At 41.0% G+C, this 60948-nt stretch overlaps 2 long non-coding RNA genes across 3 annotated transcripts; both read left to right on the forward strand.

The window, feature by feature from the left end:
- The first annotated feature begins 4207 nt into the window (after window positions 1-4207).
- LOC146767075 (uncharacterized) lies at window positions 4208-29489 on the forward strand. 2 transcript variants are annotated; one of them, XR_014956176.1, is made up of 3 exons: window positions 4208-12980; window positions 13221-18214; window positions 19146-29489. It is a non-coding gene; the product is annotated as an uncharacterized LOC146767075 (long non-coding RNA). The 2 variants fall into 2 exon arrangements; XR_014956175.1 differs by having other exon boundaries at window positions 13221-13522; window positions 16140-29489.
- A 7931-nt stretch (window positions 29490-37420) lies between these two features.
- Window positions 37421-60661, forward strand: LOC146767076 (uncharacterized). Its single transcript, XR_014956178.1, has 3 exons — window positions 37421-54660; window positions 56616-56682; window positions 58880-60661. It is a non-coding gene; the product is annotated as an uncharacterized LOC146767076 (long non-coding RNA).
- Window positions 60662-60948: the final 287 nt, after the last annotated feature.

Raw genomic sequence — 60948 nt, forward strand, 5'->3', positions numbered from 1 at the left:
TGTATCTACAGCCTTAGCCTAACATGAATTCAGTGAGCCTGTGTATGAGAGGGCCCGAATATCATAAACCAAACCATGGTAAAATCAGTTCAGGGGTGAACTATGTTACTGGGTTAACTGTGGATATTGTCTATTGTGTAAAGAGACAAAGAGAAATTAATCCATCCATAAACTGCTGCATTCCAAATGCCAGCAGAAGCTGCTGTTTGAGTGTTTTATTGAGATTAAATGTTAAGAATAAATTAAAGATTGTTTCACTTTAAATCTACAGCAGGAACTTGGCAGGTTGAAAAAAATCAATTTGTCACTGGAGATTTTCGTTAAGTCAGTTATGATGAGAAGAAGAGGACTTCTTCATCTTTAGATCAGCAAAAGGAATAAATTATTGCAATAGCAGGAGCTTGGAGTGCTTAGCCCTTGCGATGCTTTTTAGTGGGACAATAATATGTAGCCATCAGCTGACTTGAAAGTACCTTTTCACAAAGAAACCCCAAAAGCAGTTGAAGCTAATCTTGGCAATAAGGATTTAGTCTGTTTTATTGTACATTGGTGCTTGGCTTGCATGCCATATCACTCGATCGGGAAAGCCTGGATGAGTTATGTAATTACATGCAAATGTTCCTCAGTATTGATGTTTCAGTCTGTCAGGCTGAAAAAAAAAAGATGTCTTGTTCTTCAGATACTTTCACTAGAGAAATAGCAACTTCGTATTTTTTTAGGATTTGTTTTAGGGGACTCCATTCTCTGAAAGCCAAAATTAGCCCTGGAGATTTGCGCATTCTCCTTGAACGAGTGCCTCCTCCAAAGAGCGCCTATGTGCCAGCATTTGAAAGCAATTAGCAGAGACATTTTAAGAGGAAATCAGGGACATGTTGTGGAAATGGAGGGAGATATTTCTCATTCCTCTTTACATCTTGGGTTGTATTGCATGGACAGATCTCACAGCGAATGAAATTCACCCCTGTGCAGAAAGACAGCACAAGGCAGACAGGTGTCACCTTAGCCTGGGGGCTTAGTTGAGAATTAAGTGGTGAGCAGATCCAATATCAGCCCTCAGCACCAGTGTGAATTCATTAATCAAAGAGGTTTCATTGCTCTGAACTAGCACTATCCCACTAACACATCCAACTAAACACCCAGACCTGTTGATTTGGTACCAGCTCTGAAAGCCAGGAGGCTTAGATGGGAGCATCATATCCTTTGTTGTATGGTTCAGTTTCAGAGAAGATTCAAGTTTGGGATTTTCTTAAGTTGGGGTTAGGCAAGTTGAAGTTCTGATCTGAGACTCTGGTCACATGGTCATATTATTAGAAGCTACTTCAGTTCCTACTTCTTACAGGAAGTGTTCCTGTTCTTGGCCATGTTTTTGTCTTTCATTCAAAACGGACTCTTCGCAGTCAAGATATATTCTTGAGAAATATAAGAGGAAGAAAATGAAGTTTTGCTCTTTTTATTAAAGAACTATTTATAGAGGTCCATACCCTTTTCACTGCCTTAAAAGGAAAAATATAGGGTTTCACTTTTCTTTATTTCTTTCTCTTATTTATTTTTTCTTTTATGTCTTATTTTATTTCTTATTATTTGTTATAAACACAAAATCATGGAGCTACAGGTACCTGAATGCAGTTAAATATAATAATTGCACTTGTGACTAATACCTGTTGCCTTGAAGGTTGTTAGTTGAAACTAACTGGTAAGACTTCTTCAAGTTCGTTTTCTTTAATGAGCAATATTCAACTGTGGTAGGCTCTGCTGTAAAGACTTACTTGGTCTTTAGATTTACAAAGAAACTCTGTAAGGCAGAAGGATGAACATCAGCTCTTCTCTGGGAGAAGATAGAGTGAATTAGGGCAGCTACAGAAGATGAAGCTCCAAGACCTTTTAACACATCAGGATTCAGCCTTTGAGCTTGCAGGTGGCTTGGTCAGATGCTTTCCACCAGCCATCTGGAGACAGCTGATGCTGCAACCCTTGTCATTAAAGTGCTCCTGACCAGCTCCTCTGGGATCTAGGTGTGGCAGGGGAGAAAGTCACAGCAGCAGTCAAATCTCCCATGTGGGACAGAAACCTTCCAGACCTGACAGGCAGCCCTGTCCTTGCTGGCTCTTCAATCTCAGGATGCAGAAGCCCCAGCCCAGCAAGTGAAAACCTTGGCTTGCACAGGGAACCTGAGCTGGCTCCTGTGAAAATGTCACACCACCATGTCCCTGCCTGAATGACCTGGTCACCAGTGCCACCAGCATCACAGAGCAGCTGGCTTCCCAGACACCAGGGCTGGGAGGAGACACAGGTGACCCAGAGGGACAAAAGGGGTATTGCAGACCAAATAACATCATGCTCAGCATACAAAGTAGGAGGAAGAAGGACGAAGGGGGGATTTTTGGAGTGATGGCATTTCTCTTCCCAGGTCCCTGTCACATGAGATGGGGCCTGCTCTCCTGGGGATGGCCAAACGTCTGCCAGCCCGTGGGGAGCAGTGAATTCATTCCTTGTTTTGCTTTGCTTGTGTGCACTGCTTTTGCTTTCCCTAACAAACTGTCTTTATCTCAACCCACAAATTTTCCAGATTTTACTTTTCCAGTTCTCTCCCCGATCCTGCTGGTGGGGGCGGTGAGCAGAAGGCTGCTGGCTGGGGTTAAAACCTGACACCATGTAGTAGCAAATAGTTTTTCTGGGAAATCAGGGTGAGGGGGAAATAACCTCAATGAACCTAAGATAACAGGCATTTCAGTCTAGAGCACTTCCACTTGCTTTGTTAATTTGTCTTCATATCCAATAAAGAAATGGATGATTCAGTAATGAATCATTATTAGGCATAAGAAAGCCAAAATGTATTTACAGGCAATATTTAGGCAGTTAACAGTCATTTGGAATACTGTTCTCCCAGCAGATATTATATTTGTATAATTTGTGGAAATCCCAGTAGAAAAAGATATTGAAAAAATAAAAGTATTTGTGGGGCAAAATCCTCTGCAGGAAGACTGGACATCTTCATTGTATTAGTATTGTTACTTTTTTCTATTGGCTTGTCCAGGTTTATGTGCTGCTTTTAAGGCTGAACTTGCTAAAAGGCTGAACTGTGTACCTTTAAGATAAACCACAGGGAATTAGTATCTAATCAAGCAATTGATTGTCCGAGCACTGTTTGTCTATGCATTACACATACAACATGTAACCTCTCAAGACATTTGGGTGTTTTTTTTTACCCTTTAAAAGATCGGAATTTCTTTCAGTAGTCAAGCCCAAACATTTCATGTGATCAAATTAAGAAAATGTGAGATTTTGTGCAACGGGGAGGAATAAAGAAGAATTGCTACACAGACAAATTGTTTTAAAGCATTCTAGGGACTACACAATAGCTCTGGGATCCCTTGGGTAAAAATGAAATAGCTACACCTTAGGAATATAATGGAAAGATATTATCAACCGTGGTTTACAGGGGATAGAAAGAGGATCCAGCCTGACTTCCCACAGAATATGTGAATAATCTATGAGAAAGACTGAGCCCATTAAGGGTAACTACACAGTGTATGCTAAACCTTGATAGATGTTATACCCTATTGGAAGTCATGTACTTTTCTTTCTGGATAGCCTTTTAATTTATGCTTTAATATAATCTTTTAAAAATAATTCTGACTGTACTAGCACTTCTGACACACAGACCATCATTTCAAATCCTTTTATCAGCACATGTATCATTTTGTCTCATACTAGTAATAGGATGGGAGTCAAGGAATATCTATAGTTTCACCTCATGCCTCTTAGCAATAATGGAGTTATGTGTTGCAATGAAATACTGTATAACTTGTTATTCATCAAATGAGGCTGGGGTACTAAAGAAATTTGCTCGATGACTGTTTCATGCAAAGAACATCAACAGATTTGGGGTCAAGCCAAGGGCTCCCATAGCTCGCTGAGATCCCAAATCCGTTGGTTGCAGTTTTGTCCCCTCTGGTGTTTTCTACCAGCCCCCATGCTCAGAGAACCTCTGCTCTGTGGCTGGAGCTGAGCAGTGTCTTCGTGGGGAGCGTGTATGCCCTGTGCTGCAGAGTGCAGAGGGAACCCAGCTGGGGTGTGCCAGCTCTTGTCCGAGCTCCTCCACTGCCGACTGCGGCTGCAGGTTTTGTGGGAGGTGGCACTGCAGCCATCACTGCTGCAATGAGCTGTGCTCGGTCCTCTGAGCGCCTCCAGGGAAGGAGTCTGCAGTGGTGGGTGACGGGCATGTAGGGTGGGAATGTTCCCCTGCTCCCCTTGCTTTCCCTGTTAAATCACACTGGGAATACCTTAGGCACTTCTTGGCTCAACGTGCTGGCAGTGCTGTCACACGTTCCCACAGTCCCAGGTCTCTTCAGGCACTTGACAGGGCTTGAAGAGCACAAGAGAGGATTTGACTCAAGAATCTCTCCTGGATTTAGTAACAATTTAACCAAGCTGTTTTGTCTGTGTTTTCATTGCTGCTTTCTGGCAGACTACAGAAGCTAAGAACTCCTGTTGGCTACGATGTCCTCCCAAATACCCAGCCATCCACCTTTACTCATTTTTAAATTTGTACCTACTTTTCTAAACCTGATCTCCATCCAATGTCCCAGGACCCTCTACCAGCATTTCTACTGCTTCAGCCCAAATCAGCACAAATCTCCTCCTGCTCTCTGATTTTGTAGTACTCCACATTAATTCCAATGCTAAATATTTCTTTTAGGGCAAGGGGAAAGGTGGCCACAGAGTCCAGATGGAAAACCACTTCATTATTCTTCAGCATCTGTATAACCTGGTCAGCATGGGAAGACTGAGGTGAGAAGGAAACCAAGTGGTGCAGTGGAATTGTTGAGAATCAAACTCCACTGTCTAATGAGTCTCCATGCAAAATTCTGGAGGTTGTAACATTTCAAAGATCCTCAACACAGTCATGTTTGGGTGTGTTTCCATCTGCAATGAAAAAAGTAATCTTACCCAGTTTTCACCAGTAAGAAAAGAACAGGGCTATGAGTTCATAACCCCACCTGGGCACATATTTTCCCAGGGAGCATCCTAGCACTCAGTAGAGCATACTGGAGGAGAAGTATACAGAAAGACACTTACTACAACAGAAAAAGAAATGCAAACCCTCCTAAGCTCATTCAGGTTATTGGTTAGGTCGTTTTGGTTGAACCTTTGCACAAGAAAAATCAGCATGAGAGGACACTTGGTAAACACAATCTATCCCAAACAGTTACATTTAGGAGAATCTAAACCCTAGAAAAATCAAGACTTTACATTGAAAAGATCAGCAAAGTTTATTTATTTTACCAGCAGCACAGTATCTCAGTTTTCACAGATTTTATTAAAAGTCTTTGCTCTAGAAAGTCTTAAATTTGGATTATTAATCTTATTACCCCCACCCCCACCCCCCCCACCCCAAACCCTCATATCTGTGCAAGTGTATTCTCAGTAGGAAACAAAAGCCAAGAGTTTGCGTCCAGCTCTAGGATTTGGTCTCTTTTCATAGTCAGAATTTGATCAAAGCTGATTTTCTAATCTGGTGCTTGAAGGAGCCTTTGCCCCAAAGTAATGCTGAAATACCTGCAAGGAAATATTGGTCATGTAATCTTAGTTTGTCCTCATTTCCAAATGACAAAATGTATTGAAAGTCACTAAAAATATGTGGCACAGTTTCTTAAGACCTTGTTTCTTGGAGCTGATTGCTGTGATTTCTACAGGTCTGTTATATGGCTGTGAATGAAACCTAAGGACTTCTTATTTAAAGAAATGTGGGCCAAGGAATGGTTTGCAGAAATAAGCTAAAGGTGGTTAGGTGGGGTACACAATGATTTATTCTTTCAAAACTGATGCATGAAACCCTCCCGTTGTGAACACTGGGGCAGAAACTTGCACCAGGGGATGCAACAGCCCTGCAGACAGGAGTCTCTAATGCAGCCAGATGATGGACAGTGTTTTCTGGAGCTACATGTGACCTTTAAAACAGGTGCCAGCAAAAAGAAAGGAATAGCCAGAATCCAGCTGACAAAGGCAATAGCACTGGGCAAAGAGACTACTGGTAACCTGCAGGAAGAAAGGCAAAGAACAGTAGGAAAATATTGATTTATTAGTGTGAAGGGAAAAGTACATGGGCCAGGTCAGAACCACTTGCTTTCCTGAGGAAGTTTTAATTTGATTAGTCTATTATTTCCAGTGGAAGTAAGTGTTTCAATGCAGTGAATAAAAATACATAGCCACAAGTTCCTATTTTTAACAGTGCTTGCAAGGCACTCATTTTCTTTACTTTAATTTCATGTCACCTGGAAAGAGAGTGTAGTGGCCTTTCAGATTTTGAGGGAAAACAAATAAATTGTGCTTCTACCTGTTAGGACAAAATTTGTTGAAGCCATGTGTAATACATACCCCTTTGGAGAAGGGAGATGCTTGGCAGAAAGAAGGCAGCACCAAGGAATAGCTCCTTGAGACAGAAAGTGGTATCTCCCAGCCAGGTAAGGACTAAACCAATCAAAAAAGTGTGAACCACAGATACCAGTGTATAATTCCAATCTTTGTACAGTAATAAGATTTCATGATTACTGCTTTGAAGGCTGCACTCTGGTCAAGCAAGATAAGTACTGGCAATTTCCCTGAGCCTGAATTCAGTAAGGTATCACATGTCACTTTCAACCATGTTCTCTGTGTGCTATGTTGAGATCAAATCCTGGACTAGAGTGTATCACACAGATCACATCTCTTCTTAGGTGATAGTGTAGCTAGGAGGGCACAGCCTATTTGAATATCAGGAATATTCGGGATTTGGACTTTTGTGGGTCTGCAGCTATAATTGCAGTGAGGTTTTGAAGAAGTTGCAAAGCCCAGATTTTTGCTTGGTGTAAATTTTCACAGGTTGGTGAGCATTTATTTTGCTTATATAAGTCAGAAAGGTTTAAGGTGAAGCAGGAAACTGCCTTTGCAATATCAGTAAATAAAAAGGTCAAACCTATGTGGGTGCTGCTCTCTGCTCATCTTCTTGAATGGTGCTTTACTGCCAGTGAGGTTGAGGGCTGTCTTCTTGTCATATTTTCCATGGGAACAAGATGCATCGCTGGATTTGGGATCAGATATGCTCAGATATGGGGTCCTAATGCTCAAAGTTGTGTTTGAACAGCAACATGGGAGTAGGCATTTCAAAAATAATCTGTTTACTCAATTCTGTGTTAAATCTCTGGGCCATGGCAGACATCAGCCTGCACTGCATACTTGTGATCCAAGCCTATTATCAGCAAAAAGTTTAAAAGCATCCTACTGTTAAAGGGGAGTCTCCTATAGTTAAAATGCTCTAAAAGTATGCTCAGTTCCAGGTTTTGCCACAACCTTCCAATCAAAATGGGAAAAGTTGTTTCAGCTGTTTGTGTTGTGTAGGTGAAATTGGGGTCTTACATCTTCCATTGTTTCTTGCTTTGGAGGATGGAAGAAGCAGCTTGTCTTATAACTCTGGGAAAAAGGGAATTATCTGGATTGAGACTGCTACTTGGCACCAGGATACAAATAATAAGTACTTATGCCTTATGAAAATGCTGCTGACTTCAGTTGCAATAAATTAGCACTAGTTATTGAAATATTAGGAAGGCTTTTCTTTGCACTACAGTGATTAAAGCAGATAAATAAGAATCTGGACAATTCTGTGTGTGTGGTTACTCTGTCTTAGGGCTGCCTCTAATAGCCCCAGTGATCTTTCCATCGTTGTTAATGGGTATTTAATTGGGATTTATTTCCATGGAATTTTTGTACCTTCAGATCATTACAGCACTGAGGGAATTTTATAGCCATGGGGATCAACATGGTCTCTCTAGAGGTTCTGTTTGATGAATGAAGTTGGAAAGAGTTGACATATAGTTAGAGACCATTACCATTTAGAAACACAGGACTGAGAGGAATCTCTTTCAAAAGGATCCTCTTTGTCCTATGCTGTCTGCCAGTCATCTCTTAAAAAACAGTATGATTAATGCATCCAATCTTTTCTTCTGTTTTTAATTGATCTTTCCTCAAAATACTGTACACCCTTTTTTTTTTTTTTTTTCCTCTCATTTTAGAGCAGTGGAACTGAATAGAACCACCATCTATGGAGGAGATAACTGTTGCATTTTATCCCTATCTTTCCACAGCTTATAAGAGAAAACACTGATCACAGATAGAGAGAAAGAATAGCTGAGAAATGGCAGCACAGGCTAGTGACTCAGGAAGGGTGAAAGCAATTCCTCTCCCTGCCACATACATCTTGTGTGACTCTAGAAAGTTACATGGTTTTTAGTGGAGAAGAGAAAAACTGGTGTTTTTCCATTTTGCTAGGGAACTAGAGATGTGTGCCATAAAATGACTAAAGTACAATAAATAGTTTTTCTTCTGTGGCTTCTGCAACAGGATTACCCCAAATAATCAGTGTATTTCACTCAAATTCATATGTGTGAATGGAGTATAGCCGCATACATACATGTGTGTCTTAAATGTTTTCAAAACAATGAAATTAATAATTCAGCCTTTATGATAAATCTATATATTGATAATCCCCTGCTTTCTCCCTTGTTTAGCCTTAGCTATCTCTTGTTAATAGAGCTGAGCTCAGCTGGGTCAACTTATTTTCTCTTGAATCCTTTCCATCTTCAGAGGGCTTTCTGTCTGTCTGTCTCCTCTAGTGCCTTCTGTCTTGTTCCGTCTGCATGCTTGGGCACGTGTGAAGCCTGCAGGAAGGACCTTGTCATGAGCAGCCACTTTGAAGCACTCCTTGCTCCTCAGCACAACTCTGCTTGACATGTGCTTAAGCACCAGCTTGCTGTTGGCTGCAGTTCTCTTCTTTTTGTTGGCCCTGGGAATGAGCACTCCAAGCAGATTTCCTTTCTCTTAATTGCTTCCAATTTCCAATATTCCCTGCATTTGGGCCTGAGGAAAGGTATTCAATGTGGCAATCTTCAGGCCTGTAAAATTACCAATTCTTGAAATTTTTGTTATGTTATTATTTATATTGTTATTTTTTATATCAGTCTTGGGTTCTTTGCACTGGAACTGTTGCCTAGACCATTTTCCCTCTTGTTTCCTTAGATTAGGGCTTTTGGGAGACTTTGCTGGGCTCCTTTTCAACAGCATGATCCTACTCAGCCTGAGATGCAGCTGTGCAGAGGATGCTGTTTCTCAGATGCTCCAGTCTCTGATCTGGGAGGATTCTGGTGCTGGTCAGAAAGGATGCAGAAAACCCTGTAGTCAGGTGAATGAAAAACATAAGCTGTACAGGCAGGGAAGAAGTAAGAAAGATTTAAGTGGTTCTTTCCTAAAAATTATGTTCTTGTGGGTGGGATAAAATTGATTTTTGAAGTATCTGTTTACAATTGAATGAATTACATAAGCATCCATTATGTAATTGAATAGTAGCATAATCTTCCATAATGACAGGCAGAAGCCTTCTAATGTTTGGGACAGGACTTATTTCCTTCTTACTTGGATATCTTTCAGATCCATTGTTATGCAGTTCTTTACATGATGTTCCCTTTCTTCCCTCTTTGAAATTCATCCATGTTAACTGGCTGTATTTATTATTATGCTTCCTTGAACATGTCTTTTCTTTATTACTTATGTCTTGATAGCATTCCAAGCATACCGAGCTGTGATGCTCTTTTATCTTGCTGTTATTGCAAGTTTGAGCCTCCTCATCCAGATCTTGTAACTCTTCACCTGTTGGAGCTCACTCCAGCTGCAGGATGAAACTCCATGCAAGGTAAAACAAAGGTCTCTGAAGGACAAAGAGCTTTACTGAGGCTGGCTACAGGCTGACCAGGGATTCTTCCCATCAGTGAAAAGGATGAGAAAGACAACTCACATAAGTAAGGCACTTGTGAGTTCAATTCCTGAATCAAGTATCCACTGGCTGTAGAGTACACTTTGTTGTAAAGCTGGTCATATTTGTCTTTTAAGCAAGATATTAATAGAATTTTTTCTAATATACTGTGTTTTTCCTTTTCTATTTTTTCTCCTTGTCATTGTAGCATAATGTCCAGATTAAAAAAAAAAAAATAATAAAAAATACCCCAACAAACTATCTTTCACTGAACTAGTAATGTGTTTAACACTGCTGGCTTCCTTTCAAACACTGGCATACTGAGTTCATCTGTAGAAGGGCACTCTTGCGGGTGGATTTATGGGGGGGATGAATCTCTTTTCAAAATTATGAAAAACGTCTCATTTCATGAAAAACCCACAAATCCCTTAGGATGCACAGAGGCTTGCATTTCAAAACTGAACTGCTTCTGTCCACTTTTCTTGGAAAATCTTCAAGGAGCCTACAGATTTTTAGTGCTGATATTTGCAATCTCCAGTAAAAGAAAATGCTCCTCCTCTTATTTTTCTTTAACAGTGAATTATATACATATTTGAATATTCACATTTTGGTGAATTGCTGACCACAATGACTTTTCTGTGCCCTGAAAGAAATGATGAGCCTTTTTTTCCCCTCAGCTTCTGGTTCACAGAGCTGAGTTAAACATTTTCTCACAGCATTTGTTAATAACATAAGCAGGTTTATTCCACGTTTGGGGATTTGTTTAGCCATGGGCTAAATTAGATTGGCCACATGTGGTGTTCAGAGTGCCACAGTGGGGTCCCTGTAACACCCTCCACAAGCAGTAGTGTTGCACTGCTGAAAAACTGTGGAGAGGGATGAGGGATGGTTTAGAAGAGCCAATAATTTCCCAGTTTATCTGGGTTTCTGGTGGCTGTGGTGGTTGTTGTTGTTGTTGTTTTGAGTTGCATGTACTACGTTTGAAGAGAAAGCCAGGACTGGTTGGAGCCTTAATAAGAAATAAAAAAATTGGAGGTGAAAGGGCTCACTGATAAAAGAGCTGCTTTCATTTACTGCTCCAGGCATCTGCTGTAAAGGAGCCAAAGCGAATGTGCAAGCATCAGAGACAGTCGCAGGAGGGAGGAGGCAACAGTCAGAGCTGTGAGTAACTGTACATAAACATAATTTAAATCAAAACAGCTGAATAACAATTTAGGACATAAAAGGAAAGAGAAAAGGTGGAATGAAGTAAAGAAAAACAAACCCCACAAATCGACCACAGTCAAACGAGAGAGAAACACAGAGGAGCAGCAATTGGGAGACAAAAAATCAAGCAAAGCCATCAGGGTCGGGTGGTTCATTCCTGTGGTACCCTGCGGTTCCCAGCTCAATTACTCAATAAGGTCTTGTGCTTTCCAGGCCAAGAGGAGCCCTGAAGTACCAAATCTCTCCTTCAGGCTTCTTCTCTTCAAACACAAGTCTCTTCTCAGCTCAGCTTCCCTGTACTCGCCTCTTTATGCTGCTTTCTGTGCCAGCTCCCAGGCCCTCTGCTCCGTCAGTGATGGACTCTGCTCACTCCTACTGCTGCCATCATTCCCTCTTGCCTGGAGTCAGTTACACCCTTTCCAGACAAGTTTTCCTTCCCCCCAGAACAGATCCCTTCAATATTGCTTGCTGCTGCTCAGCCCCTGCTGGTATCACCAGCTGGAGAAGCCCAGACTCAGTGCATCATCCCTGACATCCACCATCTCAGGTCACTCCTGCTGCTCTTTCCATGTTCACACAGCTCCTTTTATAAATGGGTTTACATCCACAATTAGGGTTCCTAAGTCTTAGCACAACATTGCTGTTGCTGCTTTACAGCCACCAAAGCCTTTGTGCCTTCTGTCTTTTCTCAGTCCTATCCAGTGTCACTGCCTGGTGCCCAAACAAATAAATAGAAATTTAGATTTTTTAATCCTATTAAATAATTTGCCTTGATGGTACCATGTGGCAATGAGTGTCACTGGTGACTCAGTTTGAAATGTGTTTTTCTGACATTCTTATTAAGTGGGGAGAGCAAGCAGGACATTGCCACGTTGATGTGGTTGATGAAGAATGCTGTTGATGGGCTCACAAAGACTAATTGCCCACTCCTTCAAATCCAAGAGACATAGTTGTGATGGGACAAAGACCCATCTTTGTTCAGGGGCTGGAGAAGAATGGCGAGAGCAGAAGAAAACAGCAGGATAAGAGTGTCTCAAGCAGAGGCTGTTACCCCATACTTCTGAGGATGTTATTCAAGGCTTTGCAGTAGACCTTTAGTGAAATATCTCCCTGACCCCAGTGCTGAAGCCTCCTTTGTGCCTGAAAGAATGAGGGCTTAAACCCTTTCCAAAATACTTGGGGTTTTGCTTTCTCATTAGTGCAAGCTTAGTTTTGCTTGCATCTTGGGAATATTAAATTTCTCAGGTTTGTGATATGAAGGAAAGCAAAGAAACAAACAAACAAAAAAATCCTCTCTCCTTCATGAGACACAGTACTAGATCCCTCCCTGATCTATATGTCCAATTAGTCCACAAAAGTTACTCTCTGCTAATTTGATATCCCATTTTACAGCTTTACCAACATCTGAGCCATCTGATGTGTTTGTGAATGTATAGTGGGATGAGGATGTGTGACAATATTTTTTCCACAGCAGAAATGTGTATATTTTTTCATGCATACATAATTAAAAATGGTTGAAAGCGACTTTGATTAAGCTTTGTCAAAAATTCAAACTAATGTTAATCATATTTCAGGAGACATCATGCAGTAGTATTTTCAGCCACAAAAAAAAAAAAAAAAAAAAAAAAAAAAAAAAAGACTGCCTAGGGAAAACCACCACATTAGGAAAAAAAACCCCAAAAATAAATACCAGCTTGTGACTGGAAATACTTTGCTTTCTTTTCTTTAGCCTATAGTAACAAGTGACCACTGTCAAGCAGTTACTAGGATAAATAATACATACATAATACTAGCAAGATTAGGGAGAAATGAGGAGTCATAGACAAGGGAGATGAATATTGTTTCATCTCAGAACTGAAATGAGTGGAGGCCAAAACCAGCAGGGTGGGAAGCGTGTTCCAGATGGCAGGAGCTGCAGAAGCTATCCCACCAACAGTAGCCAGCTTGTCGGAAGAGGCAGAGAGAAATTACTGGGTTGCCAACAAAACACCAGGTAATGTAAGAGGGGGATTAAGCAGTGCCAAAGCTCTGATGGATGTTTCCTTAAGGGGGTGCTCCTGCAGGAACTGGGAGGGTCACTGTGACTCAGAACCATGCAAGGTGGGGGAGGCAAGTAGATTTTTTTCCTCAGAGGCAGCACTGAGTCATATAGGCTTTTCTTCTTCTTCTTTTTTTTTTTTTTTTTTTCTTTTTCCCTGTTAAGTAAAAATGTTCTCGCACGTTCTCTTTCCAGAAGATTTTGAAGAGGACATTTTGGAGACACATTTCACAGAGCCAGGCAGAAGACAGCCCCAGGCCAGCTGGGATCTGCATCCTCAGGCAGCTCCCCCTGGACAAGCTCCCAGCAGCCTCCCAGTCTTGCTGGCAGCTGTAGGACACCATGGTCCTGCCTGCAGACCCACAGGACTGAAGGAAAACCATTTGCTCCAGCAGCCCCCTGAGCAGGAGTCACTCTCAGGACCCATGAGTAAAAGGATAAAAGCTGTAAATTAAATTAGAAACAATTTTTTGCGAACTATGAAGAAATTACTTTGGGTGAGTATATGCTTCTTGTATCCTCTGTTCTTTCACAGAAGATACCAAATGAAATGAGGAAACTCCCACACACCACACTGGCTTCAACCACATGGAGAACAGCTTTTCATGGCCTGTGATGCAGGGGTTAAGAAATGTATAAAAAAAAAAGGTTTTGCAATGGGAAAAATGGGTCCACACTCCCCAGCAGGGTCCTGCAGGCACTCTTGACTGCTCAGACCCCAAAGCCAGCCTGACTTTTATTGAGAGGGTCACCAACCACAGTGTGAGAGAAAGACTGATGCAGTGAGACCTTTCTCAAAATTTGCCTCAACTGAGGAACCCAGTTGGTCTTAATATTCTTTTCTGAGATTGAATTAGGATAAAATTTGTGCTCAGAGTTGGTAATCTAAGTCACAGTTTGGGGATTTCAACTGCAAGATGTCAAAAACTCTTGTGTTCAGAAAACCCCTTGCGAGTACTTTGCCATGTTTCTGTCTCAGAAACCAGTTTGAACTTTGGAACCATCCAGTTAAGTCATTTGGGATCTGGTGATTTGACTTTGACTGTAAACACTAGTTTTTAAAGATGCCAGACCTAACAGTTGGTTTAAAAACTGAACAATAAACATGCTTATTAACTTGCCACACAAGATACACACATTGAATCTGAATTGGTTATTTGGCAGCATCATGAATACTCCCCTCAAACTGATTTGATGACTAAACACTGTTTAGAATAGTAACCGATCCTGCTGAGAAAAATATAACTTTTAGGGCTAACAGTTTCTTGCTGTTCATATTCCTTCTTGAAATTCTGTTCAGCTTTTGGTCTAAATCCTTCATGACGAAAACCACTAAATTAAAAATGCATTTTGGAGTGATGCCAACATCTTACAAAGTTATGCTCAGGGGTTTTTTCCCTGTTGCATTTTTCTTTTTAAATCTAAAAATTTTTCTTGTTTTTAATTACATTCTCAAATCACCTAATCAAAAATAAAGGTTTTCTCCTCAAACAGCAATAAACCATTCAAGATTAATATATTCAACTAATTGGTCAACTGAAAGTATAAATTGACTTGATGGTCAACAGGAAGAACTAGAACAAAAGTTCAAAATGTTCAATGAGCTGAAAAATCTGTTTTGTACCCGTTCTGTTGATCAACCTTTAAAACCAGTCTCACCCCATTGAACAGAATAATACACTGTCTCCTTTAAAGGCCAGCAGTTTTCCAAGCAGATTTTTTGCATGTCACCCCCAATTTAGAAAGAAAGCTGACATGGAGCTGACACCAATTTTTGACCAAGGCATCTACAAGGAAGGAGCAGAAACCTTGCTCCCCTTGATCACACACATTTTCAAGGCCATAGTGTGTTTTTCAATAGCACTGTTGAGTTTAGTGCTGCCATCTCGGGGAAATCTGAGATGAACGATGTTATTTAAAAAAATATTAGAAACAGCAAACACTATTTTTTTGGCAAAATGTGATGATAAACAGAAAAAGTCAAAAGATAAATCAGAGTTGCTGAAGGGACCTCCAAGATTTTACAAGATTTTGTATTTGCCATTAACCTCCTTAGCTCTAACTTCTTTTGCCAAAAATTATACTTTGCTGATTTATTTTTTTACTGTTGTGGGCAGGAGGTCTATAAATCGAGGCTTACACATCCTGGTAGAAAATCTGTATTATATTCTCTAGGTATTTCTAGGTTTCTGTATCAAATCTGTGGGGTCCACCCTGGAAAACACACACCCCTGAAACCCACAGGTGATGCCACTGGACTTCTAAGCGCTGAATGAGGGACAAATATTTGAAGAGAAATAGGACTGATGACACCAGGTGATGTGTTGAAAAGGGCTTCTAAGCAGAGCCCTGCACACAGGTGCTGGGTGCATTTGCTCCTCTTTTTTTAGTCACCGTCTGATTTGTACAGCAGTGTTTCAGGCTAACTGAAAGAATCATTTATTTTTCCTGTAGTCCCAAAATGAGCAAGAAAAATATCAAATCATATGAGGAAGTAATTTCAGGTGGGGGAAAAATAATTAATTCTTTTTTGTCTGTTATTATTATTTTTAATTCCCTTGTACAGGAAATTTAATCTGAAATGTCAAAGGGAAATGCATTAAAACTTCATCTATAAGTTGGTTTAGGACAATGTGTTGAACTTAGACTTGATCCACAAGTACCTTTGCTTGACTTGGAAAGGAGTTATTTTCATCCTGTTACACAGGGCTCTCCTCCTGGAGCTGTTACAGTGTGGGGAGAGGTGGTGGGGATGCTGAGATGTCAGGTTGTCTCAGCTGACACTCGGTGCCATCTCCCACAGGTGGTGACTGATGGCACTTGCCAGCTGTCAGGGGGCAAAACCATCCAGTGGCAAGTGGGTGGCCGGGCAGTTTTGGGGTTGTGGCAGCCCCAGAGCATTCCTCTGCAGTCAGAAACTGCAGCACCTGTTGTGATGTTCCTCTCTTGGCCCCTGGTGTCCCTCCTATGCCCACAGTGTCCCTCCTTGGCTCTCCTGATGTTTTTGTCAGCATCCTCATGGCCACCAGGAGCGCCAGTTTTGTAGGACAGTGATGATGCCAGGGCAGCACAAGATCCCTCCATTGGCTGAATTATCCCTTCCTCCTCCTGCAGGACAGCTCTCCTCACCTGCCCGTGGGTCACTTTTGCGAGTGGGCTTCTGATATTTGTCCCATGCAAAACATGAGAAGGACTGCTCAAGAAGAACAGATTTTGCCCTGGCCAACCCTTCCAGGATGAAACTCGAGGCAAAGAGGTGCCTCTCTCTACCTGTCAGCCCACACCCCTGCCACACACTTTTTACTGTTGACTCTTCTATTTTTTGTCATGCTCTCTGCTTGTTGTCTGAGATGAGATGAAAGATTTTTAATAGTGATGGCATACAGCTCTAGAGACAAAAGGGTCTATTTCTTTCTTATCTTGGATGTGTTAAAAACACTCTACCTTCATCCCGCTACGTTCAAAAGGAGACAAAAGTGAAACGAAGCGAACAATTTTTCAGCACCATTAATAAAACAACCCCAAATGATATAAAATAGCCTTGTTTCACATGACAAACACTGTACCCACGAGCTTTGGCTTCTCTCATGAAGAGAGAGAGAGAAAACCTTCAGAACTTTTTCTGGGCTCTCAAACTTCCAGCGTGGTTCGTAGGGGCTGTAATTTAGCCCCAGGCATTTGAGAATCTACTTTGTGTGTTTTGGCAATGACATGAAAATGCAGAGAGAACTGTACATCTTGCAGTTGTACGCTGAGCTAGGCGATCTGAGGGGCCTGTCTATAATAGAGGAATCATCTTTTCTTCAATGAAGTGCTACTATTGTTGTGATCTTCAATAAAGGATATAATGGATGCATTCATGTGGTGGCTGTTGTTTGTGTGTGATTCTTTCAGCGCACGGCTAAGCGCACAAGAGTCCTTTAAACTCTTCTCTACTCACATCCAGTAGTGCTAGCATTTTGTGCCAAACTAGGTTGGTTTTCCCCCTGCAAGCTTCCTTTCCTATTATTTTTGGATAAAGCCAATTGACCATGAAATACCTCTTTATTGCAAAATGATATCTCCAAGCCCTCACTGTGGGATCATGGGTTAAAATGCCGCTGGAATGAACATCTGCATGGAGGTGTTGTTGGTTTAAATATTTACCTTTAAAATTAGTCACTTTGGCCCATTGTAGGCATGTTAAGAAAGTGATATTCTTCAGGGGTCGGAAGGGATATGTGAGGCTGCATCTCCTTCTGGGTTCTATAATGATGTCAATTGCCCATTTTCATATAAGTCCAAACTGAAGTTACATCATGTGAGTAAACAGCATTCTCAGGCCTTCATAAAGTGACCTGAATAAACTAATTTCCTTCTGTTTGATTACAGCATAGGACAGAGGAGAGATTTTCAAAGACAGAGGGCAAAGGTTGTCCCTGGAAAGGCAGAAATTTGAATAAACCCACAAAGTAATGGCATGAGCAAAAAATATTTTAGCATGCAATGTGCATGTGTGCTTAACATCTCACAGATGCAATTAACATGTGGCCTCCGAAGGAGGAAAGGGTGCTAAGCAAGGCTGCAGCCAACAGCTGGAAGTGCACAGGATAGGCCACGAGAGGATTTCATTTTTCAACTGTACAACAAAACAACAACAACAACACTTCTAGAAAAAGGGTAAGGGAGGAAATGTTACCTTGAATCTGCTCTAAAGAATTGACTTCAATTAATAGACATACATTTAAATAAGTTTAGATGTAATTATCCGTTACAAATCTGGTTTTCTGCCTTGTTAGTTAGAGATCCTAGGCACTTTTATTTAAAATTTGTACTAATCTCAACCTTATTTAACTATACAATGTGAACAGTTTAGGGAAAGAAGGAAAAAAAAAAAAGAAAAACATGAAACCTTCCAACATATTTTCTTTTTAGGCAAGTTGAAAAGGATGAGCACCTAGCAAGGTTTTTTCTCAAGTCACTTTTTAAAGATTGTTATTATCTTTTCATATTAAAGTTAACATTACCATATGCTGTTGAGCTTTTGTTGATGGCAGTGCTTAAACTGGGATGTTGTTTCCTTTGGAGATTCTTACTGCCAGTCATTAATTTACATTTTTTTGAAATCGTACAGCGAGTGCTTTGTTGATGCCTGTTTTCATTTTGTTTCTCTCTCTTTTCAGGTCACACATGAGGAGTTTTTTCAAACAGTAAGTTAAGATGATGGAATGAAATCAGTGACATCTGCCACTCATGCTCTCTTCCTCCATCCTGTTTGCCCATAGCCCCCCTTTTCTTCTTTTCTTTTTGTAACGATCATGGTTTTCATCCCATTCAAAGGCCACCCCCAATTCTGTCCCCCACCCCCCAGTTTCTCCCATAATTACTCTGGGGAATGCATTTGAAGCTGAATCTCTTTCTCTTCTTCATTCTTTGGCTCTTTGTGGCTGTTGGTTTGGAGATGTCTTAATGTTCCCATTTGAACCGAGATATCTCCCTTCATAAACTTTGGTCATGTCCATTTTTATTTAGTCTCTGAGGAAATCAAACAACATGTCATGGAAATGAAGTGCCCAGCACTTAACATGATCCCATGCTGATTGTTACAGGCTTCTAGGAATTGTCCTACTCTCTGCTTTTGGTCCCCTATTGTGGTTGACTATCTCCATACTAGTCTAAATAAACGAAATCTAATTAAAAAGAAAAAGGACACAACTGCCTCCCAACTCCCTCTTTAAAAGCTGAATGAATAACATTGAATTGTCTCCAGTAGGAAATTTATGAGGCTGAGAGTTAGGGTCCTGATCCTGAACTCTTTACTCATACACTAATCCTCACACATTTGATTTATCCTTTCAGCTTTGGTTCACACAATGACTCATAAAAATAAGTGATGTAGGATTGGGCCCGTCAGAATCTTGCAATGATGCAGTTTTCCCCAGCGTTTTTATTCATTAATGTGATTTTTAACTACTGGCTATTCAGGCAGAAAAAATATACTCAAAGCAGAGATTTTTTTTTAATCCTAACAGCAGCACGTAAAGAAGGTAATAACTTGTCAGAGAAGGATTTGATCCAAAAAGCATACAGGTATGCATGTTAGATTTCTTCAGTAATAGATTTGTTTCTCCTCTCTGTCAGATTAGGACCACTGCCAAATGGGATCGTCCTATTGTGTTACAGCATGGATGCTCCCCATTATGGTGCTCTAAAGTATCTATTTAGGACAAGCTGCTTAAAAAAAAGAGAAAGAAGAGAGAAGAAAAAAGAAAAAAGAAAAAAGAAAAAAGAAAAAAGAAAAAAGAAAAAAGAAAAAAGAAAAAAGAAAAAAGAAAAAAGAAAAAAGAAAAAAGGAAAAAGAAAAAAGAAAAAAGAAAAAAGAAAAAAGAAAAAAGAAAAAAGAAAAAAGAAAAAAGAAAAAGAAAAAAAGAAAAAAAGAAAAAGAAAAAGAAAAAGAAAAAGAAAAAGAAAAAGAAAAAGAAAAAGAAAAAGAAAAAGAAAAAGAAAAAGAAAAAGAAAAAGAAAAAGAAAAAGAAAAAGAAAAAGAAAAAGGAAAATGAAAAGGAAAAGGAAAAAGGAAAAAGAAAAAGAAAAAGAAAAAGAAAAAGAAAAAGAAAAAGAAAAAGAAAAAGAAAAAGAAAAAGAAAAAGAAAAAGAAAAAGAAAAAGAAAAAGAAAAAGAAAAAGAAAAAAAAACCCAGATGCTTTTTTGCTAGTGTTTCAAACTGTAACACAGATCACCACCAAAAAGGAAACAAAGGAAATTCTAGACTACAGTAAAACCTGATCTGTTTAGTATATGCCCTTAAAACTTAATGTGCACAGTTAGGATCCAGTTAAGTGCTCTGTCGCTAAAACTTGGATTGAAGCAGCCTTGCTGTAAAGTTTCTTTCCTGATGTCATTTTAAAGTGAGAAGAGGCAAGAAGAGAAACAAATTGACACGTACTGTGATAAATTCCTGTAATGGATTAGAAACAGTGCATTGCTGTCACTGAAGTCAGAAGAACAGAACCGTTTGGGAAATGGTACAGAGATGCTGGCTCTGGTTATTTCTTCTAGTGGAGGAATAAGAATGCTGGAAGCTTGCCTTGTGTGTGTGTGATCTGGACTCAAGTCCCTCTGGAAATGCATTTTAAAAAAGGGAGGTCTTGTTGCTAAAGGGTATTGTTTGGAAAAATATACAAAACAACAACCAGCAAAAGAAACTGGTTTTGTAGATGATGGGAAATACCAGGAATGGATAAAGTTATTCACACTAGGCTGAATTCTCATGTCTGTCTACCTATCTGAGAGTGAATAAGAAAGAAACTTAGGATTTCTTCTGTTCCTGCTTCTTCAGGTACTCAACTCAGGAGGTCCCATTAGGATTTTAAAAAGGCCAATTTTGCAGACCACTGGAGAGGCAGAAGATGGCTTGCTGACTGCTTGGAATCCCATTTATTTTGTTTTCTTCCTCTGTTTCGGGAGAGTACATTTTGGTATATTTAGGAGGTTACCCTCCAACATCTGGGATTAATTTTCACACCAAATGATGGGAAGACAACTCTCAGTTCCACCACTGATTCTTGCCCCACTGCTGAAAAAAGCACATCTCCATGTGTGTGCCCTGCTTACTTCCCAACTGGGGACAACCATGGGAGAGGCTCCCCTCCTTTGAGGCCCCTTCTGCTGGGGTAGCTCTTCCTCAGGCCTGGGAGTCCACATGAAGAAATCCAACTTCCCCCATTCTCTGCCTCTGAGCAGCTCCTGTTCTACAAGAAAATGCATTTTTCTGACTCCTCCCTGTTCACCCTGACTTGAGAGAAGATTCTGGGTTCCACCACTGCTGATGTCCCATTGCTTCCTTATCACCTCTCAGTGCATCCTAACCCCTCTGTGAGGGGGGTCGGAAAGATCTGATGCTTTTTTGGGGCACTAAAATACAGACGTTTTGCCCCAAACTAACAACATAATAAAATGTGGGGAAGGAACAGGAAGGAGGCAGGGAGGGCTTTTTTCAGAGCAAAGAGTACGTGGATGGTTTTAATGGAGGTATAGAACTATACAAGTGTGAAATATTATTATTATTTACTAACTAACTTGTACTCTTACTGCCTGAGATATCATTTTACTGACACATGCAAAGTGATGCAATTCTTTGGCTTGTTTCCCTGCTTTAGTGCACCCACATCCTGAACGGGATATTTGGGGACCCATTTCCAGTATGTGGATCTCAGAACAAATTGCACAATGACAGATCAGAGGCCTGCTTCGAACAGGAGCAGCATGCAAAGCAATTTTCCTGGTGAAGGATTTTTAGGGTGATTTATAATCAAGGAGAGTAGTAGAAAACGTGATGATGATGGGGCAAGATGGATCACTAAGATATCATCAGTGAAAAAAGCAATACATATTTTCATACATGTAACATGACCAATAAGAAAAGCACCCCTTTAAAATTATCCTCTGAGCAATTTGTACCTCTGCAAACATGCATTCCCATATAGCCACAAAATCTGGGGCAGAGAGAAGGAAAAAATCCTAAAGACAGCAGCCAGCACAAAATGAAACTACTGAGACTCAGAATACCACATATCAGAGCAAAAGCAAGACTATGGTGAGGGTCCCATGGGGCTGGGGAAAAAGGGAATAGCAGGGTAAAGCCACTCTGGGCTAACCTGGCTTTTGCATCCCCTGAGGGCAAGAGCTACCCACACTGCTGCTGCCCCTTGGGAAGCTGGAGCACTCAGAGCAGTGTGTGTTGCTCAGGGGGATTTCCAGCTGGCAGCAGATGTTCCAGCTGTAGAAGGCAGCGTTGGAAAGCTTGTGGCACCAGATCTCAGGCACAGACAGCCAAGGGGATGAGCAGCAGTCCACTTCCACCTATGACCACATCTCCTGGCTTCTGTAAATTAGAAGGGGCCATTTTCTCCCTGTAGACTTGAGAATGGCTTGTCTTAGATTTGCTGTCTCCAGCAGGAGTGACTTAAGCACTTTTAGTGGAGGAACTGCTCTGATGATCCCTAATTTCCCATTTTGGCAGTATAGAGGAGCTGTCATCAGGATTCATCTGACCTACTATTGTTCATCCCCTTTTCCTTCAAACCAATAAAACTTCCTGCTGCTTTCCTGTGAGTTAAATACCAGGGATTTAGGATGAGCAGAACAGCAAATCATCTGTTGGCTCTTGCTTCCCCTCTCTCCCTCTCTGTCTCTCTCTGCAAGCAGCACTTCCTCCAGCAGTGATTTATATTTGGTTCCACAGGAAGAGAAGCCACTGGGGAGGTTTCAACCTTTGACACCACAGTCACCAGAGACCTGAAGCTGAGCTTGCAAAAGCAGCTGCATGGACATCCAGAGAAATCCAGCCTACTTCCCTGTCCTCACTCCCACCCCAGCTGCTGAGGGTTTTGGTGTTTTGGATGGTCATGATGGATGTGAAGTAAAGCCATGATTGTTACCAGGAGGCTGCCCTAGCCTGTTCTGAGCAGAACCCATGGTGTGGGTGAGTGCCCGAGGCAGTGCTAAAATGTAATGGTGCCTACAGCAGTGTAAAGCTCTAAAAACAATCCCTTTACCTCTGGCTACAGTGGCTGAATGCAGAGTTTGGGAGCTCTGAGTTTCCTCCAGACTTTACTTTCAACATAAATCATGCCAAGGTATCTCTTAAGCTGAGCTTCTTAACTGACCTGTGCTATGTGGAAAACCCTTTCAGATCTCCAAACAGAAGGTGCCTAAGAATATCAGCTTGAATATCTTAATTGAATGTGGCCTCCTGATTAGAAGAGAGGTGAGCTCAGACTGCACCCCCTGTTCTTAAGAGAAGCCCTGGGCTTTTGGAAGGAGATTATTGCTGTTATCATCAGTGCTGAATAATGAACTTGCCACCAAAGGAGCAGTTTTGATTTGTCTATCCAGGCAGATAACCACAGAGCTATGAGCACCATGTGTTCATCACCCCCTTTTATTTTCATGAGGTGGTGCCAAAGGGCAGCTGGGAGCCAGCTCACACTGCTGCCCGAGGTTTGGCTGGGGCAGGTACACAGCACGGGCTTGGCCCGGCTGCAGGGCTTGATCTTCATGCAGGTTTGCCTGGCTCCACCCTAAGGCTGTCACAGGTGACCTGCAAGGGGCTCTGCTGTCCAGGGGATGAGCAGCTTTCAGAAGTGAAGCAGCTGCTGCCAGCCCTGACTGCTCCACTGGGCTCCCTGGGAGCCCTGCCATTGCCTGCCTTTGGGGTCATCTTCCACCCTGGAGCATCATCCACCCTGGCATGTGCCCCACTGGCTTGGGGACATCCCACATCCCACTGTGGGATTGCTGAGTAAACAGCTCCAACTGCCTTTTGTTCATCTTTTTAATGGTTCTCCCCTGCACGTTACTCTGGTCAGGAACAGAATCCATCCATCAGCTGAGCCATGAAGCTGAAAACCTTCAAGCTTCTGACTTGCTACTTCCCAGCCAAGTATTTCAGCTGTCAGAGCTCTGTGTAGGGTACGTGGATACTTCTGCTTGTCTGCTCTGACAGGTGGTCTTGAAAACACAGGTTTCCTAGCTTTTATTCTGACTTAAAAAAAAAAGTCAGTCAACTTGACTCTCCTAGGGTCTGTTTTATTTCAATAGGGAAACAACTTACTAATTAGGGTAAGACTCTTTAAGAAAATATGTTTTCTATTCCACTGATAGTCAGTTACAAGCGATAACACTGTTAAATGTAGTGCCTAATAAATCCAGAAATACTACCCAATAAATGTAAGTAATAACAATGATTAACAATAAATTAAATGCAGAGAACTAGGAATGTACCACATTATTTTTAACTAGTCTGGTCCATCGGGTTCTTATTATTCAGTTTGTCCTCCACACCTGGAGTTTATTAGAGTGTAATACAAACTAAACAGTCCCTCAGAGAGGCCATTGGAAGGGCTTAGTATAAAACAATATGCAAGTTTAATAGTTGTAACTGACCTCTTTTCTTTTGCAAAAACGTATCTTGGTAACTTGATGCTTACGGAGATGTAATGCTTTTTTACATAATCCTAATGGGTAATTTTCTTTTTGGTTTAATGTAGATTATTTTTATTCACAAGACAGGAAGACCTATGACCAAGTCCATGATCTCCTATTCTTCCAGACATAGAGTAGTTACTTGAGAGTATTTTTCTTTCTTCACCCATTTAAAGATCAAGCAAGCAAAAGGGTTAATGCTGTAGGCTCTACAAATGATGAAAGTGCATGGTTAGAAATGACTAAACTTCACCAGAGTCATGCCTGGCTAAAGGTTTTAAGCAGCTTAAAGTTCAGGGTTGTTCAGACTCAGGTGGCTTTTTTTTGGCAGAGTGCAGAGATAAGGTTCATTTGCTGCAATATGAATCCAGACCTGACCTTTAAACACTTCTGAAATTGGACTAAGGGCGTTGGCTGAAATCAGGGTATTTTATTAATACATATCCATGAGTAGCAACCAAATATTCATAATGACAAATATTATTTGTAGCTGGAATTCTGAGTCAGTTTTCCTTTGGATTTTTGTTTTAAAATGTGGAAAATTATAATTATTTTTTTTCCCCTCTCTTCCTCTTCCTCTTCCTCTTCCTCTTTCTCCCTTCCCCTTGACTTTTGGAACCACAAGCTATGGGCAATAGTAAATCCCCACAACAAAAGATTCTTTTCTAATTTATTTCCCTGAATTTCCATTGTTACACTTATGCCATCTATTGGACTACATTGTTTTTCTGTCCTATTCCTTCTTTTTCAAATAAAACCTACTTTAATGTCTCTGAGGTTCTAAATGCTTTTAAAATTTAAAAATTGTGGCCAAAAGAAGCGTTTTCCTCACACAATGATCTGTAATATTTTGTGCACTGTGTTTCCAGGGTTGCACTACTTCTCCACACATACCAAACCCATACATTGTTTCAGACTAAAAATCCCTTTGTTTAGATGCCTTACATGCTCCAAACCAGAACTGCTGACATTGACACTGCAAATTAGCCCATAAACCCACAAAAAAACAGCTCAGAAACAATTAAGAGAGAATGTTAATTCAGAGCTGTTCAGAGGTGCAAATAAGTCAACTAACATGTGGAATTTGAAACAGGGAACAGAAATATTTCCTTATAGTCTACATTATCTTCAGACCTACTCATCTTGCAGGATTGGCTTCAATTCTTACTCACTCAAATAGTGTTGCCAAAAACCACATACAGCTTGCTCACTCTAAGCCTTCATTTTATAATCAAAACCATTTTTATTTTGATTCATTCCCCCTTCATTTTAAGGGATGAGAAACTACTCCTTGTTTCTGCAAATATCATCTTTGCTTCAAACACAGACTTCACTTGCTTGATAAAATAACCAGGCAAACACTACTAAAATAACTTATTTTGAAACAAATAAAGGATAAGTACAATTGCCAAAGATTTTTCAGGTGTATTGGTTTGGCTTGCTTTTTTATTTTCTAAGTATCTCTGGCAGGGGGAAAAAAACTCAGAAGGAATAATATATCTGGATAATTTTGTAAAAGCAGCCAGGAAAAATGGAATTTGCTGTTGCACCAAGAGGATTTATCTTAATGGCTTATAAAGCCATTGGCTAACAAAGTTGGAAGTGTGGCTGCAGTTCTTTAAATATGATATGGTCCATATTCCTAAAAAGTTAGAGTTTGAAAATTAAAAAGCACCACAGATCCTGTGGTGGAAAGACAAATGTAAGGTGCTGTTACGTGGGTGATAAACACTCAGGCTGTGTTGGGGAAGCAAGTTCTAAGACAGGACTGTCCCCGGCCTCCCAAAAAGGTGTTGATTGCCAGCAGGTTTTCCTGGCCAGTCACTGGCTGGGGTTGGAAGGGACAACAGGGATCATCTCTTACAATATCCTGCTCAAGCAGGATCATCCAGAGCACAGGGCAGATGTCCAGATGTTCTTGGGTATCTCCAGTGAGGGAGACTCCACAGCTCCTCTAGGGAATCTGTTCCAGTGTTCAGTCACCCACACAGTAGAGAGAAGGTGACGTGCTGCTCTGTTTCTGCCTTTCCACCACACCAGTGCTGGACTCACAGAGAGTTTGGGGCTGTCTTGCCACAGGGGAGCAGGGCTCCCCACAAGGTGCTCATTGCTTTCTGTGCCTAGGAGGAAACAAGTGTCTGCAGCTGCCTCTTGCCAAAATGCTCCAACCCACAGTGTCCTTGGGAGTGCAGCTTCAGCCACTGTGAGCCCCGCTGACATTAATGAAAAATTCACCAAAACCAGGAGAAACTTGAAGGGTCCTCGTTGCTTTTGCTGTCACTTCTCTTACCAATGGGGAAAACGTGCCGGGTTTGTAGTACATGGATGTGCTCTCATTTACACTGATGTACCTTCATTCAAAGAGGAAATCCTGGGTTACTCTGACTCAAGGTCTGCCCCTGGGAGCCGTCCTGAGTTGTTTTTACAAAGCTGTGTTCTCCACGCTATCATTTACATAACTGGATGTCTGTCCTGCTTGATCCACACCCTCATCAATATGCTTAGTGCGAATGTAATTTGATTTGATTTATTCTGCTTTCTTCCGAATCATAGATTGATTCCACATAAAAATTCCTGGGGAAATCAGGCAGTTTCTGTGTAGCACTTGATTTTCTCTACTGCAGCCCCCCTGAAAACTAGTCTGAGAAAGAAAGGTACAGAGGCTGAGAATCAAAGCAGAAGGCTTCTGCAGTAAGCTGAGACTCAAATAAAAATGCACAGACATAGGTAATGATGGCTTGGAGAGGAACAGTTCTTTTGCAGCTGAATGTATCCAGCATCCAAACAAACAGTAGATTGTTTCTTGGTTTTCTTTTTTCTTTTTTTTTTTTTTTACATAACATATCTTTTGGGAGTCAAAGCCCTATGTATAATTAAGGAAGTTTCTTTTTTAACCAGATGCATTGGGATGTGTGCTCTCTAAACAAAATAAATAACCATTACAATATGAGAACCGCGGGGTCATTTTATCCCTGCCCCGCCTCCCTCCGCTTTGAATTTTCTCTGTGGAAAATCAGATGCCATCCCTGCTGCCTCCTAGGAGCAGCACTGTGATCTTGCAGGCTCCTGCATCATGGGACCCCCTGTGCTGGCAATCAGACAGCGGTGTAGACCATCTCTGGGAGGAACAAAGACTGCACAGAGGTGGGAGGGTGGGCTGGGAACGAGGAAACCAGAGCATCCCTGGGTGCCCTCCTTCCCAGGCCTTGTATTGGCATGGAAATGATTTCTCCTTATTGATTCCTGCCCTTGTTCATGTGCATGTCCCAGGAGGGTGTTTTTGCTCTGCTTGTGCTTATGTTTTTATTTGTACAGGGCTTAGGGGTCTACTGGAGAAAAGTGATACCCAGGATGTCATTATGGTGTGACTGAATTGGCATCTAAAAGCACATGCATGATAGGATCTGCCTCAGAGGCAAAATCCTGCCCAGGTCAAACACTGCTTGTGCCCCGAGTGCTCCTAGAAACCACTGGCCCTCAGAAAGTATTTTAATGCTGCAAGCAACAGGCTCTAATACAGATAAAAGGTAGCAGGACACTTGGCAATAAGGAGGAAATCAAGTATTGCCATGGCCAGAGTGAGCCCAGGAGTGAGCCTTGGCACGCCTGTAAGAACACTGGTTACCTGGGAATGTCTCCAGCACAATCAGTAGTTTTGAGAAATTAATAAGACATTTTCAAGGAAGATGAGAAACCTGGACACAAATTATTGCTGATGCAAATGAATGAAAAACCTAAATGGCTGCATGGGGAGTGCCCAGAGACAGAGTACTTCTGAAAACCAAGCTTGTTGCTCAGGTGTTTTGGTAAATCTTGCTGTCTGTCACATCTTGTAGGCCGGGATTCTTTTCTCTGTGCAGGCAATGTTGGCATGTGTGGTTTTTTGTTGGTTTTGGGGGGTTTTTTGTTGTTCTGTTTTGGTTTTGTTTATTTTTCCTGAAGTATTTCCATGGAGAGCTCTTACCCCGTGTTTAAAGAAGAAAAATCTACAAAAGTTAAATATCACTCGGGGACAAAGACTCTGCCCTTGGATTTGACAGATATCTGGCTGCAGTCCAAATAGTCTGACTTCCAGTTTGGGCTTTTGGGGAAGAAGTCCCAAGCAGCCCTTGGGACTATGCAGATAGAAGGATTCCTTGTGTCCCACAGGGTAAGGGGTGAGGGATTGGACAGATGATTTCAGGGTTGGGTTCAGGCTGACTGACCTGTGCTCCTGACACCTGGATTGGGTTGTTCCAGGGAGGCACTTCTGGAGGGACTCAGCATGCCCAGAAATCTGCAGAGCGTGTGGATGTCCTGTCTTACCAGCTGGGGTGGCTGATGGACATGAGGGAGTAGCTCACAGGATGGAGAGAGGAAGGTCTGTTCTTCCTCCATGGCCTTGGTTTTTCAAGATGGATTTTTCATGTCAGGAGTGTTTCTCACTCACCAGGATGGATGTCTGTGTCCCACACGCTGACCTAATGTTTTGATCCTTATCTTGGGCTGCAAAAGCAGGACAGCCCCTTGATAGCCACAGGCTGGTAGCCTCAGGTGTGTCAGTGAGACCCAGAGCCCATGTAGTTATAACAGACTTAATGATGATGTTCTTCATCCTTTTTTTCTGAAACATATTATTTCAGGGCTTGGGCCACTGGCTCTCTCTGGAAGCTGTGTCCCAGGCCAGTGCCATGGGACTGGCATGATCTGCCAATAAATACTTTGAAGCTTTTCAATGTTGGAGCAATGGTGGGAGTGAAAGCTTACCCTTTCCAAGCCTTTTCCCATATTTTTTCATCAATATGTCAGGGCGACCTCAGAGCTAGCCTAAGCCAATCTGTTCATTCCCACCAAGCCAGGAGATATTCAGATTTAATTTACCAACTTGGAGGCTTTCTGAGGCAGTGAGATATCCAGATGAAACATTATATTTCAAGATGATTATTGTTATAGTTAATGGAAAAGCAGTTTATATGAAACACTCTGTTCTCTCTGTGTCCCACACTTCTACAGGACATTCTGGATAGCTGGTACCATAAAAGTGTGCTTTTGGCAGGATTCAGATAGCAGTAAAGTTAAGCACTTTAGATTACAACTAGGAGAGAGAAGGGGGAGAAAGGAAATTCCTTTGAAAATTATAATTTCAACATGATAAAGTTGGCTGAAGAAGTGCAGCAACAGATAAAAATCAGCCTTGGTAAAAGGCTGTGACCATTCAATAAAACAGTGAAGCATTGAAATGTGTAGAATGTGTTTTACCATGAATTAAAAGCATAGAGAGTTCATCAGTGAGCAGCAGTTAGCTAATGAGAAAAGCAGATCCATGCATTTAGGAAATGTAAAGAAAACTTAAACCTTGTAAATTTTTATGCATTACCCCCTGCAGCAAAATATGAAAACCAGGTTAAAAAAACCCCAAACTCCCCCCTGCCCCCCCCCCCAAAAAAAAACCTAACTGAAACCAAACCCACTGAGTATGTCCATAAAAAGAATTAGGTGACCTACTCAAAAGAGGGAAAAAAAAAAATCACTACTGACATATTGGGAACAGAAATTCTGAGATATAGAAAAATACTAATTTTTAATTCTCCTGAACATAGTTTTTTTTTTTTTTTCCCAGCTCTTTTTGACAAGCTCAGTCTGCTGGAAATATTGAATAATGGACATGTTCCATGGGTACATCCTCAGAAGGACACCTAGACATGACAAAGACTGTTTTATCAACTGTCTATTGAAGTCTACAGGCAAATGATTGCCCTAGAGTCAACCAGAAATCCAGAGCAGTCTCTGGAAGAGAAAAACATCTAGGATCCTAGATTTTCATAGCTTGTAAATAATTTTTAAAAAGTTCCCCTGGAAGGTACCATACTGGAAAATCCAATCTACAAACATGCCTTCAGGATAGACAAGAGAGTACTTTTAAAACCAAGGCAACAGTTGGATAAACTGATTTAAAAGCACATGCTATTGCGTAGAGGCAATGTTGATACATTCCAACTTATGAATCTATTAATCTGAGAGGTAATTTTGAACAATATGAAGCTCTTTCAAAATATATAAAATATTTTCTCTTTAAATTTTTTTTCCCTCCTAATTATTAGCACCATTGTCACCCTTTATACATACAGGATACTCTTGGTCTGGTGAACTATTAGAGGACTGCAGCTGGCTTCAAGTACGTCCCTCCTTTCTGCAGGCTAGATCCTCCCTGAGGCTGGCTGCCCTCCAGAGTGCTTGGTAGAGCATGAAGCACCACCCAAGCTCTGCCTTGAGCACTGCTGCCTGCAATGTCCTTAAACCTTTGACTGGTTGAAATTATCTGAAACACACAAGGCCAAATTAAGTGTTGGCACATTGCTACCAAGATGTCCCAGATATTTCAGCACGTTCATCTCTGAGGAGCAGCTGTCCTGGATCAGGTGGAGATTGGCATAAGGGAACTGCAGACTGGCTGCCTGATTCCCTCTTTTCCTGCCCATGCAGAGTGCCTTCAAACAGTCCCTGCTCTGTAAAGCCACCATGCAGGATATCTCAGGTTGGAAGCAGTGTCAGCACATCACTAGTCCAACCTTCTGCTCAAAGAATGTTCAGCAATGAGGTTGGAGAAGGTTGATCTCGGCTTTATCCAGTTGTGCTCCCAAAATTTCCAAGGATGGAGACAGCTTTGTCTCTTGGGGCATCCCACAGCTTGATTGTCTTAATGGTAAAAAATCTCTTCTTTCAAATAATGTCAGTTGTCTCCTTTCATCCTGCAGTGACTCTTGCTGCGATAAGGTTTCTGGATCTCTGATTGTGTCTTATCAATGTCAGCCTCTTAGGTACTGGAGGATGTAGATTGATTTCACACTCATGTACATGGTTGGGATAACTGAAAAACAAATCAAGGTCTACTGAGAACCTCTGCAAATGCATTAAAGCAAACCTCCCCAAAAACTGCAGCAAGTTTTTCTTTCTGCTTCCCACGCAGATCCTTTTGTGGTCAAGCTGGAGTATCCCCTGCCACGCAGCAGCCAGGAGCCTCCTGCTGTGCCCAGAGCTGAAAGGACATGGCAGGTTCTGCAAGAGACCCGGCAGAGGTGCCTGCCTGGGTCTGCCTAAGGTGACCACAGCTGCCAGCCCTTCCTGTCTGCCTGGGGGTGCTGGGGAAGGCTGAGCAGCTCACTGGGAGTGGGTTTGCTTTCCTGGTCATCTTCCAGGGACCCAGGATTGCAGAGATCTCTGATTAAAAAAACAGGGACCTATCATGATCAAAATCTCCTTAAATTTGAAGCAGGCATCTACAGTAATCTAATAGATGTCAAATCTGACCTAGAGGACATACAACCACCTCCCTTCCTATGTATTATACAGTAGCAGTTAACTGTAATGAGTGGTAATTTAACTCAAGTGCCAAAGGGATTAGATACAGAGGGTCCATCATAAAACACAATACTCAGGGTTTATTATTTTTATTTTTTTCCCTTTAATTTTAATGTGGTGGGCCAGGGTATTTGTATTTAATCCTGTTGTTGCATATACATTGCATTATTTTCAGTCTATAAAATTTATATTCCTCTTCAATTAGATTACAGCCCAACCAAAAAAGAGGGGATTCTGCTCTGTGAATGCCATTCCAGTTCTTACAGAGCACAGGCAATTGTCACCTCTTTCCTCCCCTCTCCCCTCATCCCCCCCATCCTGCTCCTTTCCTTAACTCAGCTGTGCTGCAGCACTTGATCAATTGCAACAGCACTAGAAAAAAAAAGTTAGTCATACATGATCAGCAAAATGGCCCAAATGATGTCATCCATCAAGATGGACATCGCAATTTGCCAACTATTTTCTCATAAATCAAATCACAGTCCCACAAGGAAGAAGAGCAGCTCATGAAGAGCCAACATGGCAGCAGTTATCGGCAGACTGAGAGAAATGCTCCCTCAAGTATACAGTAATTATTTTTACTCGATGGGAAATAAAGAGGGGAGAGATGGTAGTGTAGAACTGGAGAGTGTCTGCCTCACTTCATTACTATTCCCTAGGCAAGGGGCGCAACATATGCTTTTCATTGTGAAGCCAATAATTTTGAATCTTGGGACAGGTGAAAACTTAAATGACATTTGCAAACCTTGATTTATTTCCCTGCTTAACTCTGGAATATGCCTTAGATTTAGCTCTATAAGTTTCAATAGATTAGTGGCCAGTGTCACTGAATTTGTTGTGACCTTTAGCAAGTCTTTCCTTTTTTGGATCAGTTAATTAAATATTTTGGTTACTAATAATGCCTTACTTAAAGCATTGCAGTTTTCTTTTTGTGTACACATATGAAACAACAGGGGGATAGCATGAACACTTGAATTTTTTATTGAGATTGTCTCTTGCATTTTTTCCTCTCTCTTTCCCTCGCTTTCTCTGTTTTTCCCCTCCCATGTGCAATTTTACTTGCTGGAAATCTCATTAAAAGTTATTTATGAGCTGCTAGTGATCCCGTAAGAATTACACCTAATTCAGTCTGTAAAGCTTTTGAGTTACATTGCTTCCCAGGAATAGTCCCTACAGCAAGGAGGACCACCTTTCCCATTGTTTGACTTTCGTTATCATTAGTATAAATACTTCATGAGAGGTTTCATACAAATGCAGAGAGGCTCATTGACAGGATTTAGGCACCAAGTGCCATTTGCTATGTTAAGATTTTGCTTCCTGATTCTTTGATTCATGCCATTTTGCATGTGGGGAATCTAATGATTCATAAAGGTGACATCATTTGTGCAAGACAGAACATGTCAAGAAAAGTCTGTTTCCTTGAAAACAGCCAAAGGTTAATAATTTTATGGTCTAGAGTTGTATTTGCTAATCAAATTAAACTGCTAGGGAAACTTCAGAGGAGTTAGAGATTCAAGGCAAACATTCTTTATCTCTCTAGCAGTGAAGAATTTGCTTCTTTCTCAGCCTCTAATTTTATTGTCAGGCTGCATTTTTAGAAGTTTTTCAGAGTGACAGTGAAAATGTACCTAATATCTTCAAACTACCACATAAAGTATTAGATATCCTGATTTTTCTATAAGACTTGGGACTTTGTGCTCTTCTATCTTAGTTCGGTTTACCATTTGGGGCAGTTGTCATAATAAGACAATGAATATAGGTTTCTTATTTTCCTCCAGTAGTCAGATAAGCTTAGGAAAATAGAGCAGTTAAATCATCTGTCAAGGGCTGTAGTTAGGAAATATAGATGGGGAAAATTAGCGAGAATTGGCACCATTTGTTTGCTAGGCCAGGCAACTGCCTCATTGTTCTGTGATACTGGAAAGGCAACAGGTAACAATCAGTCCAGAAGATCTTCCCCAGGCACCAGTGTCTGGCCACAGACACATCAGAGTGTTTGGGCACCTGATTCATTTAATTGTGAATAAACATCTGCTAAATTTTAGCATTTACAGGTCTCAAGCCAAATCGGGCCAGTTATAGTGCTGGAGAATTTAAGCACAGCAAGAGGTGCTCTCTGCTCTAACAGAGAAAGGAAGCAGGACTAAAAGGGGACTGTGATCCCCTTCCTCCACTGGTGTGAAGTGGAGAGGCTATAAATACGCTCACCAAGGTGAGTGAAGTCTGCCAGAGGGCTGAGAACCCAACCTCAGTCTCAAATCCCAGCCTTGACCTGTAGCCACATAGAGCCTGTCCTTCCTCCTACCCCTGCTAATTGGTTTACCCAGCCCACCCAGTGAACATCAAAAACCCTTCCAGGTCAGCTCTCAACACTGAGAAATTTCAAGGGGGAAAAAATAGCTCACTTGGGATGAAGCAGGCTTTGTTTCATCAGCTGTAAGGAAGAACTCCTGCTTTTGTTTGAAGGAGGAGTGAAGACAGGAAGAAAGTGAGATGAAATCCATGTTATTTTCTAACCAGTCAGGGAGAAGCAGGAGGTGGACAGAGACTGAGATGACCTGGCTCATCTGCCTTGCTTTTGAGGGTGGCCCTTCACTGATCTCAGCTGTGCAGTCCTGGAGCTCCTCTCTTGCTCATCCTGACCCAGGCTGATGTCCAGGAAGTCACTGAGGAGTGCAGAGAACAGTATGTAACATCTTACAAAAAAAATAAAACACAGAAAACTCTTGCTTTCCTAAAAGCAAGTAAAGAACACAAGGAGGAGTGAAGATAGAAAGTATAATCTACTTGGGGATTCGTAACCCAGAATACAGAAAAAACCAAAACAATGCTATACCAAGATACTCTAGAGAATCACTGATAAAAGAATAAAAGATTATAAATGTCTTGTCCTTAATTAATTGTATAGCTCAAAAACAAAGACTACATTTCCTCAGAGTTCTCAATTTTCCCTCTCATGTGGTACAAAATCAGCACCAGAATTTGCAGTTCACTCTTACTGGAATTCCACTTGGTGCCATTCCACTTGCAATTGGATTCCTAACTTTTCAAAATAACTCATCTTAAAAAAAATTAATGATTATTTTCCTCCAGGCTAACAGGAGCTAATACAAACAGAATATTTCCCTTGTTCATTACAAATTGCATAAAAACCACATGCATTTGATTAAGCAAACAAGAAAAAACTGACTCTATCTTCTCAAAACCACTCAACATTACCTACAACAGACTTTCTGGTCTAGGTTTTAGGGCTGAAGAATTTTGTTTGTTCCTATCAGGAGAGAGGCTGCTGATTAGTGTTGGCTAATGGCTGAGACAGGACTCTGGGAATCCCAGGCTCCCCATGGCTCCCCATGGCTCTTGCCTTTGACTTATGATGGGAAGGCCATTTTGGCCCTTAGCAAAACCTTAAGCAAGGCAGTGAGAAGAGACTGAGGTGGATTAGGCACAGATAATGCAAAGCTGAGGTGTCTGGGGCAGCCCCTGTATCTCACAATCAGGATTTATACAAGGGGACACACTCGATTGATGCTGGCACCCATGGTGGTCCACAGTATCCTTATTGCTAAGGCTTTATATTATATTTTTGTTAAAGGGAATTACTGTATTAGTACTGTACTAAGAACTCATAATTGAACCCAGAGAGAGATTGAGAGAGAGAGAGAGAGAGAAAGAGGGAAAAAAAGCTCCTGCTGCAAAATGCCAGTTTAGAGGATCCCACCTACCTCAGAAGCCACTGTTCCAGCTGGGTCTGATGGCTCCCAGAAGTCAGGCAGAAGCCCAAAATGCTCAAATTATGGCCAGATACAAATACCAGCTGGAAAAAGAGAACATGCTAAGAACATATAATGTGTGGAAGCTACTAAAACAGAGGGGAAAGAATAAAAAAAGGAAAAAGTTCTCTTTCTGTAAAGAAAAAACCCAACAGAACAGGTAAGAGGTTTTCTTTTGAAAAGCTCCAACTTGTTCTCTGTGACATGAACATCTCTCCCAGCTTCCTGAGAGCACTGCATGTAGCCTGGAGCAGACTTGCTGGTTCTGGTCCAGTCAAGCTCCTAATAAGTCAGGCTGAAATCTGCTTGAAATTTTCCTTTTCTCATTTCCTATGACTCCGCAAGAGTCTGCTCTCCACAAGATAGGATCTTAATCCCAGTCTCTCCTGTACACCCCCAGCATACTCTGCTCAAATTGATGTGAATATTGGGGCAGGCAGGGAGAGGAGAAAATTTCCTTCTGTATCTGTAACCCTTCTCCTTTTAGCCAAGAGAAATAAAAATGGTAATCCCTTACACTTCATTTAGAAAATGGGTTTCCACAGCTATGGAAAGCTGGAGTTGCTATTGTCATTGCTTTTCATCTGATTTCCACTAGGTCTGCAGGCCCTCCCTGCCAACATGACACCCTAAAACGAATGTGTAATGTGGTTGTGATCACACTACTCATGGATTAGAACTTCTTCACAGTGAAATTATTTCTTTGCATTTATCTTTCCAATGTCTATTTGCCAATATTTTATTCAGTGCCATGTTCTGTGGCAACAATTCTTAGTTTTCTGCCTATTATCACTCCTAGACTTCTTTTATCTCTCTTGGCTTCATCTTTCCATTAAATATTACTAGCACTGGAATATTTTTTCTCTCAGATCTTGCATTTCTTATACTTGAATCTAATTTTGTTGTGGTTTTAATATTTGGCTTGACAGAGAGACAATTTCCTCTGTTCACAGGCTGAAATTGGTTTTGTTTTATTGATAACTCTGTTCATTTCTGCTATCAAATAACCATTACACATTTTCATTTGGTAGAACTGCTCAGCCACTTTGCATTGCCAATAACTAACAGTGAAAATGTACTGGTTAAAAGGTGGAAAAATACTACTGAAAAAAAAATTTCAGGCGATTAAAAAGATTATAAGCTTCACATTACTTAGGATGAGATAAAGAGGAAGCTTAAATATGTAATGTTTGAATGTTAGTTTAGCAGTTAAAAACCTGAGATTTTAATAAAAGTGGTTCCAGCCTCGAACCATAATTTTGGTCAAAATCTTGAAGTTTTCAGAGGGCAAAAGAATGAACTTTGGGTTATAAAAAAGTTTTCTGTGCACAAGTGTACACCTCTACATACACACATATATTTATTCAGCAAATAGTTTTTTGAGCATCTGTTCTAGAGTGGCAGAGCCAATTGCATTTCATTTCTGCCTGGGAGGAGACAATCTGCACTCTATGTTTTTCCAGTGGCTGTGTCAGTTAATGTGCAGGATTACTCTGCTTTTCTCCTACCTCTGTTTGGTTTTTATCAAGATGAACAAAAATTGTGTTCAGCTGCTCTTTTGCATGTAAAATAATCTTTGCATGGATGGCTGCAGGTCAGGCTTTTCCTTTTGCTGTGATTTTAATGTGAGGTGGTAAGTGTGCATTTCATCACCCCAGTGTGTTCTGCTCTCTGGAGCACTTCCCATTCACCCGGGACAGAGGAGAGAAGCCTTGCTGCCAGTTTAGGGTGTCACTGATGTCTTTCTCCATGGCCAGATTCTGGGTTTGGAAGCTGGGCTAGGATAAATCCTGCTGGACTAGCTGTAGCCATTCTCTGATGAAGATGGGCACTCCTGTTCCAGCAGTAGAAGTTCAGATGTTAGGCTGCAGCAGCTGTAAGCATCACTCCAGTCTGGAGGCTGAGAGTTTAGTCCAGTGCCACAAGCACTGGCAAGGAAGTCACAGATGTAGACATTTCAGAATTGCAGTTTTAGGAGAATATGGGGTGTGTCTGGGACAGCAGTAAGCGTGCAGGATGCTTATAGAGATATGCTTGAAATGGTGGAGACCTAGCTATGTAGCAATGACCTGGGAGTTGGAAATTTATGCATATCCTGGGCTTCTGCCATGCCTGTAAACTGGGAAAACACAGGGAAAACAGGCTGGAAGGTCTCCTTCACAGCCATGAGCACCCAAAGGACTGCACAAGGGGATGGCTTATGTTCTCTCCTGTCCATTGTAGGATTTGCAAGAGTGAAGTGGGTTGTGAGCATGAGCACAGCTGGATCACACCAGCTACAGAGCAGGGCAGATGAATTTCACTGTTTGTCTTATCTTCCTTCATGTGCTCTGCTCCTCCTCCTTTTGCCACAGGGAAAAGCTTAGTCCCCTGGGGCAGCAGCAAGTTGCTCTCTCACATGCCTCACACTCTGGGTCCTCAGGGCACCTGGGGCTCTCTAGGCAATATTATAAAATCGGTGAAAAAGCAGATGCATCTGGTTAGACCAAAATTTATTCCAAAGAGACAAACAAAAACCTGTGCAATGTAACAAAGAAAAATGGGCATTTTCAAGTGGGAAACCATTTGTTAATTGCTTTTGTGCCCACAGCATCTCTGGTGATGACTGAGGAAAACTTGGATTTTGCCATTGCCACCTCTGCTTATTTTGGAGGCTCACCAAAGCTGGAATCCAGGCCCAGGGTTGGAGCATATCGTGTGCCAGGGCTCTGCCTGTTCCACAGCAGGGGAGTAGCCAACAGTGAAGCAGGAGAACTCAAGTATGGGAAGAAAAGCAAAGTTCTGTGGAAAATGTGTAGGGTAGTGGAAACCTCTCAATTCCTTTATTTGCATGACTAATCAGCTGGGCTTTCTGCTGGCTCCCCACACAGCTAAGTTTATACTGTTTATTTTTCACATCACTGAATTTAAATTCAAGTGCAGGAGAGGGGAGTATGGGCACTTTAATTTGTTCAGCATATTTATAAAAGGCCCAGGAATGAACATGTGGCATCAGATGAACACCTGGCAATCAAAGCAGGGAGAGCCAGCTGTTGCCTTTGTAATTGGAATTACAAATTCACACCATCCGTCCTCTCTCTACTGTACCCACACCAGTCATGAAAGCAGAGGAGTTAGCTCTGGGTGCATATGCTTGAGAAGCAGCAGCCAAAGACAATGTTTGGGCTATCTGCTAAAAAAAGAAACTCTCCTTGCCTCTTCCCTGTAAGAAGCGATAGTTTTAAAGCCAGCTGTGCCTGCAACTCCCATTTGCTACAGAATTCTGTCTGTGTCTTTACTGCAGGGCATGCAACTTTCAACAACTTTGCAGTTTGGAAGTTGAACCCACTTCATTCCTGACTTCCCTCCAGCTGATCTGCACAGTATCCTTCGTGCTGGAGTTCATAGGTCTCTCTTCTCCTCTGGCTGGTTTAGCTGCTGAGTTATTGAAGACCATGGGTAATGAAAGACGCCTGTGTTACCCTCCCTTGCAACAGCCTGTACTTCAAGGCTTTGGTCAGGAATCCTATACGTTAAAAAAATAGGGAAGCAAAGAACCAAAGGCATCTTGAATGTACATGCTGTAACTAAAGGAAAAGAAAGAGTCGGAGACACCACTTGAGAACATGTGAGTCAATAAAATTTTATAAAAGAAGCCCATAAAGCTGCCATGGAAACTTAACCATTGCATGCATCTAGGGTGAGAGCAATTCATTGGTGCTGGGGTAGGACCCTGAGTAGCGTTCCTCTTATCTCCCATGCTGGGATCCTCTATTAAAAACATATGGAGGAGGCTAAAGTTCGTTACGAGTGACTGCAGTGAAAATAAAAATCTAAAAAAAAAATGCTCATGTGCTCACACACACACATACCCGAAGAGACGGGAAGAAATTAAGATGGATTTGCAGAGGAGGTTGTGCTCACAGTAAAACACATCTCCAGTGGTGCAGGGCAGAGGGGACTGGCTTCTCTGGTGGCAGCTGATAGACACGAGCACTTGAGCAGTTCACAGCCTCTCTGTTGTCCCCGTCAGAAGATTTGTAGGTGGCTCTCCGCCAGCCACCGGGCTGATGGGTCAGGGGTCGTGACCTGTTGATTTACCAAAGTATGATCAACTCACACAAATTATCGGCGTCAGGGCGCCCTGACAACTTCAATATGATGAGCGATGATGGCAATTGTTTGTGACATGTGAAAGCAGCGGGAGAGAGCCGCTCTGCTGGGCTGCGGCGGCGGGGGCAGCCCCGTCCCCTCGCCCACCCAGAGCCCTGCCTGGGCCAAACCAAACCTCCAGCCCCCACCGGGAAAAAGCATCTTGTCACACGGAGGCAGAAAGAAGCAAGAGGGATTAGAAGCTGTTTGAAGGCATGGTTTGGTTATTTCTTTTTTTCGCTGCTGTTGCACGCAGTGCAAAGAGATGTTGAGGGATGGGGGCTTTAAATCCGATGGGAAGTGCTAGGGGATTCAGATCTAGGAAAACCCTGGAGCTGGTGCTGTCTGTGAGGTTTAATCAAATGGATGTACCGGCTTCTTCGAGTTATCTTTGGGAGCTGTTGTCAAATTCTGGGGTTTTTTTTCCCTCCTTTTTTCCCAGCTTCATTCACATAGGAAAAATTTTGCCTGGGGTAGGATGGGAAAATTATAGCTGCTGGGCATTTTGCCTTGATCCTTCAAGTCCTCTTAATCGACTGTGCTACTCAGATGGGGGCAGAGGATAGCAGGGGTAGTTGAAAGGAGGCAGGGAGTGCTGAGGGGTTAGGGCAGGGTGGCGAATGCCCATGTGTGTGTGTGTGTGTGTGTGTCTGTGTGTGTGTGTGTCCAGGAGAAGGATTGGGCTCTGAGAATTTTTTTTTTTTTAAATCTATGGTATTCCTGCAGAAAATGCTCCTCCAGTGACCATGCCATGGATGTGCAGGTATAGAGAGCCTCTGCCAGGCACGTGGGTGGTCCAAGACTGGCTCCCATCCCACCATCTCCTCCTGCTCTGCCTGGTCCTGTGCAGGTGGCTTCACCTCACATTTAATAGAAATAAGCAAACTAGGGCTATTACAACTTCCCCCTGTGTTTTATTCACAGTGAGCATGTTGCGCTCAGACCACTTCTGTGTTTGTTTAAATCCATTTGTTTACTTTGTGAGAGGAGATGCATAAAATAAATATAATGATCTATTAAGCTATCAATTTCTTATTTACTATGAAAAACCTGCAGTACAAAATAGATTTTTGGAGCCACCAGAATAGTCAGAGCATATGAGCTGGTAGAGATGAAAAGTCAAGATTTTTTCATTCATCTTTACCATAATGACCTTTTAAATATTTATTGTATATATATAAAAAAGCAGAGGAAGACAATACTTGCAAATATATATGCTTAACCTTGGGTTTAAACCAAACAAAATAGTATTTAAAGAAATACTGAATAAATTATTTATTACCCAGGTCAATGGTTGCAGAAACACAGTTTATATAAAAACATTACAATTCTGGCCCTTCTAAGTACTGGCTTTAGAAAAATCTAAACCTCTTAATGCAATTTTAATAAACCTAAAAAAAGTCATGCTCTTATTTCAAGCTGAATAGTTTGCTGTTTTTGAATAATAATAATTCAAATCTAACCACAAGAGTTTACTGCACAGATGCAACATACTTGCTAAAAACCCTTAAGAAATAGCTGTTTGATTCAGGATCTGAGTCAGTAAAACAAGATGTGATGGTTTAGTGGGATTGATGTCAAATAATAGAAAATGAGGACAACTAATACAGAAAGAAGACTTTTAAGGAGGATTAATTAATAAATTAATAGCTATGCGCATGGATGGAGTACAGACAAGTCAGTGGCAGTTCATTATTCCCTTAAACAAATATGATGCACAGATCCTTCCAAAAGGAAGTTGAACTATTTGTGCCTGAGTAAAGATCATGTGTGAGTGGATGAATGGATGAATGAATGGATGGATGGGTCGAGAGATAATTTATATATGAGGTGCACACAGACAAACACACGTGCCCGCATGCATTTAAATAAAGTGTATTTTTCAAGAGTGTATTTTATTGCACTCCAAGGGTCAGACAGGAATTCTCTAGCATTTAATAATATTTTTGCCTTGCATTAAGTTTTGGTGTGTTTTAGTGGGTGACAGATTAGGTTATGCTACATCAGGAATAGATAAAGATCACCCCTTTTCCACATCATGTTTCTATTGCTAGAGATACTCATGACTTATTCTAAAAAAAACCCCACAAAACAAGCCTTTAGTCAGAAAATGCTGATTTCTTGGCATCAAGGCTTTCTATGGAAAATGTTTATGTTTTTGCATTTTTAATTACATAGGTTTTTTTAATTGTTGGAACATAAGTTCCAAAACAAAAAAAAATCCAGATTTTCAGTTCAAAACAAGATTGTTTGAAATGTACATTCATTAGCATACAAAAATAACAATCCCAGTACTAAAATGAAATGTCTCAGAATGATCAAAACACAAACAGGTTTCTACAGCCCTGAAGTGATATAATTTTTTTGCTTTACAGAAGTTTTCAGGCTTTTCATTGTTTATGAAAATGAGGAAAAAATATATTTTTTTAGATACACAAGAGATTAGGAGAACACTATTTTGCCCAATTTGAGAGTACTGCTCAGGCTAAGAAGGAATATCAGAGGCTGGACAGAATAAATGAATAAATACATTAAAAATAATAGATCAAAGCAATCTGGTTTTGAGTAAGAAAGCACTTCCAATTTAAGGTCAGCATTTTTGACAGAGATATACAAATATTCACGTGTGTATTAAAATAAAACCAGTGGGATATATAGATCTATAAACACATGCACATCCACCCTCTCTAATCACTTTATTTGATTTTTGCAGCTGGCTTTTTCTTTTTCACCATGATGCGCTGCACAGATTTCATGTAGAAACTTCATAGCTAAAACAATCACCACAAAAACCTGGGTTAATGATTGACTCTGAATGAAGAGTTATAAGCACTCATCAAGGTAATACATGATACAACTTAGCCATTTCCTTTCTCTTTTCAGCTTTTCAAAAGGGGCAAGGGAGCATGAAGAATAAAGCCAGGCATCCTTATTTGGTTGAAATAATAGCCAGTATACCAGAACTTCAGACAAATCCTTCTTGCTTTCTTTCAGCGGCCTCAACCATTTTGATCTCATTTCATCATTGAATGGACCCCTTAACAGAGAGTGACCCCATATTTTAAGACTGAAAACATACACCTTGTTAGTGTGAGTTTATTTTTTTGTTGTTTGAAAAGTGGGCAAATGTAGTCAAAGCTCTCACAAAACATCACAAGAGGCTCTTTCTTCTTTCATGGCACACTGAACATGTAAAGTAATCATTGTTTACAATACAGAGGCAGATAGCAAAGACGTGTTTGTTGTCTCACGCTGTATCTTATTATGCATTAGATTTTGATTTCAGTTGCTTTGCCTTTCCGTGTTATTTTAATTTTGAATGATGATGACTGAAGGGGGAAAAAAAAAGGAACAGACGAGACAGGATGTGTCAGCAAGACCCGTGGTCCTCTCATTCGGAGCATGCGGAGGCGGGACCCGGAGCGCGGTGCTCGGCACTGGGCACCTCATTACCACAGGCAAATTGGAGGAGCCAGGGACGGCTGAGAGCATGATGAGGAGAAAGATTAAAAGACTGAAATATGTAAAGCCAGGGCAAGTGACGGGGCAGCCCTGCTCCCCAGCACCGAGGGAGGGGAGTCCTTTCCAGGAAGCCTGAGGGACTCGGCTGCGGAGAAATGGGGTGATATAGAGCAGAAGGGAGACACAGGTGAAAATACCAGGATCTTCTGGGTTTGGCTGTGAGAGAACAGTGAGCCCTGGAACAGCCTCCTCAAAGAAGCTGCAGAAAGTCCTTCCTTGGGGATGTTCAGTGGAGCTGAGCTGAGCGTGACGAAATTCCCAGAGGGAGAAATCCTGGCAATGCCCTGGGTACACCATCAAGTCATTCATACTCCTGCCTTTTGTTTCTCTCTCCCCCTTAGTTGGCTTTTTGCTTGTTTACTCAGAGTGTTCACATAATTTGAAGCTTCTTATTACTAAAATTCAAATGCCTTTCATGTGCTTTGAAGGACACATACTCAGCCAGGGAACTCTCATTCCACAAAAGCCTCATCAATTCTTCTCTCAGTGCCATGGTAGCAGTCTGGCACAAATGCACAGAAGTTCAGCACGGGGTGATGAGAGCAGCAGTAACTGACTTTTTGCCTATTTATCTTCCCCAGAGGATCTAGTTCAAGCAGGGATGGAGTTTCTAAGAGGGTTCCCATGCTTGACTCCAACACTGACTTATGTTTGTCCAGTAGACAAGTGTTCCCTGAGTTCTCCTGGAGCTGCATCCCTCAAAGTGCTGCCAAGGACATTGCCAGGCACAGGCAGCACTGACCAGGATGTGTTTAAATACTGTAGTTGTGTGGGTAAATTTAGGATACGTACTGAGATTGAAACTGTCTTATGCAGGGCAGAAGAAAGATAACAATGGAAGCTTTGGAGTAAAAAATTGCCTGAAAGAACTTGGAATGTTACTGAATATTTTTTCTCTAAAAAAATTCATGCTTTTTCAACCATCTCTAGTGAGCATATTAGATGAAGAGAATTAGCATAAGAAATATGACTCAATGCAAAACTTGTAAATATTGAACAAAAACTGACAATTAGTCAGGAATGAAAAGGAAAAAAATAGTTACAAAGGAAAAAGCAGTTAAAAATTAATTGAAATTACCCCCAAATTAAGGACATTCACTGATGTAAAACCCAAATATTTGGAGATAGGGGAAAGGAGAGATCAGACATCTGCATGCAGACATTGATAAATAGATAGAAACATAAATGAGAGCTATGAGTGAGTGATCCAGGACCCTTGCTTCCAAAAAACAACAAAGGAAAGTCTTATATAGATGTCAGCTGACTGTGGATCAGGCCCTAAGCCTTAAGTGGACAATCCAGAATATTGCAAATCACTCTTGGGATCAAGCTGCACCGATGTCATCTAATTACAGATAAAACTACAGAGTATTTAACATCTCGTTAATTTAAATACCTGGGGCCATATCATGGCATCAATTTTTAAGTAGATGTCCCCACTGATATCAAAGACGAGTTCACACAATGCAGCCCACGCAGCTGAACCTTGAGGGACAAAGCAGACAAAGGGAGGCGGAGAGGGAGATGCAACAAAATATTTCCCTTTCTTCCACTCCCTTTTCTAATCTCTTTCCTTTATTATTGGCTCAGCTGCCTGGACATTTTGTTAGCTGGTCCCTGAGTGTGGCTTCTGTAGGCATCATTCTATAGGGATGATGCTGAGCCATGTTCACAAGATGAGGATCCTCAAGTTCAGTTTTAAGCTCCCTTACCAAAATGACGTATCCAGTAGTGGGAGGGTTATCACATTTCTCTTTCAAGCTGTCAGAGGTTGTCAGAAAGATTACAGATTTTAACATTTGTTCTGTTTTGTTTGGTTTTGTTTCTGATCCTGACTAGAAAAATGAGAGAAAACGCAGATACTGACATTAGATATGTCAGAGAATACTTCAGAATTTTCCTGACAAAAACTGTGTTCTTTAAAAAAACATTTTTTAAATTAGGTTTTTAATATTTCTAATCTTTTATTTTTAATTTTTCTCCCCAAAAAACTCTCTCAAGTGAAATGAAACAGAAATAATGCCACTTTTATTTCTTGAGAGTCAGAACATTTCAAACACCTGTGATTTTTATTTTTGCCACTTTTCTTCTGTTTTCTTTTTTCCCTACTATCAGCTAGTACAGATTTATACTATCATTGCTGTGGTAGTGATTATAGTCTCCCCATTATCTCCTATTTTCTTTGATTTTTTTTCTGGTTTTTTGGGGTGGTTTTTTGGGGGCTTTTTTTGTTGTTGTTGTTTTTTGTTTGTTTTTTGTTTTGTTTTGTTTTTGTTTGTTTGTTTGTTTTTTCTGGCAGTGAAATCTCTTAAATGTTAAAAAAGTGTTAAGAGGAAGCAGACAGAATGGCTAAATGGTTGAGGTTGGAAGGGACCTCTGCAGGTTATCTGTCCAACTCTGAAACAAAAGATGACACAACAGGGCTTTCGGACAGTTAGCATTTTTCTTTCAAATCAAGCTCTAGGGAGTAAGAACAGTGCCAAGACATTTTGGAGGATGAAATTATCTTTTACATTTTTTGTCCAGCTACACCTAGTAACTTTGATGATAACAGGACAGGTGTGCAAGTCTCATAAACCTATTATCTTTGGCTTCAGTGAACCTGTTCACTCCTGCATCAGTGTAAGGCCTGTTCTTATTTAGTGTAACAGCAATACTCCCTACTGTGCCAGAGCTATGTTTCAAAACAGGTTGAGGTGTTTGCCCTTTAGTTTGCCCTTAAAAAATGCACATGAACACACATCATATTGTGGCCATGAGTTTGCCTGCTGAGTTCAGTGACTGTTCACAGACATAAAATTAAACTCAGGTTGAAGTACCTTGCTAATCAAACCTTAAAATCAATATAACCACATGGACTTGATACAGCTTCCACTTTAGCTGGAACCAGACACGAAAATGTGCTCAGATTGTTAAAAAAGAAGGAATTTAGTCTTTATAAAGAAATAGAAACCCCTTTTTTGTTATTATTTCTACACTTTAGAAGAACAAAATGCAGAAATCTCTGTGAGATGTACCACATCCTAATCCTGAAGAATCTTTGCCTAAGACCTTGAGGAGGTTAAGATATACCTTATGCTGAAACACCCTTTCTCTCCAAATGGGAATTTATTCCAGGGCCTTCATTAAAGTTGAAGGATTCAGTTTTTATCAGGTAATAATACAGGTGTCACTAACAAAGTAGTTAACGGAATAGATGGTGGCAGAAAGGCCATGCTGCAAGAATACGACATTTCCTTTGACTCTCTAGACTTCTGCTTTGCAAGTAAAATTTCCACAGTAGCTCAGATGCCACATCCTTTTTCTTTTTTGATATTAAGAATATTTCACTACTACTATGATAAAACTCACTGCCTGTATTGGACAGTTACCAGGAATAAGTTTTCTCTGGCTATCTTAGGAGAGCTTCATGTTCCCTAACTTCTTTGTTTCATCGATTTTGGACCTCTACTTTCTGCAAAGGCCAAAAAGCTGAATCTGAATTCAAAGCCTCTCCAAAGGGTAACCAGAACTCATAGGCTGCAAGGAGGTGTCAAGTGACTTTGTCACCCCAGACTGAATTTTTTTTACTTTCTCAAATGTTTCTGAAGCTGTTTTGGAAACTTTAATAATAAGAATATTTTTCACTTTCCTTACATCTTCATTAATTTTGAACTAAAGAACAAAATGCATTGGTGTAAAGATTCAAAACCAATTAGTGATTTGGATCCTTTTAGTTTAGGGCATGAAGATATTCATTCAGTATATGTCCAAAGTGCTCAGCTTTTGCAGAAATCTTACACCTTTCAGATGTCACTAGGGATGCTTCCAAATATGTTAGGAATGTGAAAAATAGATGCATTATGCCATTAAATGTGGAGGAGAAAATACCCAATGGCAGAAGCCTTCCAAACCTAGTCTGTTTTCCAGGACAAAAATACTTGCATCTGAAGTTAAATTCTTGGTTAATGATGCCGTTCTATTTTTGGTTACAATTTTAATTTTGATCCTAAAAGATTCCCCCCTCCCCCCCCCCCATTTTATTTCCCTTTTCATAATTCTCTGAGGGTGTAAGAACAAAGTCACAAGTATTTTGCAATGTGAAATCCATGGTTTAAAAATAGCATCAGGGCCTGTGTGCACAGGAGAGAATCAGAAAGTTGCACAAATCAGACCCAGTCTTTGGAAGCTGACAGAGCCTTTCCATTGACTTCATCACGTTTGGAGCAGGACCTAACATAGGAGGTTTTTACTTTTATTGGACATTCAGGGCTTATTTTGGAACATGTCAGTAAGTGGTAGGATGGAATTAATTTGAACAGAAAGAAAACTGAAGACAGCCCCATAGAGAAACTGAAGCATTTAAAGGAATGGGCAGAAGGGTGAGGCCAAGATTACAGCAAGGACAGACACCACAAGAAGAAGCTGCAGAAGTAAATACTTGAACAATAGAGAAAAAACTCTTAAGTGATGACACAGGTAGAGCAAGATCCACAGAAAAGGAAAAAAGTGCAGAGAGAACATTAAATGAAAAACTCAGGAAATGGAACAAAGGAAGAAAGGCAGAGATTCAAAGGTCACCTAGGAAAGTTTCTGAGTTTTCTGTATACAAATGCAACAAGCGTAACAAAGGAACCAGGGAAACAGAGACCAAGAGACAACTCAGATGGGATTCGATTGATCACTCCTTCCATGAACCTTTCTAGGTATTTATTGAATGACATTTAGGTGCACAAGCAGCTGCAGACACATAAAATAGTATCAAGTGTTCCAAAATGACATTCGAGTTTGCATCATCTGCTGGGTGTCCCTCTGCCACTGCCTGTGGTGATAAAGGAGTGGAAAAGGACGGCTGAGTACCTGAAATTGGGAAAACCTACAGGACATCTGAAACTGGGAAAACCTACAGGACACAGGGCTATGTGCTAAGGGGCAACCTCTGCTCCAGTGACCTCCCTGGAGGACCTCCAGCACCCCAGGTAGCACAGCACTGTCAGTGGAAACACTCTTCTTCATACCCACTTTCCCCTAAAATGACTATTTTCATAGTAGACAAAATCACAGGCTCCCTGCTCTGTTCTGACGGGAGAAATCAAAGTTCAGCCATCAGGAACTCTCCTTCAAAGTCTTCACTACTCCTTCCTCCCTAGATGTATTAACTATGAAAATGAGGTAATTAGTCACAGCTTGGCTGGACACAGCCGTAGGGGATTGCAGGGAGCCCTGTGGCTCCTGTATATGAAGAAAGGTAGTTACTCCTTGGGACTGTGGTGCCAGGAACTTTGCAGCCCTTTGAGGAGGGTTATCTCTTAAATCTGCTTAATTGAGACACTGGCAAATGAAAAGCCTGGAAAGATGGGCAATGGTGAACCACAGAATGTGCCCTCTGACAGCAGCAGTCATGTAGCTTGTAGCCAAAAATAGAGTTGCAATCAAAGGGAAAGATTGTGGCTTAATCTTCTTGCAGTGGAACCATGAGCACCTGTGCAATAATTTCTACTCCTCAATATGTGTTGACAACTGTATTTGAATGTCCTCTGACTTCCCTCTTCCAAAAGGTATTGTTTATTTTAGGGGTACTTCTAAAAAGGGTACTTCTGCATGTGGTATTTATGTCAGCTCTCCGTATTAAAAAAAAAAAAATCTGTATTTTAAACTCATGGTACTACATTAGTTAAGCATGGCAGCATGGCATTCCCAAAAAATTACAGTAATTTCTTAGTCGCACTGTTTTTACAAACGATGGAGATGTGAGGTCTTACATGGCTCAGTTTTCTGCTGTGACTCCCTGTTTTACCACCATGAGAGGGGCAGCAATGGAAGCTGCTGCTGCAGCTCTTGGAGCATCACACCAGCCTTGCTTCCAGGCATGGCACTGTCAGATTCCAGGGCTCTATGGAAAGGACACTTTCTCAGGTGGTTCTTCAGTCCATGCTGTGATGAGTTTACCCAAATACAGTGAAATCCCAGGATTGTGTGCCATATGTGATAGAAAACTACCCAAAGTTCTCAGCTTTTCAGAGTGTATTGCAGATATCAATCTCCCCAGTTCACCCAGCTCTCCTGGAAATTCAGCTTACACTTTTGCATCCCTATTAAACACCTTTAGCCTTTTTGTCTAATTCTCAGGATACCAAAACAAAATCCCTAGTTCCTGAAGCACTGGGAGCTCTTAGCACTGTTGATTTGAATTCCAGATGCCTTCACCCTTTCTTGAAGGCAACAAACTTCCTACTGAAGGAAATCTTTCAGCTTTTACCAAGCTTTCCTGGCTTTTTAAATCTAAGAAACAGAAGCATGTTACTTAAAGGAATCAGTCTGATTCTAATAACTGTACTTCCCTCTCTTGGCTGGAGATAATATACTTACATTAATGTTTTCCTCCTTTGTTTCCTAAAGAGTTGGTTCACACATTTCCTAACAGTGATTGTAAATAATTCTGGAGTAAAATTTGTTGCTGACCTACAGACTGTTTGTTCTGAGTATAACAGTCACTTCTAGTTTAAAAAAGACTCCTCCACATCTACTGCCTTTAATCCTGACTATCTGTGGTTCACAAAAAGTAATTGGGTCCAAGCAATTGGCTATTTTTGTTCTACCTTTTTGGGGCTTGAATATCGAAGAGGTTTTTTTTTAAACACAGTATTTTTAAAATTTCCCAGAGTATCTGGAACTTGGGATAGATTTTTTAAGTACATGTTGAATATACAACTATAGAATTATATTCCTTATTCACTGTTAAATATTTTTCAGAACAGAGGAAGTGGGAGTCAGCACTGACACAGATATGCATGTGACCTCTCTCCACCAACATAATTAAAATTTCTTAGTAAATATATTGCATACAATAATTCAATTTTCAATAAACACATTTAAAAGACACTGTACATTTCCTGTACCAAATATTTTTAAGAACAATGCATGTATTTTGAGATATAAGCTTGGCAGTAGTCCACTTTGATCTGTGGAATATCATCCCCTGATTTTTTTTCTGACAAGTCCTAAAAGCAAGAAAGTGAAATTTCTTAAATGAATCAAGCATGAGAGAAGCAAGACTCACTCAGCAACCCATCTCATGGAAAAAACACATCAGAATAACTGTGGTGAGGTAATTCTGACCCCTTGATTTTGGGATATTAACTACAGACAGGTCATCTAGCACCAAAAGCATTTGAAACAGAACATGGAGACTGTTCATACTGATGGCAATTTGGAAACATCAGTGAACTCTGATCATATTCACCAGGTGCAGAAACACCCAGCCACCAGCTGACAAGGACCTTAACATGTTCTGTGCTTTGCCTGCAAGAAGCTGTATCATCAAGCAAGGGAGTTCCTCATATTTTGATGAGTCTGGCTAAACGTACTTTATGCTGAAGAGAAGAGTATGACCTAAAAGGATCCTTTTGATACAGGTGATTTTCAAAAACACATTTTGGCAAGGGAATCTTTCTAGGAGAGGAATGAGAAAGCAAAGTTATTGTGTCTGCTCCCTTAAAAAAGAGGTAGACTGGGGAGGGGAGGAGAGGGGAGGAGAGAGTGAAAGCAGGGTGAGAGAGTGGGTAAAGACAGAGCCAGGAGAGGCTGGCTTTGGAGAAGAAACTATAAACTGAAGAATCATGGTATTGTGTTTTCTCACGTGGAAAGGGGAGGAATCATCACCTTGATGTCCTGGTCAGATGTTTCATGCCTTCATGCAAGTGCTGAGTTTCTCTTTGGCAGCTGGTGAATGGTGGCTGCTAGTGGAGCAGTGTACCCCACAGGGGAAACCCCATGGCCTTGTCCGTACTCAACACTGAAACAGTGCTCCTCTGTGCATTTCCCACTAGCAAATGCCACCAATCTCTTGCTTCCCACAGGATGATGTCCTGTACCTCAAACTAGTTGTGATCACTTCAATTCTCCTTCTTCTAAAGCTGTCATAACTAAATGGGGAAGAATTTTGTTTCTATACTTCTTGACGTGTATTGCAGGTAGAGTTTGGGAGACATGCCAGGAAACATTTGGTTTAACTGGGTTGGAGTTAAATTCCTTCACAGTAACTGGTATGGGGCTGTGTCTTGGGGTTAACAATGTGCCTAAGGGTTAACAAGGAGCTAAAGGGGACATAGCCAGGACAGCTGATCCCAGCTGACCACAGGGATAGTCCAGACCATGTGGTGTTATGGTCAATATGTAATGCTGGGGGGAGAGGAAGGAAGTGGGGTTGCTGGGAGTGATCATGTTTGTCTTCACTAGAAACCTTTAGGTGTGATGGAGCCCTGCTTTCCTGAGCATGGCTGAATGCCTGACCACTGGAAATAGGAAGCAAATTCCTTGTTATGCTTCATTTGTTAATGTGGCTTTTGCTTTCTCCATTAAACTTCTTTATCTCAATCCACAAGTTTTATAACATTTACTTTTCTGTTTCTCTCCCCCATCCCACTTGAAGAAGAAGGAGTGGTTGCAGCAGCTCCACTGGCCTATTGGTAATTTACATTCACATTTATCAATGCAATAAGAATTTCTTGGTGGCAGTGACACCACTTCCCAGAGACACAGCTTAGCCTGGGGGTGCTTCATTGCCTCCTGAACAAAACCACCACAGCTGGCATGGCTCCTTTACATCACATGCAAGTGCAGTTGTATTTCTCAGCCTATCATTTTTCTTAGATAAAATTATCTCATAATCCTGAAGCTTGCTCTTTTCATACACTTATGAGTTTGGTGGGGTACTAGATTTCAGTGAAAGTTCATTTGCCTTTGTTTTTTGCTATTGTATTTGTTTCAAAAATCCCTTTGTCATCATTTTCACATTCTGTTTCCATTCAAACAAAGACCAGCTTTACATGGGGAAAGAAAAGGTCAGAGGTTACTTAGAGCTTGCCAAAGAAAATAAAAGGGTAGCACATCTACAAATGTTTTCATCATTCTGGCCTGATTTTGCAATCTGGGACTACGCTCAGCTTTCACTAACATCACAATTTAGGGCATGCATCCCACTTGCAATTGTTTTCAATAGAAGGCAAAGGCAGATAGTTCCTTGAGATACTCAATCCTTTACAGATGCTTTATAGGACCACAGTAACCACAGAAAGTCCACATCCAAACTCCATGCTATTTTCTCTCACAGTTTGGAACATATTTGTTACTGATTTCAACAAGAACTCTGCAAACTATCTGAGGGAGTATTCATTTCTACATAACATAACAACATAGTACAACACAACATATAACGTAACGTAACGTAACGTAACGTAACGTAACGTAACGTAACGTAACGCAACGTAACGTAACGTAACATAAAACATCTCGTTGCCATGAAACTCCTTACTGGAGCAGAACCCCACTCCCACACACTGAACCAGAGATCTGCAGTTGCACACTTCATCCCTGATTTACTGGTGGAATTTCCCAGATGTTGAGCACCATGTACCAGTAAAAATTGTGCCACTGCTGCTAAACTTAAGAACCTTATTTTCAAGGACCAATGATTTTCACAAGCAATAAAGCTGAATGTAGTTAAACAACATCTAAATACAAGGTCAAATACATTCAATATTCCCTTTGGCAGTGGCTGAGCAGCATTTGTCTGTGTTTAGGAACTGGAAAAGAGCTTTGGAAAGACTTGGAGAAGTTCCTGTATTTTAGGAAAAAGGCAAAATATTTTCTTCATGAAGCTGATATTTTCAGCCCTCTTATCTCTGGATGCTGAGGTTTTATTTTCTTTCATTTTTCAAAGTGTGACTGCCTATAGAGGTGTAGGATCACGGCAGGATGCTGGGAAATGCTTGCTCTTTCTCTCAGACCCGGGGATATTCCCAGTTCACAAGTTGACCCAGCAAGATCCTGTTTAGGAAGTTGTCAAATTAGTGCACCTGAACCCCACGGCTCCATGTGCTCATTTAAAATGCTTTTTTACTAGATACTGCAGTATTAAATACAAGGCCCAGAACAAAGAACTCTTACGTATGTCCTAAGAAATTCCTTTCCTGAAAGCTGTGCATGGTCCTAGATCTGTATTAAATTCCTCCTAAAGCTTACCATCCAGTCCTCATGAAATCCAATCTCAAAAAGTTCACACATTCTGGAAACGGGTCCCGTACCTAATCACTCACGGTGCATTACTCACCATGCAAATGTATGCAAATTCATTCCCACCACTTAATCCAGGACCACATATAGAGCTGAAAGTGTGCCTTGCTGAACAAGGAATATAAAGGAGTGGTGGTTGTCCTGCTTAGATTAACTGTACATGCCAAGCACAGTTTGGTTATTGGATTAATATCATTCTGTAAGAAAAAAAATGAGTGGGTTGTGGAGCATCCATGATGCCTCCTTTATTTATTTATTTTCCAAGGTCCCATAGTTTCTCTCTCTTTCATTTGCTGGTATTTTTAGTGTGCTCAGGAATTATTTGGTAAGATATTCAAGATTTCTAGTGGGATTTCTTGATAATGGACAGATTCTTTCTCTTCATAATGATAGCTGAGTTTCTTGAGAGCAAAGAGACACTTTGTTCTTTGTTCTCAAGGAGACAAACTGTTATTTCTTTCCCTGAAGAAGCTTCTAATATGATGGGTGAAATATCAGGAATAATTAGACCAAATGGTGATGTAAATCCCACTAGAAATAGTGCATCCGTTATTTCATTTTATGCCTATCGCTCCAGTTTCTGCCTGATTTAAGTCCATGTGAAGAAAGCTGTGGGTATTCCCTTTATAAGAACTACAATAAATTTCTTCATTGAATATTTACTAGTCCTGAGTTGCTCCTTTTTTTGTTGGACCATCATTACACAATTAAAAAATAAGAAGGTAATTTAGCAGTTTCAAGGGCTGATATTGCTTAATTTCAAGGGAGGGGGGGCTGACAGTTGAAAGGTTAATGTATTTCACTGATTGGGCCCCTGGGGTTCATTTTCTGAAAAAAAAAGCTCTTTCAGTTTTTATTAAGAAACCCGTGTAATGAAAAGGGGAGGGAAAAGCATCTCTCATTTGGCACATGCGAGGCAGCGGCTGCAGGAGCCCACGTTTCTCTTTCTTGGCTCAACGTGCAGCCACTGCCTGGGGCAGGGGCAGCAAGGACGTGCTCTGGTGTGGGCTTTGCTGTGTCCTGACCCACCAGCACAGTGTCCCCACGGAGGGACAAGTCCTGCTGGGGGTGGCATGGGCAGCGTGCGTGGTCCTTGTGATAGCTCTGGGGCTGAGAAGAACAGCAAAGGTCCTGCACGTCATGAAAGTCCCCCGAGCAAAGTTAGCTGTAGGTGCCCAGCCTGTAGGGCTGTGTGCCATGGACACCCCACAGTGACCCAGCAAGGTCCACTGACACAAAAATCCATCTCTCTTGGCTCCAGCAGAGCAGCCTGGCCCCCAAATCTGGCCAGGCTGTAAGAATTGGTTGACCAGGAGGAACTTCTTCTCCCCACCCATGGCTCAAAGGTTTGTTTGGCCTCCAGCCTGAGATTAACAACTTAAAACAAGTACAGCCCTTTGGAGAAGGAGGAATTAAACCACAAGAAAACACTCCCCGCATTTTTCTGGAGGTTTACAGTCGAACCTACCCCCAGAACCTTTCCCACAACACTCCTCTCTTGTGCTTCTGCTCCCTGTTCGTTCCCAGTACAAACTTGAGTGACAATTGACAAGCAAAGCTGTTTTTTGAATGTTTAAGCAAATGCTGGGAAGTACCCTCTTCACACAATTAAATGCATTCATGCTAAGGCAGCGTTATGATTCACACACCCACTGAAAAGCTGATAGCTCTGCAGTGTTTTATGAGATAATAATGCTTCGTGCCACCCTGGCATACATGTGGCTAGCTATCAGTAGAGAGAAGAGATATTGCTCATAAATTCCTCAGTGTTGGTTATTTCTCACTGCTGTTAGCAAGAGAAGTTCTTGAGCTGAGATCTTTACTGTGCAAGTGCACTGGGTATTTCCCATTAGGTAAGTTAGCATGCAAGTGACATTGCTTAACATTATTTAACGTGCTTGATTTTAATGTCTGAATCAGAAGATTTTAATCCACCATTTGCAAAACTTCTACAGCGCTGATGTCTCTGGCTGATATTTTTACTATGATGAAATCCCTGAAAGTCAACATTTACAGGCGCAATGAGGCAGTAAAAAGATAAAATAGAAATAAAATCTTTTGCTTGGGCTGGAAAAATTCTGAACATTGGGGAAAAGCTTAACAAAATAAAACAAAATTGTCTCTGTCTTCAAGCATCTAGAAGAATTGTAAGAATGTCCCTTTTATTGTCTTTTCTTGTGCCCCTTATAAAAATTGTTTCCCTCTCAGCCCTTAATGAGATGTTCTTAGCAGTGTTTTTCTATCCCAAATTACCATGTGAGACGGGCACTGGAAGAAATGTGGTTTTAGCTTGGGGAGTTGTGCTGGGGCTGGAGCCTGCGCGCACTGGGGAGCGAGGCAGGGTCGGAGCGCTGCCTCTGCTGCCGGGGACTCTCTGCTGCTTTTGCTCTGCTTATTGATACACTTTATAGATTGAAATGACTCCAGAAACAGGGGAGGAAAAGTTCTGCCTCTCACCGCAGTGCAGGATTTGTATTCTTTTATTAAACAAAATTAAACGGCTCAGAAATGAATGAGAAAAAGGATATTTTAAAGAGAGAGAGAGAAAAAAAATCCTGATGAGTTAAATAAACATAATACTTACCAAGAAAATAGAAGAATGGGCATTTCTACACATCCAGTTGAAAATCATTTTCAAAATTCATGCAGATATTTTGAAGTAAAATGCCTTTCTGATTCCTAGTTTGGCTGTAGTAGATTTGTGGAAATATAATGCCTTTGTTTTCTGTAGCCTGAGCTTCAGAAAAAAATTGCAGCTACAAGGAGAAATTCCGTATCCTACTTTTCTCTCTCCAATAGACATGATGGGCTTTTAAAAATAAATATGTAAAATTCTACATATCCATCATCTTGAAAAAATTCATTGTGACTAACAGATAATGATGACTTGGTTAATTATTGGAATAAACAGAGGACCAAGATAAAGCTGTGGTAAATTTTGGTAATGAGCCACTTTCAAATAAACTAGATACCTATATTCATCTTGTAATACAAATGAGTGGTTTTTTATCATTGTTGGTATTAATTTTAGGAACTGTTAAACACCCTGAATTGGATGACTGAAGAAATATTAATTCCAAATGGTTATCAGTCATCCCCAGCTCCCATCTCCATATCCAGTGATTAGAACACAGGAATAAACTCAGTAATAAAATCCAATTGAAGCTATTCCACCTTCTCCTGCAGCTCTCCACTCACTGTCTCAGTGCAGCAGGATTCTTGAACAGCTGTAAAAAAGCTTGTTATTCAAAATATCACAAATCCAATTTTCTTAAACAGAAATAGTTTGGGGTTTTGTGGGGGAAAAAAATACAAAAAAGAAAAAGGAAAGAAATAAGCATTCCAGGTTCCAAGGTTTTGAAATTAATGTACAGGAAAAATATAGCTTTCATTTGTATTTCTAAATACAGTCTAAATAATGTCTGAAGAAATAGTTGCTACAGCTTTAAATATCGGTTGCCAAATGGTAATTATATTGTTTAATTTTAAATCATACGATAGCTATACCATCTGACACTGCAAACTTTACACACAAAAACATTTTGTTAATATGAAGGAATGCTGTTTGAAAATGCAAAAAGCATCTTTAAAAGCAAAGGAAGAAAATTCTATTTTTATTATGAATGTGAACTTCCCTTATCTACTTTTCTGAAAGTTATGGAGCTCTGAATTGCGTTGCCAACTCATTGGGGTGAATAACCCCTAAATTTAGCCTTATATTATAAAAAACATCTATATAAACATTTTGCTGTATTGATACAAAGCTAAAAAATTTCTTATGAGTATTAAACCACCTATCCTTTCTTAGGAACTTCTTGTAGGAGAGGAGCTTCGCAAGAAACGATCTTCTGTAAACCTGCAAAAACAGCAATTAGGTAAGCAGCAAAATTGCTTAAGAATGGTAAGCATTAGCTTAAAATAAAACTAAAATCCCCAATAATCTAACAGGCTGGCATGCTAATAGCTCTTGAAATAGTTTATGATTTGAAACATGGCTATGCATTATTCTGCCCTTCCCTCCTGTTGTGGAGCTGTTGTTTACGGAGTGCCAAGGGCATTTCTGTCTCATTATCAAATACATAAATAGAAGAATATGCATTTAGCAGGAGATCTATTTTATTGTCAGTCCTCCCTTCCCCCCCTCTTCAACCGCACACACATTTCTTGATGTTTTCTCCTCCCTTCTGCAGCCTGTATATTTCCACAAAACTGCGTAAAAAAGCCTAAAACAAATAACATCCTCAGCCTAAAGGGTGCAATTTCTAAAGCAGAATCAACTTATTTTAAGCTTTGGAAAACTTAAGACATTTCTCTTTTTTTTTCCTCCCCACTGTGTGAAGCATTTTAATGTAAGCTTATGATTTCCCTTTAAAAACTGTGTTTAATATGTTCCCCTTTTATTTTTAAATGTTCTGGAGGGTGTCTTTAATGCTAAGCTGTGCTGTGTATTTTTTAGAAACTGGGATCCAGCTCCTGGGTGACTCAGTGCAGAGGCTCCTGAGGCAGGTCAGGAAAGCTGGGGATGCTCACCCAGCACTGGTCCCAAGATGCTGCAAAGGAAACCACAGCATCTCTGCCAGAGCCCTGTGTGAGCAGGGAGTGCAGAACCCACCTTGTAATGCTCAGCTGGACTCGGGGACCCCCCAGTTCAGTGGGCTCAGTGCTCAAGGGGTGCTGGCTCTGACCCCAGCTACCCTGCCCCTGAAATACTCCACCTGGTAAATACCTCAGATCCAGAAAAAAAAAAAAAAAAGTTGAAGAATAGCATTTCTCTGAGGAAAGACTAATGGGATCAGGCCCTAAATTATTATCCTCATGATATCTAATACATCAAACAATGGAAAATGTGGGGAAATAATTATAAAATAGATATATGTTTTTAAGTTTAGAAAGTTAATCCCCTTGGATTTTTTTAAAGTTGTTTTTATGAATATTTAATGCTGTAAACCAAACAAAAAGCAAGAGCTGGACTTCATTTGTTCTGTTTTTGGTGAAGAGTAAGGATTTTTCTGAGCACTGAAGTTATTCCAGTCCAAGGAAGTTGAAAACTAATGAAAAATCGTTCTTTTCTGGTGGGTCATGTATTCAATTGGCTCTCAGTGGGAAGTAAACAGAGTCAAGAGTGTTTTTCTTCATTACCATGAATGTCTACTGTCCCTTATTTGTGAAAGAAAAGATAAGGATTCTGTAACAAAGTATTTGGGGGAAAATGTAGAATGAAGTTTGAAAATAAAGACAAATCTGAAAGGAATATATCAATATGAATGTAGCCTATGGGAAATCTTTACCCCTTTTTAAAAACAAATTTTTCTGATCGTCAGAAAAAATAGCAAATGCATAGAGATGTGTGAGTGACTGTGACAATACACTGTAATTCTTAGATTTTCTGTTCACCTCGATGAAAAGTCTCATGTTTGTTTAGGTTTTGTGTGCGTGCATAAACCAGACCACATATCTATTTGTATTTCTCGCTCTTGTTTTCTTAAATGATTCGGCTGCTTTCTCCTTAATTTTAGCTTGATCTGCGCATTAAAAAAACAAAAACAAAAACAAAAAAACCCGCAAAAAACACACAACGAAAAGAAAAACCAAACAAAAAGACAAAAAAAATACCAAACCAAAAAACCAAATAACCCCAAACCTAACGAGGTGGGTTTTTATGGTTCAACTTGCTAGCGTGTACCTCGGGAAGGATAAACAAATGATGCTCTCTGCAGCCGGGCGCGCTCGGCTCTCGTTGTGCTGCACTGCCACCTTCCGTCCCCGGCCCCGCCGGGTCGGGACCGCTGCGTTCACAGCTCTCCATGAGCCTTCATTTCCAAATTCTGCTCCTGTACTGACAGCTTCTTCATATATAATTTGTTAGCAGAATCTTTGCATTAGCTGTATGATAGTTTGGAGGTTATGTTGTTGTTGCTGATTTTAAAAAAAAAAATTTATTACTATTGCAAAGTAATTTTTATTTTCAGGTTTTAAAGACGCTTGGCCCTGAAGCTATTTATTCCCCTTAGAAAGTGATACAAAAAGTTTGATTGCTGCTTTTTATATTCTGAAAGAATTAATGTGTTTCAGGTTTTTCCCTTTGACTACAGCTCAATCCCAAACTGAAGGAGAAGCATCTGGCACAATGGAAATTGTCACAACGCAAGGCTGCAACTTTGACTGTGGGAGAAGGCTCCGCTTGGATGTGCAGATCACAGAGAGGAGACGATCTAAAAGGACACTGTGGCTACAAGGCACAGGCACAGCCATGCTCATCGGGCAACGAGGAGCCTCAATCTGCAGGAACCAAAGGCGGAGCGAAAACACGTTCCCCTGGTGCCAAACTCATTATGTGTGTGGCCAGAGCAACCTTTGCTTTTTATATTTTGAGAGGAAATCCCTTAAGCACGCTCCCCTTCATGTCCAAGGCAGGTGATGCTTGTGGGGGCTCCCCAGGTGATGTCTGGAGATGGGGAGGTGCTCAGCAAGGAGGGGTGCTGGGGCTCCTTGTGGGCTGCTATCGTGGCTCTTGGCTGATCCCTCTGACAGCTCCAGGTGCTCAGCAAAAGCAGGGACCCCTCTCCACAGCCTTTGCTATTTACTTATTGACTCCTCTTGCTCTTTGCTTTCAGGAGACTGAAGGAGAAGGAGAGGAAGGCTGGGGAGGAATGGGAGCTCTTCAGCACAGGAGGTGGACCGTGTTTCTTTTATCTTTACCAAAGGGGAAGGAAAAAGCCTCAGGAGGGTATTCCCAGGGAGGAAGTAATTCCCTTTTCTTCCACCCAGCAGGAGATTGCATCCTGCCTTCAGCTCTCTGCTCCCTGGCTTCCCAGGCCAGCAGGGTTAGTGCTGCTCGTTCTGCCCACACCACCACAGAGTGATGGGTGTGTCTAACCCACGCTGGGTGGGTTTAGAGGTCCCCACAGCCCCTTTGGGGATCATCACCTGCTGTAGACTCCATGGGATGAGGATGAGTACATGCCTGCTTTGGGTGCTGGGACCCTGCTCAGTGTCATCATCCTCATTTTCTGACCAGGAAAAGAAAGCCTCAATGTCCCTGTGCCCAAAGGTGGCAAAGCCTGGCACAAAGACCTTGGTCTTCATGCCAGGGTTTGGTTTCAGCATCACAGACATGGGGGGTGGGAGGGATAAACTGGGGGTATCCTGACCCCTTCTCTTGTAGCACAGAGCCTCTGCCCACAGCAGTAGCAGTGTCAGACAGCTGTGAGTTCTCCTCCCACATGAAGGTATCACTGCTGCTTACACAAACATTATTGTTATGAACTAACTTCAATGAAGAAATTCCTGTCTGCACAGGCCTTTCTACCAGCACCGGAAGAATCCTTTAAAACAAAACAAAGCAAAAAAATTAGAGATGGCTCCCTTACCTGTTAGATGTCTATAACCTTGCCTTGGCTACTACTGTTGGGAACCCAGGATTTTTTTAACACCCAATTAAATTAGTGTAATTGGGATAAAGTTACAATTTCTTTGCCTCCAGCTGTGAGTCATAATCTATTTAGCACCTGAGTGTTGTTTCACTTTATTTTTAGTACTTAGCCCATAGTTTGGAAGGAGAGAAAGCAAACATACATGTCAGTCAGGATTTTCTGAAGGTGTAGATTACTTGTCATTAATTTAAATGTGGCATTTAAATGACCATTCACAGGTGGTTTTAACGCTTTTATTAACTTCTTCTTTGGCCCTTGTGAGGGATACATTTGAAAACAGAAATGTCAAAGACCTTGAACTACAGTCCATGCCAGTAATACATTTCTGTTACTACACCATGGGAAAAACCATAAAACAAGAGAAGAATTTCCAGTGAAGGGAAAAACAGAACTTTATTATAATAAAGAATAATAACAAAAATGGCAGAAGCATATTATTAATACCTAGTCTTGTTTGAGCTACCAGTTCAGCCTACAGTACATTTTGAAATGATGAATTGGCTGGAAAGAAAAGCATATTCCAGATGTTTTCTTGTTTCGCTTTGGTATTTACTTCATCATGCTTTATCCAGAGGGGTTATTCAACGGAAATAAATGATATACAAAGTATGATCAGTGAGGAAAATTATTGATTGTGCAAGTATAAAAGACAAACTAGCACTGGGGAAATAGCTCAGGATAAAACACAAACCAGCCAGAAATGTTGTC

Source organism: Lonchura striata, chromosome 6, assembly GCF_050655825.1.
Source record: "Lonchura striata isolate lonStrDom1 chromosome 6, ASM5065582v1, whole genome shotgun sequence".
NCBI classification, from domain to species: domain Eukaryota; kingdom Metazoa; phylum Chordata; class Aves; order Passeriformes; family Estrildidae; genus Lonchura; species Lonchura striata.